The sequence below is a fragment of the Triticum aestivum genome, chromosome 4B (assembly GCF_018294505.1).
Source record: "Triticum aestivum cultivar Chinese Spring chromosome 4B, IWGSC CS RefSeq v2.1, whole genome shotgun sequence".
Classification (NCBI taxonomy): Eukaryota; Viridiplantae; Streptophyta; class Magnoliopsida; order Poales; family Poaceae; genus Triticum; species Triticum aestivum.
In genome coordinates this window covers 457,193,127-457,265,215 of record NC_057804.1, presented here as the reverse complement: position 1 = coordinate 457,265,215, position 72,089 = coordinate 457,193,127, and the positions used below count along the sequence as shown (strand labels likewise).

General features: G+C 46.1%; 1 long non-coding RNA gene across 5 annotated transcripts; it reads right to left on the bottom strand.

Moving 5' to 3' along the window:
* Positions 1–54,443: 54,443 nt before the first annotated feature.
* Positions 54,444–58,776, bottom strand: LOC123092696 (uncharacterized). Of its 5 annotated transcripts, none has more exons than XR_006444810.1 (4): positions 58,188–58,776; positions 58,015–58,116; positions 55,033–57,938; positions 54,444–54,915 (listed from the first exon to the last, which is right to left on the bottom strand). It is a non-coding gene; the product is annotated as an uncharacterized lncRNA (long non-coding RNA). The 5 variants fall into 5 exon arrangements; XR_006444809.1 differs by having other exon boundaries at positions 58,223–58,776; XR_006444807.1 differs by having other exon boundaries at positions 55,033–58,116.
* Positions 58,777–72,089: the final 13,313 nt, after the last annotated feature.

The following is a 72,089-nucleotide window of genomic DNA, read 5'->3' as shown; positions in this document are numbered from 1 at the left end:
GAAGGAGTGGGACGTCAGAAGTCCGGCCATGACTGGTTACTGCAATGCAGTGAGAAAGCTAGAGAAGAAATTCGAGGGGTTAGAGCTTCATCATATACCCCGACTGAAAAATCAAGCGGCTGATGATTTGGCAAAAATAGGTTCTAAGGGAGAAGCCATTCCCAGTAATGTGTTTTTGGAACACATCCACACACCATCAGTTCAAGAGGATCCTTTCACCGAAGAAGCCCCGCAGCCAAAAAGTGCCACGGATCCGACTGAAGTTGAGGTCCCAGCTGTGGTCGACCTGATCATGGAAGTTTTGGTCATCACTCCCGACTGGACAGTGTCGTACATCGCGTATATCCTAAGGAAAGAGCTCCCAGAGAATGAAGAAGAGGCTTGACAGATCGTCCGTTGATCCAAGGCCTTTACTGTGATAAAGGGACAGTTGTACAGGGAAAGCGCGACTGGAGCCAGTCAGAAATGTATAACACCAGAAGAAGGTCAGATAATTCTTGACGATATCCACTCGGGGACCTATGGCCATCATGCATCCTCTCGAACCATTGTGGCTAAAGCATACCAAGCGGGTTTTTGCTGGCCAAGAGCAAATGAAATAGCGAAGGAGATAGTCGACAAGTGTGAAGGATGTCAGTTCTATTCCAATATGTCACACAAACCCACCTCATCCTTGAAGACCATTCCACTCGTCTGGCCCTTCGCTGTTTGGGGATTAGATATGGTTGGACCACTGAGAACTGGCAGGAGCGGCTTCACCCATGTACTGGTGGCAGTCGACAAGTTCACTAAGTGGATTGAAGCCAAGCCTATCAAGAATCTTGATGCCGGCACTGCTATCAGCTTCATCAAAGAGTTGATATTCAGATATGGAGTTCCGCATAGCATCATCACTAATAATGGGTCAAACTTCGATTTTGACCAATTCAGAGCCTTTTGTGCTTCTCAAGGCACGCGAGTCGACTACGCTTCCGTCGCTCATCCCTAGTCGAATGGACAAGCAGAAATAGCAAATGGCCTAATTCTCAAAGGACTGAAACCCCGGTTGATGCGTGATCTCAAACACGCAGTAGGCGCGTGGGTCGACGAACTTCCATTTGTTCTTTGGGGATTGAGGACTACTCCTAATCGGTCGACCGGGCGAACTCCATTCTTTCTGGTCTATGGAGCTGAAGCAGTTCTGCCGAGTGACCTGCTTCACAATGCACCCCGAGCCGAGCTCTACTCTGAAGATTGAGCAGAACAAGCCCGACAGGACACAGTCGACCTTCTAGAAGAATAAAGAGAGATGGCCATGATCCGATCGACTATCTATCAGTAGGACTTGCATCGATTCCATGCTAGAAACGTGAAGAATTGAGCCTTCCAAGAAGGAGACTTGGTCCTCCGAGTGGATCAACAGAAGCCACACAAACTCGCCCCTACTTGGGAAGGCCCCTCCATCGTCACCAAAGTTCTCCACAACGGAGCGAACCATCTTTAGAATGTCGATCGCCAGATTGATGAGCCACGAGCATGGAATGCGGAGCTGCTCCGCCCCTTTTATACTTAAGTACTCACTCGGATGAGATGTAATAAAAAGTACCTTTGTAGTTTGTTTATTAAAGACAAGAGTGTTATAATTTTCCCATTGATTGTTGTTGCTTTTGTTTACGTGAGAAATCCCCCAGTGGGTGGCTTAGCTGCGAATCCGTTTCGCCTAAGTTTGTAAAAAAAATCCTACCGAGTGACGAGCAAGCCTCTCACTCGGGGGCTTAGCTGTGAATCCGTTTCGCCTAAGTATTTGGAAACCCTACCGAGTGGAGAGCAACCCTTCCACTCGGGGGCTTAGCTGCAGTCCAGTACTCGCCTAAGTATTTGAAAATCCTACCGAGTGGAGAGCAACCCTCCCACTCGGGGGCTTAGCTGTTGTCCAGTACTCGCCTAAATATTTGAAAATCCTACCGAGTGGAGAGCAACCCTCCCACTCGGGGGCTTAGCTCCAGTCCAGTACTCGCCTAAGTATTTGAAAATCCTACCGAGTGGAGAGCAACCCTCCCACTCAGGGGCTTAGCTGCAGTCTAGTACTCGCCTAAGTATTTAAAAATCCTACCAAGTGGAGAGCAACCCTCTCACTCGGGGGCTTAGCTGCAGTCCAGTACTCGCCTAAGTATTTGAAAATCTTACCGAGTGGAGAGCAAACCTCCCACTCGGAGGCTAGCTGCAGTCCAGTACTCGCCTATGTATTTGAAAATCCTACCGAGTGGAGAGCAAACCTCACACTCGGAGGCTTAGCTGCAGTCCAAGTGCTCGCCTAAGTATGAAATCCATTCCGATCCGCAAGGATGACGAGGTGCGGGTCGACTGCTACCTTCTCCTTCGGAGCTACGCCAGAAATACAACATATGCTCTACAAGGACGACGAGGTGCAGGTCGACTGCTACCTTCTCCTTCGGAGCTGTGCCACAAATACAACGTGCGCTCCATCCCGATCCGCAAGGATACAGGTCGACTGCAATCTGTGCTCCATCCCTACCTGCAAGAGCAATGAAGTGCAAGTCGACTGGATTCTCCACCTCAGGGCTGCGTCCCAAGCACTAGAGTGAAGAACAAAGTTCGCTCGAAGGAAAATGCAAGCATATTCAACGATAAGCCAAGTTCGGATAACATCCTACGGATTCAGAAGTGCTCAGGCGTCAAGCCTGTAAAAGTTTATCGGTTACAAAACCACTCGGCATTCTGAGGCAAATTTAAAGCGAAGCATAGTAGTTTTTCTTACTCCTCGGGTGGAGGACCGGAGGGCGCGACAAACTGGTCCAAGTCAATTCCGTCAGCAATCCGAGTGGCAGCAGCAATGAAGGTCTCCATGAAAGATTGGAAGTCGTGCTTCTTGGTATTGGCAACTTTGATGGACGGCAGCTTCTCTTCTCGCGCATCCTTGCAGTGAACGCGGACCAGGGACAAGGCAACGTCAACGCCGCATCTGGCAGAAGACTTCTTCCATTCTTGCACTCGACCTAGAACTTCATTCAGTCAAGTCATTAGAGACTCGAGTTCATTTTGAAGTGTCACTCCTGGCCAGAGTGTCGTGTCGATTCGCGACGCCGCAACCTTCAGTCGAGCAAGGTAGTCAACCACACCAGCATAATGAGACTCCAATCGGAGCACGTTCATAGCAGTTTCATCCTTCACAGGAGAGTTAATGGGATCCAAGCCTGTCTCCACTCGACTGGTCTCCTCCTCGAAGTTTTGGCAGAATTCTGTAAACACAATTCAAAGATAAACCAGCAGTTCTACGATGAGTCGATGATAACAAGTCAGTCGGGTAGGAGAGATTACCCTCAAGCATGATGAACAACTTGTTGGTGAGCCCCCCCCCCAGATAGGCCTCCAGATCGTTCCTCTTCCCCACCAGTTCACTAGCCTTGTCACTCAGAGCTATCTTATCATTCTTCAGACGATTGACCTCCTTGTTGGCTGTATCGAGAGCAGCTTTCAGATTGGCGTTCTCCTCCTCAAGTTTACCGACTGAAGCCAGTTTTTCTTCCACAAGCTTCATTTTGTCCAAAGCCGCCTTCTGCGCCTCGGCAATGTCATGGTCCTTCTTCTTCAGAGCCTCCTTCATTTTATCTGCAAAATGACAATGAGATCAGAATCAGGAATGGGCCGAAAGATAAAGACAGTCGTCAAATTCTCACCAGTCGTACCTTTTGCTTCATCTTTCACCTTTTGAAAGTTCTCCTGAACAAGCTTCAAGTCAAGGTCGAGCTGGATCTGTTTGTTTTCCAATTCAGTATAGCGAGTCACAAGCTCGCAAGATTTCTGCAAAGGGTCAGTCGACAGACATCAAAGATAGATTGCTTCCGAGTGACTAAGAGAAAAATCGTAACATTTCTAAGACTACAGCCGAATCAAAATGTTCGACAGTAGTCTCGAGGACTACACCCAGTGGGTGCACTCAGCGTGCCCCCACTGGTTCTACCGACTTGATCCGATCAATCGATCGAAAGAGACAAAGAGGTTATGATCCTAAAACCATAGCTAACTGCCAGTAGTCAGCCACGGTCTCATCATGATCGTCCAAACAAAACACAGGTTCTTAAGACCTTAGTCGACTGCCAGCAGTCGACCATGGTCTCGGGGACCACACCCAGTGGGTGCACTCAGCGTGCCCCCACTGGTTCCAAGATTCCATTCGACATGGTCCGACCAGACCGAGTGAAGATGTTAGAGTGAAGAAATTCAAAATACAAAGACTACAGTCGACTGCCAGCAGTCCACCATAGTCTCGGGGACTACATCCAGTGGGTGCACTCAGCGTGCCCCCACCAATCTAAAAATTCAATCGACACACCCAGTGGGTGTACAGATACAAAGATCTTCGGAAAAAAGTCTTCAGATAGCATATCCTAACAGAACAAGCGGTGACCAACTAACCTGGACGTTGCTCTGAAGGGCTGAGCTAGCATCATAGGCCGCTTGGCTGGCTTCCCGGATCGCCTTCACGTGCTCCATCATGATCCCCGCCTGGCGTATAGCCTCCTTAGCAGCACCCACTTGGTCCTCTGGGACATGGTGTGTGGCAAAAAGGGAGGGCGGGTCAGCAGTCGACGACGAAGGCCGGACACTCGTTAGCGGCACAGCGAAGGACACGGAATGCCGAGTGACATCGCCACCCTCTTGAACCGATGTCTCAGGCACTGATGCAATCTGAGTAGTCTTGCCAGCCGGCGCCTTTTTATTCCTCCTCACCCTCAGTGGCACCTCGTCGTCATCATCAGGGAGTTCAATGACATGAGGAGGAGCTACAGGAAAAATCCAAAGTTAAAAACGAAAATCCAATCGACCAAAAGTGAAACTACAGAAATCGTACCAAGGTTGGAAGTGACAGCGTCTTCCATTTCCTGGTCTTCGTTCCTGGCGGAGGTCTTGGAGGTAGCAGCACTGCAGATTTCAGAAACCAGTCGGTTATTCAATGAGTCGACCAAGAGTCTGTCCATGCTAAACGAGAAAACACAAGTTCTGCTATTACCCGGAAATGGTAGGAATGGTCATTCTCATCTTGGGCAAGGCCTTCGACGGCTTTGATGACGCCGCCCGCGGATGCTTCGGCGCTTTTTCAGTTGGCGCCGGAGAAGCCGTCCGAGGGTGTTTTGACGACTGCCCAACAGGCGCGGCCGCTTTCCCATGCTCGCTCGCGGGGTCGTGGATAAGCTTGGATCGCCTTTCTGTGCGAGGAGGATCGACTTCCTCCTCTTCCTCTTCACTGGAGCCGTCGTCATCCTCTTCCCCCTCACCATCAGATTGCCACTCCTCCCACTTTCGCCTCTGCTCGCCTCCTCCTCCTCGGTCTGTTCTTGCACCCCGTTGGGCATCGAGTACATGTCAGTAATGGTCTAGAAGACAACAAACAAGACAAAAGTCAGTCGATTGATTTTAAGCAAACAGAATGAAGAAAGCAAGACCACAGTCAGAGATGCAGAATTAGACCTGATCTACTTCATACGATTGGTCGAGTGGAGGAATCCTCCTGGATCCTCGGGGGTTATCTTTGTTCCCTGTGATGCTTGACAACCACCCCTCCAACGTAGCCTCGTCGACCTCCTCCGGGTGAATCCGAGTGGTGTCTTCGAGACCCGAATACATCCACATCGGATGGTCATGAGCTTGGAGCGGTTGGATACGTCTCCGGAGGAAGACCTCTAGCAAATCCATACCAGTCACCCCGTCGTGGACAAGCTGAACCACTCGACCAACCAACACTTTGACTTGTGCCGTCTCTTCCGGTGTCATTTCAGAGAAGAAGGTTTTTCTGCTCGGTTCAGGGAGAAAGGGGGAAGACCCGTCGCCTGACCTAGGGTCGGCTGGTCTTTGCAGTAGAACCAGGTCGACTGCCACCCGCGGACTGAGTCAGGAAGAATCATAGTTTGAAAAGAACTGTTGCTTCTCATCTGGATCCCAAGACCCCCGCACATCTGAATCACTTGCGTCTTATCGTCACTCGACTTGGCTTTCTTAATCGACTGAGAATGACAAGTTAAAATGTGCTTGAAGAGGCCCCAATGAGGATGGCAAACCAAGAAATTCTCGCACAAAGACACGAAGGCAGCAAGATACATGATGAAATTTGGAGTAAAGTGATGAAGTTGCGCTCCGAAAAAGTTCAAGAAACTCCAGAAAAAAGGATGAGGGGGCAGGGAGAATCTGCGGTCGACGTGAGTGGCGATAAGGACACACTCACCCTCGAGAGGTTGCGGCTCAATCTCGTTCCCCGGGCGGCGCGCAGGTTTGTGGAGAATGAGTCCCCCCTTGACCAGGTCGTCAATGTCTTCCTGACGAATCGCCGAGGGCATCCAATCGCCCTGGATCCAGCCCCGCGACAAGGCAGACCTCGAGGAAGATCCGCCCCGGCCGGACTTCTTCGCCTTTGCCTGCGCCGTCACCTTCTTCGCGCACTCCAGGGCCGCCGTCTTCTCCTTCACCATTGCCGCAGACGAAGCTCGAACGGACAGACGGCACCAGGACGAGAGCAGAGGTGGCGGAGGAATTCGAGAAGAAAGAGCAAAAATGAAGGCGCACTATTCAAAAGCCCTGGGCCAGCGGCTTATATGGAGTTGCTTCCGAGTGACTGACCTGTAGGCCCAGACGATTCTGTCAAATCCTGCAACAGTCGCGCATGCGATACGTGGCAAAAAAGGTGGCGCAGAGATCGAGGCGTCTTTGTCCTATCCCGTCCAATTACTGCGGCCTCCTCCGCCCCGCGCGCTTCCCAAAATTTGAATCCCACAAAATCCGCGATCAGCGGAACAACTTGTCAGATGGAGGATCTCATCCACACCGTCACTCGGAGCTTTTCAAGTAAAGAAATTCACTCGTCTGAAACTAAGAACGGATCAAGGCGACCGAAAAAGAAGTTGGTGTCGTTACTTAAGTTCATGGATCCCGAACAAGATACACCCATAGCACGAAAAATGGGTCGGAAGAGTTCTCAACTCCTTCCCCACTCAAACCTCGATCCATTCGGGGGCTAATGATGAAGCTATGTACCTAGGGTAGGGTCATGAACCTGTCCAAACTACCCTCTCCAAGGAGATCTCTAGAAGGAACCACCTTTCAATCGACACGGAAGTGTTCCACTCGACGGACTCGAAGACTCTCGACCATGAAGCAAACCACTCGATAGCCAGGAGATCTAAAGTCACTCTGCACACGATCGGCCGGTTATTAAGTAGCCTTTATAGCCATCATAGCACTTTATTTGTGGCGCTACCAGTAATGCGTGATCTTAATGTACCTTAAACCCTACATAACTGAGGGCCGGAGGGGTCTGGCGAACTCTATATAAGCCACCCCCCTCCTCAGTGTAAAGGGTCCGCACCCCTGTAACTCATACACACATAATCCAGTCGACCGCCTCCGGGCTCCGAGACGTAGGCCTGTTACTTCCTCCGAGAAGGGCCTGAACTCGTAAATCCCTTGCGTATGCAACTACTCCATATCTAGGATCTTGCATGTCCATTCCTACCCCCCTACACTACTGTCAGACTTAGAACCACGACACACACCTTTTGGGAGAAGCCTATTTGATTAGAATTTATTAGAATTTGCTATGTGCTTCACTTATACCTTTTGAGCTTGATAGTTTTTGCTCTAGTGCTTCACTTATATCTTTTAGAGCATGGTGGTGGCTTGATTTTATAGAAATTGCTAGTCTCTCATGCTTCACTTATATTATTTTGAGAGTCTTTTAGAACAGCATGGTATTTGCTATGGTTATAAATTGGTCCTGGAATGGTAGGCATCCAAGTTAGGTATAATAAAAACAATCATAGAAAGTGAATTGGATGCTATGATCAATTTGATACTTGATAATTGTTTTGAGATATGGAGGTAGTGATATTAAAGTCATGCTAGTTGGGTGATTATGAATTTAAAGAATGCGTGTGTTGAAGTTAGCAAGTCCCGTAGCATGCACGTATGTGTAAAGTTGTGTAACAAATTTGAAACATGAAGTGTACCTGGCTTGTGCATCCTTATGAGTGGCGGTCGGGGACGAGCGATGGTCTTTTCCTACCAATCTATCCCCCTAGGAGCATGCGCGTAGTGCTTGATTTTTGATCAATTCTAAATTTTTGAAATAAGTATATGAGTTCTTTTGACTAATGTTGAGTCCATGGATTATACGCACTTTTACCTTTCCACCATTGCTAGCCTCTTCGGTACCTTGCATTGCCCTTTCTCACCTTGAGGGTTGGTGCAAACTTCGCCGGTGCATCCAAACCCCGTGATACGATACGCTCTATCACACATAAACCTCCTTATATCTTCCTCAAAACAGCTACCATACCTACCTATTATGGCATTTCCATAGCCATTCCGAGATATATTGCCTTGCAACTTTCCACCGTTCCGTTCATCATGACATACTTTACTTTTGTCATATTGCCATTGCATGATCATGTAGTTGACATCGTATTTGTGGCAAAGCCACCATGCATTATTTTTCATACATGTCACTCTTAATTCATTGCACCATCCCGGTACACCGCCGGAGGCATTCATATAGAGTCATATCTTGTTCTAGTTTCGAGTTGTAATTCATATGTTGTAATCAATGAAAGTGTGATGATCATCATTATTAGAGCATTGCCCAAAAAGAAAAAAAAAGAAAGGCCAAAAGAAAAGAAAGGCCAAAGAAAAAGAAAAAAGAAAATAAATAAAAAGGGCAATGTTACTATATCTTTTTCCACACTTGTGCTTCAAAGTAGCACCTTGTTCTTCATGTAGTGAGTCTCATATATTGTGCTTCAAAGTAACACCATGTTTTTCATATAGTGAGTCTCATAGGTTGTCTTTTTCATACTAGTGGGAATTTTTCATTATAGAACTTGGCTTGTATATTCCTACGATGGGCTTCCTCAAATGCCCTAGGTCTTCGTGAGCAAGCAAGTTGGATGCACACCCACTAGTTTCCTTTTGTTGAGCATTCACTCATAGCTCTAGTGCATCCGTTGCATGGCAATCCCTACTCCTCATGTTGACATCAATTGATGGGCATCTCCATAGCCCGTTGATTATCCTCGTCAATGTGAGACTTTCTCCTTTTTCTTCTTCTCCACACAATCCCCATCATCATATTCTATTCCACCCATAGTGCTATATCCATGGCTCACGCTCATATATTGCGTGAAGGATGAAAAAGTTTGAGATTATTTAAGTATGAAACAATTGCTTGGCTTGTCATCGGGGGTGTAGAAGTTGGGAACATCTTTGTGTGACAAAAATGAAGCATAACCTAACTATATGATTTTGTAGGGATGAACTTTCTTTTGCCATGTTTTTTTGAGAAGACATGATTGCTTTGATTAGTATGCTTGAAGTATTACTATTTCTTTTATAAATATGAACTTTCATTTTGAATCATTTGGGTCTGAACATTCATGCCAAAATAAAGAAAATTACATTGAGAATTATGCTAGGTAGCATTCCAGATCAAAAATTCTGTTTTTATCATTTACCTACTCGAGGACGAGCAGGAATTAAGCTTGGGGATGCTTGATACATCTCTAACGTATCTATAATTTTTGATTGTTCCATGATATTATATTACCCTTTTGGATGTTTATGGGCTTTATTTTACACATTTATATCTTTTTTGGGACTAACCTACTAACCGGAGGCCCAGCCCGTATTGCTGTTTTTTGCATATTTTAGTATTTCGAAGAAAAGGAATATCAAACGGAGTTCAAACGGAATGAAACCTTCGGGAGCGTGATTTTTGGAACGAACGTGATACAGAGGACTTGGAGTGCAAGCCAAGAAGCAGCCGAGGCGGCCACGAGAGGGTACGGCGCGCCCACCCCTATAGGGCGCGCCCCCCTGTCTCATGGGCCCCTCGGGCGGCCACCGACGTACTTCATCCTCATATATAAGCATACGTACCCCGAAAACATCCACGGAGCACCCGAAACACAATTTCCATCGCCGTAACCTTCTGTATCCACGATATCCCATCTTGGAGCCTTCGCCGGTGCTCCGCCAGAGGGGGAATGGACCACGCAGGGCTTCTACATCAACACCATAGCCCTTCCGATGAGTTGTGAGTAGTTTACCACAGACCTTTGGGTCCATAGTTATTAGCTAGATGGCTTCTTCTCTCTTTTTGGATCTGAATACAATGTTCTCCTCCTCTCTTGTGGAGATCTATTCGATGTAAACTCTTTTTGTAGTGTGTTTGTCGAGATTCGATGAATTGTGGATTTATGATCAAGTTTATCTATGAGAAATATTTGAATCTCCTATGAATTCTTTTATGTATGATTGAGTTATCTTTGCAAGTTTCTTTGAATTATCAGTTTGGTTTGGCCTACTAGATTGATCTTTCTTGCCATGGGAGAAGTTCTTAGCTTTGGGTTCAATCTTGCGGTGTACTTACCCAGTGATCGAAAGGGTTGCAAGGCACGTATTGTATTGTTGTCATCGAGGATAAAAAGATGGGGTTTATATCATATTGCATGAGTTTATCCCTCTACATCATGTCATCTTGCTTAATGCGTTACTCTGTTCTTTATGAACTTAATACTCTAGATGCAGGCAGGAGTTGGTCGATGTGTGGAGTAATAGTAGTAGATGCAGGCAAGAGTCGGTCTACTTGTTGCGGACGTGATGCCTATATACATGATCATGCCTAGATAATCTCATAACTATTCGCTTTTCTATCAATTGCTTGACAGTAATTTGTTCACCCACCGTAATACTTATGCTATCTTGAGAGAAGCCTCTAGTGAAACCTATGGCCCCCGGGTCTATCTTTTATCTTATTTGCTTTCAATCTACTTTTATTTGCATCTTTACTTTTTGCATCTATATTATAAAATACCAAAAATATATTTATCTTATCATACTATCTTTATCAGATCTCACTTTTGCAAGTGGCCGTGAAGGGATTGACAACCCCTTTATTGGTGTTGGTTGCGAGTTCTTTGTTTGTTTGTGTAGGTGCGTGGGACTTTTGAGGAGCCTCCTACTGGATTGATAACTTGGTTCTCAAAAACTGAGGGAAATACTTACGCTACTATTGTTGCATCACCCTTTCCTCTTCAAGGAAAACCAACGCAAGCTCAAGACGTAGCAGCGGCGTGTCTCTCTCCTCCTGCTCAGGTGGCAGGGAGTTCCCCTCTGACAAGGGAGTGTGCGGAATCTCGCGGGGAGGGCTAAAAGGCAAATAACAATATAACTTACATAATAGAGGTAGGTAAGCTGAAGTAAAACAGTAAGATTATGAATACTTACGATTCGGCCAGGGGCTTCACCCTGGAAGGTCTTTTGGGGATGTGTTCGGACTCTAAGTCCGAACTGTCTGAGAGGGTTATCTTTCCTCTCTTCTGCGCCATCCCCTCCGGGTCTTCGGAGGTTGTCCTCTTCTTCCTCCTCCCTTTTTAGGGAGAGTCGCTTTCCACTTCCTCCTCCTCCTCTTATTCCTCATCTCCCTCGTGGGAGGAAAGGATTTCGATCTCTCCGGACATAGTGTCCGAAGGACCTCTGTGGCGGCGGCCGCCCTTGGATTCCTTGACGTTCTTCTTGCCCTTGTTTTTCGGCGCCTGATAGGGCATCGGAACCAGCATCCCTGTCAGCTGGGGAGTGACTGGGTCCTTTGGCACCAGAGCCGGACAGTCAATCTGCTCCGCCTTTGATGTCCAGCCCTGTGCGAAAAACATGTAATAAGATTTCTATTGATTAAAACATCAACCGAATAAGACTTCAGAAAAACTAATGATTACCTCTAAGGCCAGATTCTCGATTTCGAGTCCGATGTCCTCGGTATTCATGGCGAGCTCCTTTGGGCCTTGAAGAGCAGCTTCCATATTTCTTTGTGCGTAGTGCCAAAGAAGCACTTCAGGATCTGCGGCCGCTCCAGATTTAACTCCCACATGGGGGAGGCCCGGCGTTGGTAGGGAAGGACACGACGGAAGAGCATTATCTGCACCACGTTGGTGAGGCCAATGTTCGTGCCCAACACATTGGTGATGCGCTTCTGCAGCATCTTCACCTTTGTTTGGGGCCCCTAATCAAGGACCTTGGCGGTCCATGAGATAAGTCTCGTAGGGGTCTGGATCTGAACTCAGGAATGGCCACCTAGTTGGCACGGTGGGGTTCGGTGATGTAGAACCACTCCTGCTATCACACTTTGATAGTCTCGATGAATGCCCCTTTGGGCCATGTGGCGTTGGGAAACTTGCTTACCATGACCCCTCCACGGTCTGCTTGTTGTCCGTCACCTTCGGCTTCAGATTGAAGACCTTAAGCCACAAGCCAAATTGTGGTGGGATGTGGAGCAGAGCCTCACACACGACGATAAACGCCGATATGTGGAGGAAGGAATTCGGGGCTAGATCATGGAAATCTAGCCTGTAATAGAACATAAGGCCGTGGACGAAGGGGTGGAGGGGAAACCCTAGCACCTTAAGGAAATGGGGAAGGAACACAACCCTCTCGCCGGTGCCCGGAGTGGGGATGACTTGGTCCTTGTCAGGGAGCCTGTGCGCGATGTCCATAGACAAATATCCCGCGCTCCAGAGATCCTTCACATCTTTCTCAGTGATGGAGGAGGCCGCCCACTTGCCTTTGGAGCCGGACCCGGCCATGGCTGGGGAAGATTAGAGCTTTTTTGGGTGCCGGAGCTTGGAAGATTGGAAGACAGAGGATAGAGGAAGGCGTGGGGAAGAAAGGAGGAATCTTTACCCTCTTATAGACGGTGAAAATGCCAACCGTCCCCCTCTTAAGCCTTAAACCTCGCCTATGCCCAATGAGATCGTGCGCAAGGAACGGTTGGGTTACCCAAATCCAATATTAGAATCCCGTAATAAGTGGGCACGATCTATGTTTTGACAAGATGTGTCAGTGAAGGCTCGACCTCGAAACACGAAATGGGAGGTGTGGAAACGATTCAAAATACTGAAGAGTCAAGTGTGACCCTTTGCCAAAAAAACTTGTCAGTAAAAGACATTATTCTTGTTTTAATATCTTGCCTTCGTGGCTAAGGGTTGAATTGATTATGCAGAGCCGGATACAGTTCTTTTATAAGGGAAGCTGACATAGAATATTCAAGTTAAAGAACCCTCCTCGTAATGTCGAAGACAATCCGCATGCCGAACACATTGTCATTGAAGACTGGTTCAGGGGATACTGAGGGAGTCCTGGACTAAGGGGTTTTCGGGTGTCCGGTCTATTCGATATGGGCCGGACTGATGGGCCGTGAAGACAAAGGCAGAAGACCATCCACCGTGTCCAGGTAGGACTCGTATATGCGTGAACGGCAAGACTAGTGTCCGAATATGTTATTTTCTTTCCCTGTGAACCGACTCTGTACAACCCTAGGCCCCTCCGGTGTCTATATAAACCAGAGGGTTTAGTCCGTAGAGGCCGTCGTAATATTCATAGGCTAGACAAGCTTGGGTTTAGCCATTATGATCTCAGGGTAGATCAACTCTTGTAACCCCTATACTCATCGAATACAATCAAGCAGGACGTAGCGTTTTACCTCCTTTAAGAGGGCCCATACCTGGGTAAATATTGTGTCCCATTGTCCATTGTTACCATTGATCCTTAGATGCACACCTTGCCCCTTCCCCTACTTGAGATCTACCAGTTTTGACACCGACAACCGGAGCATGTGCATGTAGTTTAATTTTGAATTGTGCACCTGAAAAGGCTAGAAAACCAAGTTAATATATAAAATGTCCAAATGAACCCTGAATAATTCCATTTTTTATGACACACCTATAGTTGCATTTTCACTGCATATAAAAGTTCTAGCAATTCAAACACCCTCCTTGGCCACTGTGATCCAGTTATGTAATTCAAATCAAGACGAAAAATCAAGTAGATCACACATAGTTTATTATCACCAACCGTGTGAGATGCAGTTCAAAATATCTTGGAGCACCGTTGGAGTATAGTATGCATATGGCTTACGCGAGAAGGTGCGTCGGCTACAGTCCACAACCGGCATGTCGTGGGCGGCCCCAAATATAATTTCACTATTCAATCGTCGCCGGTGAAAGATGGGGATGTAGACCCGCGTCATGAGGGAAAATTTAGCGGCCCACTCCGGCGACAGCGGCCACGGCCGCCACGCGCGTGCTAACAAGCTGCATGAGTGCGGCCACAATCTGCGACCAGGTGGCCAAGGCAGCCCAAACGGCCGTTGTTGTTTCTCAGGTGGCGGAAGCAACATCTGCCTCGGGGATAGCAACTGGCGAGAGTGGCACAACAGTTGTCCGTTCCGCAGCGGCGGCCTTAGCCTTGATGGAGGCCGCACACGACCATGTGAAAGTGCAACTATCCCTAGGTGGTTTTGGTAATTCATAACAACATATAGCTCATTGAGCTAATACTATTCCAAGACAAATATTTCAGGAAATCTCAATGAATGGCATGGCATGGATGATGAAAGTGGATCCCTCAAAATATTAAGGAGAAAAAGATTGGCTCAAGCTCAAAAGCTCAAGACTCTACATTTTATATTTTAGTGATCCAAGATCACATTGATTCTATAGGAAAAGCCAATACTATCAAGGAGGGATGAGGTGTTGCTTAATGAGATTCTTGCTTCAAGTGCTTAGTGATATGCTCCAAAAACCCTCAACTACTTTCTCATATCCACATATGACCTAAACCCAAAGTCAAACTCGGCCCCACCAATTCTTTCTATCCGGCGCCACCGAGTTCAGATGTCATAGCCACTGCCACAAACCCTAGGTAAATTGGTCTCACTGATAGGGATCTCGGTCTCACCAAGATGGGATTGTAATCTCTCTGTGTCCCTTCGTAACGTTTTGGTCTAACCGAAGTGAGCGATCGGTCCCATCGAGATTGCAATGTAAACTCTCTGTTTCCTTTTTGTAACATTTCGGTCTCACCGAAATGAGCGAATCGGTCCCACCGAGTTTACCTGACCAACTCTCTGGTTAGCTAATTACGAAAATCGGTCTCACCAAGATTACGTTATGCCCTAACCCTAACCATATCGGTCCTACTGATTTGCATATCGGTCCCACCGAAATCACTAACGGTCACTAGGTTCACTAAATCGGTCCGACCGAGTTTGTTGATTCGGTCCCACCGAGATTGGTAAATTGTGTGTAAGGGTTAGATTTTGTGTGGAGGCTATATATACCCCTCCACCTCCTCTTCATTCGTCGAGACAACCATCAGAACAAACCTACACTTCCAACTTACCATTTCTGAGAGAGAACCACCTACTCATGTGTTGAGGCCAAGATATTCCATTCCTACCATATGAATCTTGATCTCTAGCCTTCCCCAAGTTGCTTTCCACTCAAATCTTCTTTCCACCAGATCCAAATCCTATGAGAGAGAGTTGAGTGTTGGGGAGACTATCATTTGAAGCACAAGAGCAAGGAGTTCATCATCAACGCACCATTTGTTACTTCTTGGAGAGTGGTGTCTCCTAGATTGGCTAGGTGTCACTTGGGACCCTCCGACAAGATTGTGGAGTTGAACCAAGGAGTTTGTAAGGGCAAGGATATCGCCTACTTCGTGAAGATCTACCGCTAGTGAGGCAAGTCCTTCGTGGGCGACGGCCATGGTGGGATAGACAAGGTTGCTTCTTCGTGGACCCTTCTTGGGCGGAGCCCTCCGTGGACTCGCGCAACTGTTACCCTTCATGGGTTGAAGTCTCCATCAACGTGGATGTACGATAGCACCACCTATCGAAACCACGACAAAAACATCCGTGTCTCCAATTGCGTTTGAATTCTCCAAACCCTTCCCTTTACTTTCTTGAGTTGCATGCTTTAAATTCTGCTGCTCATATACTCTTTGCATGCTTGCTTGAATTGTGTGAAGATTGCTTGACTTGTGCTAAGATAGCTAAAATCTGCCAAAGACTAAAATTGGGAAAAGGTTAAGTTTTTAATTGGTCAAGTAATCTAATCACCCCCCCTCTAGACAGACTTCAAGGTCCTACAAGTGGTATCAGAGCCTTGGTCTCCATTTGCTTTGATTTCCATAGCTTTTGGTGGTCATAGCCTTGGTTTCACAACGTAGGAGAGTATGGCATCTAGCGAGGGAAATTATCACCGTAGAGGTCCTTCCTTTGATGGCACTAATTTTTCTAGTTGGAAGCATAAGATGAAAATGCATATTCTCGGACATAACCCCGCCATTTGGGCTATTGTGTGTATTGGATTGCAAGGTGAATTCTTTGATGGGAGGGAATCAAACCATGAAGCTAGTGCGTATGAATTGAAGATGCTGCAGTACAACGCTCAAGCTTGTGATATCCTCTTCAACGGATTGTGCCCCGAAGAATTCAACAAAATCAGCCATCTTGAGAATGCAAAGGAAATTTGGGATACTTTGATTGATATGCGTGAAGGTACCGACTCCGTCAAGAAATCCAAATTGGATGTGCTCCAAAGTCAGCTTGACAAGTTCAAAATGAAGGATGGAGAAGGTGTCGCTGAAATGTACTCTAGGCTTGCTCTTATCACAAATGATATTGCAGGCTTAGGAACTGAAGAGATGACCGACAGATTCATATTCAAGAAAATCCTAAGAGCATTGGATGGAAAATATGATACTGTGTGCACATTGATCCAGATGATGCCCAACTACAAGAATCTCAAGCCAACGGAGGTCATTGGAAGAATTGTTGCTCATGAGATGTCGCTCAAGGATAAAGATGAACTTCACAACAAGTCTAGTGGTGCTTACAAAGCCTCATGTGAAGCCCCTACATCATCAAGTGAGAAACAAACCTTCAATGAAGAATTGAGCTTAATGGTGAAGAACTTCAACAAATTCTACAAGAGTAGAAGAAAAGAAAGAAGCTCCAAGTCAAGGTCTTACAATGATAAAAGATCTTCCAGTCGAGAGCGCAATTGCTACAATTGTGGGAGACCCGGACACTATTCCAATGAGTGTACGGCACCCTACAAAAGAAGAGAAGATTCTCCCAAGAGAAGAAGTAGAAGAGAAGAATCATCGCCAAGAGAGAGGAGTAGAGATGATCGTTATGAACGAAGAACATCCCGGAGAAGCAAGGATTCAGAAAGGAAGGACAAGTCATTAAAGAGCTACACAAAACGAAGACATCAAGCTCATGTTGGTGAATGGGTATCCGGTTCCAACTCTGAACATCACTCCGACTCCGAACATACTCAAGATGAAGGTGTTGCCGGTCTAGCACTTGTGTCGACCAACTCCTACGACATATTTGATTCATCAAATGAAGGAATTGGAAGATGCTTCATGGCTAAAGGCCCTAAGGTAACTCACCCCTAGTATGTTGATTTCAATAGTGATGAAGACGACTTGTTAGGTGATGATGATTTACTTGTTGACAACTCTCGTGATGAATACTATGATGAAACATCAATTAATCATGCTAAACAAGATAAAACGAATGATAATGATAAGGAGAAGATTGAGCTTCTAACTAAAGAACTAAACACTCTTAAGTTAGCTCATGAAACTATCTTAGGGAATCATCGAGAGCTTTTGAGGACTCATGAGAAGTTACGCTTTGAAAAGCTCAATCTTGAGCAAGAGCATGAGTTCTTAAAAGCAATCAATGATGATCTTCGCAAGAAAAGTTCTTCTTACATTGCCAAGCATTTACTCTTATCTACTTACATGCCTCAAGTCAAGTCTAGTAACAAGAACAAGAAGAATTCTTCCTCTAGTAGTAACAATAATCATGCTAAATCCAATAGTGTTGCTTCTAGTAGTTCTCTTGATTCCACTAATGATTCTCTTAGCCAAGTTACACTTGAGCAAGAAAATAGCTTATTGAAGGGAATCATAGAGAAAGGTGTATACAAGAGCCTTGCCGGGAGTAAGCAATTCGAGGAAATTGTACGCAAGCAAGGAAGGCACCGGAAGAATCAAGGTGTTGGTTTTGAACGAAAGTTCAATGCCAATGGAGTTGAGTGGGAAGAAGATCAATACCCCAAGACGAAGTTTGTTCCTCAACAAGAGAAGTATGATCCCACTTCCTTCAAGGGAACACAAGCTCAAGATGATCTTCCACCACAAGACCAGAAGAACAAAGGCAAGGACAAGCTTCAAGAGGAGATAGATGCATTTGAAGAAGCTCCTAAGGCCTTGGTCAAGTGGGTTCCCAAGACTATGTCAAGTTCTACTTCAACAAGCACAACTAAAACTCCAAGGATTCCCATCAAGATGATGTGGATCCCGAAGAAGAAGAACTAGAGAGTTCTTGAGGGTGACTCCGCCAACATTCTTCACTCATATCATTATGGCAAGGACAAGTGCAATCAACTTCCACATCTTGCACTAGTTCAAGGAGTCACAAACCCTCATGTTGGTAAGGCAAGGGACAAGGTAATCTAATGCTTTCATGGACATCATAATGTGTGTGCATCACTCTATGTTTATGGATATACTTGTTTGTTCCTTGTGGGACTAACCCGTGTAGGTATTGAAAGTGCAACTCACTCCAAAGGATTGCTCCAAATGATCTACATCAACATTGAGCACCCACATCTTCAACACCTACATGAAGTCATCATCGACAAAACCCAAGGTTAGCTCATCGCTCTAAGGGGGATCTCACATCTAGGGGGAGCTTAACTCTAAGAATTGAGTCAAAGCAACTCTAATGATGTGAACAGATCAATGCATTATGTAAAAGTGGTAACCCCACTTGAGCTTAAACGATGAGTATGACCTATGATCAAATGTTCTCATTTGACTCCTAAGTCAATATACTCATATATAGATGACCTAGTCATTGCCAATTGTTTGATAGATGCTAGAATTGGATGTGCATGTTTTGCCACATATTTCATTTGCCATTTTGTTGTGTGAGCATGTTGGTTGCATATTTAACTCATTCGAGGACATCCACTTGTTGCTTTGATTGATTGGTTTCTTTTTCTTTTGCCAAGTGGATGAACAAGAATGCCTAAGAACCTTCTCTAGCTATCTATGCTTTTCTTGTCTCAAACTCTATTCATGCTACATCACAAAATTTGATCAAGTCAGATTCGAACCACTCTATGTGAGGAGCACTCGGAGTCCCCAATTCGTCATGGACTTAAACTTCCGAAAATTCTTTGTGTGTTTCGGTCTGACCGAGTCTTCCATTTCGGTCATACCGAGATCACTAAGTCGATCTAGGTTTTCAATCTTGGTGCAACCGATTTGAACTATTCGGTCTCACCGAGTTGCTGTAACTGTCAACAGTTATGCATCTCGGTGCCACCAAGTTGTTCCACTCGGTCACACCGACAGGTTCGGGCTATATATACAAGTGGGCAAAATTTGGAAAACTTTCTCCGAACCACTTCACCCGCGCATAGCTCGCTCTGCCTCCTAGGTCTCCAGATCGTCGCTTTGTCGCCAGCCGCCTCCAGTCACTGGTCTCCGCCGCTGTCAACGGAATTCATCCCCGCAGTTGACGACATAGCGAGTTCATCACCAAACTAGGGTATGTACTCGATCACAGTGCTATCCCCGTCCAATTCCTAGCACATTGTGTTCATTAAGATTCTTGCCATGATTGAAGCACCTCTATCTAGTCAAAACAATCTCTAGAATAGATGCGATGAAAATTTAGGGTTAGGTTTCCGCCGAAACCATCTCGGACCGACCGAGTTGAAAAACTCGGTCCCACCGATTCAGCTAACGCCATTGCACAAGTGACTCTCGGTCTGACCGAGAATTGCTAATCGGTGTGACCGATTTTAGAACTCAGTGAAATCCTAGCAGTCTCGGTGCCACCGAACTGTGACTCGGCCTGACCGAGATCACTAGTTTAGGTTCCAAAAGCTGCTTCGGTATCACCGAGTTTGAAAATCGGTTGATCTGAAATGCTTTCTGTGGAAAACTAAAACTAAGTTATTGAATCATTCTTTTGCAAAAATCTCTGCATTTTGTGATGCTCATCCATTCTATCTCATCTATAACTATTCACAGGGTCAGCAGTCAGTGTATTCAACATGTCAGACCAAAGTGACAGCCAGAACAGGGAAGAAGAGCAGATTCACATGAGTGAGGGCACTAGTCCCTCAAGTTCCTCAGATGATGGCAGCTGGAGCACTCCTAGCAATTTGCCCAAAGCAGCCACAAGAGCCAGAAGGAAGAGAACCTCAGACTCAGAGGATGAGGACTATGTGGCAGCTGAAGATGAGGCTACTTCCAAGAAAGTGGTGCTCAAGAAGGAGTATGGCTCAGCAAAGACCACAAAGCCTGGACTTAATAGGAAGGTCCCTGCCAAGAGGACACCTATGCTGAAGGTCGGAGGATCAACACAAGAACCAGAGAAACCTGATCCCAAAGAGCCAGCTGCAGAAGGAAAGAAGAGAAAGGAAAGGGTCAAAAAGACCATGGCCAGAGTTGTTGGACAACCTTCCATGATGGAAGAGGAGGAGGAAGAAGAGGTTGCTGCACCAGCAGCCAAGGCACAAAAGCTAATGGGTGATGTTATAAGGTCAGGGGCTGCATCATCAAAGCCTAAAGAAGCACCCAAAGCTGCCTCCAAGGTCAAGTCTGCACCTAAGAGGAATACCAGGAGCATACCAGCTGTTGAGAAGAACAAGGCCCCAGTGCCTGAAGTTGCTGCTGAGGAAGATGATGAAGGACAAGTCCTGAGGAAGATCAAACCCAAGATTACAGACCACAACGATGCTCATCCAGTGGCTGAGAATATGAAGCTGAGGAAAGATGCAGGGGTCAGGCAATGGAGATTGTATGATCCATATGCAATCAGGAGAAGAAGTGTTGTTGATTACAGGTTCCACACTAAGGAACAGTAGGACTTCTATGAGACTGTGTTGTTGGATAAGAAGCCCATGGTTTGTGACATGAGGTGGGTAGACTGGAAATTCATGAAGGAAAATGAGGATCACTACCCAGGAGTATATGACAGCTTTAAGGCATGTGGATTTGATGAGTTTGTTGGATAGAAGTTCACAAACTGGAATGATGAGCTAGTTATGCAATTCTACTCCACAGCTCATTTTTATCCTGATGGCAGAATTGTCTGGATGTCTGAAGGAATGAGATACCAATCAACTATTGAGGAATGGGCCAATCTGATAAATGCCCCATAGGAGAAAGAAGATGACTTGGATGTCTACTCCAAGAAGAAGAAGGATCATAATTCCATGTCCCATATGTACAAGGAGATCCCAGACAAGGCACTTGAGACTTTTAAGTTTGGGTCTGTCCATTTTCTTCTATCAGGGCTGCCTACGATCAACTGGATCCTTAGGCACACTCTTTTGCCCAAGTCAGGTGACCACAACATGATCAGAGGGCATGCAATTAATTTGCTACACATATTTGATGTGCCACAGAAATTCAAGGTCATGAGCCTCATGGTTGAGACTATCAAGAGGACAGCAACAGACCAAAAGAGAAGTTGTGGGTATGCCCCACAAATCCAGGAGTTGATCAACTCAAAGATGGGCACAGGCAAATATCTATTGGATAAGTAACACTTTGTTCTCTATCCAGACTTTGAGGACAATCAAGTTGTGATGAATGAGAATGAACCATCCTCAGTGCAAGCTCAAGAGAAGAAGGAGAAATCAAAGAAGGAGAAGGCTGCCAAGATGCCAACCCTAGAGGAGGCATCTGAGTACTTTTTGAAGAGCAAGCAGGACCAGCTTGGTTACTTGATAGCATCAACTCTGAGGATTGAGAAGGGGTTGGCCACCCTAACTCAAAACCAGGAGAGCCTGGAAAGAATCATGGAACAAAAATTCTATGATTTAGATGTCAAAGTAACTGAGATTCAGTCAGTTGTGGAGCAGCTACAGGATGACATGCAGGAGAGGAAGGGCAGGACAACTACTGATGCATTTGCCAGAGTGCCTCGAGCTCAGAGATCAGCTGCAGAGCCAGTGATAGACACAAGAGCCACTTCATCTGCACCAGCTACAGCTCCAGTGCAACCAGCTCCAGCACCAACTTCTTCAGCTCCATCCACATCAACTGAAGTCTTCGTCCAAGGAACCATCTCTACACCACCAACTGAAGACCAAGCCTGAGAGACGAAATAGTACTATGCATTTTCTAGGAACTTTTTGGTAACTTGTTGCCAAAGGGGGAGAAAATGTATAGATCATAGGCTTCGAGAGAGAGAGTTTGCTTTTATTCTCTCTTGTCTTCGTGGTTGAACTTTGTTTGCTTTTGCTTGCTTGAGATACTATGCTATTGTCTGTGAGACATTGATGATCATGCGTTTGATCATAAGCTACACTTATGCTTGTTAGATGATATTATCTTATTTATCTTCATATGATCATTCACTTTGCTTGGTGATGAGTGCATGTATTCAATCTTTATTATTTTGAGCACTCCAGCAAGATGTATGTGACATGGAAGAGTAACACTTGAGCCTAATTCCTTGTGCATTTGCAGTCCAAAGCAAATCTTAAACTATGCACAAATTTAGGGGGAGCTCTTGCTTATCACATACTTCTCAAAGCGATGATGTTTTTTCAATCTTATTATCATTTGTCGAAGCTTTGATCTATATGTTGTCATCAATTACCAAAAAGGGGGATATTGAAAGTGCAACTATCCCTAGGTGGTTTTGGTAATTCATAACAACATATAGCTCATTGAGCTAATACTATTCCAAGACAAATATTTCAGGAAAGCTCAATGAATGGCATGGCATGGATGATGAAAGTGGATCCCTCAAAATATTAAGGAGTGTCACTTGGGAGCCTCCGACAAGATTGTGGAGTTGAACCAAGGAGTTTGTAAGGGCAAGGAGATCGCCTACTTCGTGAAGATCTACCGCTGGTGAGGCAAGTCCTTCGTGGGCGACGGCCATGGTGGGATAGACAAGGTTGCTTCTTCGTGGACCCTTCTTGGGTGGAGCCCTCCGTGGACTCGCGCAACCGTTACCCTTCATGGGTTGAAGTCTCCATCAACGTGGATGTACGATAGCACCACCTATCGGAACCACGACAAAAACATCCGTGTCTCCAATTGCGTTTGAATTCTCCAAACCCTTCCCTTTACTTTCTTGCAAGTTGCATGCTTTAAATTCCACTGCTCATATACTCTTTGCATGCTTGCTTGAATTGTGTGAAGATTGCTTGACTTGTGCTAAGATAGCTAAAATCTGCCAAAGACTAAAATTGGGGAAAGGTTAAGCTTTTAATTTGTCAAGTAGTCTAATCACCCTCCCTCTAGACATACTTCAAGGTCCTACACCATGTCGAGGAAGCCCACACCCAGCTCCTGGCGGTCACCGCACAAATCAAATGAAGCTTCTCCAACAATAGTCGGCAAACCACGGCCGAAGAGCTAGCAGTCACCGAGAGCATTTGAGCAGATCCTCTGCGGCATACCTTGCCACGATGGAGCCCGTACAAGCCCAGATCGCGGCCGCTGTCGGTGTCAAACTGGCGGATCTCGGGTAGGGGGTCCGAACTGTGCGTCTAAGTCTAATGGTAACAGGAGGCGAGGGACACGATGTTTACCCAGGTTCAGGCCCTCTCTATGGAGGTAATACCCTACTTCCTGCTTGATTGATCTTGATGATATGAGTATTACAAGAGTTGATCTACCACGAGATCGTAGAGGCTAGACCCTAGAATCTAGCCTATGATTATGATTGTTCTTGTCCTATGGACTAAACCCTCCGGTTTATATAGACACGGAGGGGGCTAGGGTTACACAGATTCAGTTACAGAGAAGGGAATCTACATATCCGAATTGCCAAGCTTGCCTTCCACGCCAAGGAGAGTCCCACCCAGACACGGGACGGAATCTTCTATCTTGTATCTTCATAGTCCAATAGTCCGGCATACACATATAGTCCGGCTGCCCGAGGACCCCTTAATCCAGGACTCCCTCAGTAGCCCCTGAACCAGGCTTCAATGACCATGGGTCCAGCGCGCAGATTGTCTTCGGCATTGCAAGGAGGGTTCCTTCTTGGAATACTCCAAAGTAGATCTTGAACACAAGAATAGTGTCCGGCTCTGCAAAACAAATTCCAGATACCACCGTAGAGAGTATTAATATTCCACGAGTCTAAACTGCTGACAACTTCTTCATAGCATGACATCACGCCGTGGCCCGATTATTATTCAAACCATTTTTCTAACCTACCACTACACGTTTCACGAGGCAGTTTCATTGGCACGTCTTGTCGAAGCAGAGATCGTGTCCCCTTATTACGGGATTCTCATCAATACGAGCGTGGGTAACCCAACCACTCCATTAGTATTATTCCTTGGATTAGGCAAGTTCCAAACGGCTACGCGGAGGACGCTTGACATTCATCCCCTTTATAAATAGGTCAAGACATGTCCTTTTCTTTCCACACTTGATCCTTCCCTTCTCCCACCTCGAGTCCCAATACCCAAGGCTCAGTCCAAGCGCTTTGGACCTCCAACCATGTCCGGACCCAGCCTTCAAGGCCAGTGGATGGCCTCTTCTGTTATAGAGGAGGACATCAAAAAGCTTAGGGAGGCTAGGTACTTGACCGCCGAAATCCTTCACAGGCTTCCTTCTCAAGGGCAGGTTATCCCTACTCCCAAACCCAATGAGAGTGTCATATTCATCTCTCACTTCCTCCGAGGGCTAGGCTTCGGTCTTCATCCCTTTGTTAGAGGGCTCATGTTCTATTACGGGCTAGATTTCCATGATCTAGCTCCAGATTCCTTCCTTAACATCTCGACGTTCATCATCGTGTGCGAGGCCTTCCTCTGCATTACCCCACACTTCGGCTTATGGCTCAAGACCTTCAATGTGTAGCCGAAGATAATCGACGGCCGGCACATGGAGTGCGAAGGTGCCATAATAAGCAAAGGTGTCAATGTTTTATGGCTAAAGGGTTCCTTCCCGGAAGTTTCTGACCTATGGCAACGGGAGTGGTTTTACATCACAACACCCCGAGGTAGAAAGTGGGCGGCTGCCCCTGCCTTCTGCTCCGGTCCTCCGCCACAGCTTGCATCATGGGTCAACAAGGGGCTGGACTGGGGATCGGTCGATGATGTGCGGACATTGCAAAGCCGCATTCAGGATCTCATCAAGAAGGACATCGGTCTTGTCAAAGTAATCCAAGTAATGCTAGTTCATCGGGTCCTGCCATGCCAGCGATGACCTCTCCGTATGTGGGAGTTCAACCTGGAAGGACCGCAAACTGTTTAGCACTTCTTCGGCATGACGCTCGAAGGGATGTATCAATTATTCTTTGGATCATGAATAAAGTGTCCGGACAAACAGAGGATGCAGGCCTCGATTGCAACCATACAGATACCCCGGTAAGTAATTCCACAACCAAACATGTTGTCGTTATACTCGTCACAACATTATTCTAAAAAACCATCCTCGGCCAGGGCTGGATAAAAAAGGCGGAGAGGATCAGGTGTTCGGCCCCTCTTCCCGAAGATTCGGTGGATCTTGTGTTAACCAGGATGCTGGCTTGTGCACCTTATCAAGTGCCATCGGGGAAGGACAAGGAGTGGAGTGGGGAGGCCAAAAGCGGACTTCACACTGGAGGTACGTTACACACTGTATCTGGGAAATTTGGAACTCCAGTGTTGGAGGATGAACGGGGAGGAGAATCTAGTATCCCCCCCCCCCCTCACGGGAAGAATAGGGCCGCCCCCGAAGACTTGAAAGCAGAGGTCTCCAAACGAGGGAAGAAACCCTTATCAGGGGGTGCTGTCCCAGAGGGAAACATTGCTGCACAGCACCCACAAGGGGGACGGCCGTTAAACGAGCCGTAAGTGAACAAAGGTGCTTTGTAAGCATACCCCGTTCTTTTCCTCAAAATGACAACTGAGACACATGTTTTGCAGTTCGGCCTATAACCTCCCTCAACAATCTTCGTCCTCGGGGGATCTTCTTCCGGAGATGATGGAGAGCGATACGCCTCCTCCTACTTCCCCGCCTCATAAGGCGGACCACCCTGGGGTGTCGTCCCGAAGGATCTCTCCCAATCCGCAAAGGCCAGAAGGTGACTCTTCGGCTGCCCGAGGTCCGGGTGTCCGGCTCCTAGAGAGACCAACAGAAATAGCGTCGGACTGTCCGATATACAGCCGGACACATTGACGGGTCTTCTGCGGAAAGTGCCTGTCTCAGAGGCACATCGTACCTTAATGGGTATGGTGGTTGAGAGAATTTCATCCGCAAAAAGCGGGTTGAATGAAGCTTTTACGAGCCTGCTAAGAGGCTTTGAGGTACGCAATGTGATATTTTTTGATTGTACCGTAAGCGCAAGGTGCACTGTGTATAGATAGTAGCCCCTGAGACTCTGGTTGCCATCCGAACGGTACAATCAGAGGATCACAAATAAAAATAATTTTAGGTAATGATTTTGCCAATTTTGTACACACGCGGTTGCAGCCCCGGCTGCTGCCCGGGCTGCCGAATTTGCCAAACTGAAGCGGCAACTTGATTTGGCGGATGATGACATCACGCTCGTGAATAAACGGCTTGAGGAGGCACAAGGTATTATATTTCGGCGGTCAGTGAGTATAAATAAGAGCATGATGCTGGGATTTATAGTATGTACTAACTGCAGATGGTGTTGCCGCCGTCGAGACTCTTTGGGCTGAGCTTGCCCGGGCCAAGGAGCAAGCCAGGATAAGCAACGCGGCTGCCAAAAAGGCGGCTGGTGAATTGAAAGCCGAACAGGCTGCTCATCGCCAAAGTGAGGATAAAATAGCCAACATGGCTCTTGAGCTAAAGGATGCCGCTGGCCGATATGAGCTTCTCAAAAGGGAAAACCAAGCGAGAATGACTGACCTAGAGAAGGCCTTACAAACGGCAAAAAAAACTCGACCTGAGATCAGAGCGGCTCGTGAGGAGCTCCGGCAAGCCGGCAAGATCGCGGCTGGGAAGCCCTTTTTATTGTGAACTAAATTCGGCGATCCGAAGTATGCCCCTCTTGATCAAATGTGGAGTTCTCCAGACGCGTACTTGGGCTTGTCAAAGAGTTATGCCGATGCGACGCAGTTTTTCTAAGACCAAGAAGATCATGAAGCGCAAAAACTGTTCTGGTCGCCGTTCAGCATGCCAAGGCGTTCGCTGCTGTTGAACGAGCAGATGGCCGAACGGGCCGAACTCCATAGGTTATCAGGACTTTCCATGAAGGCTGTCATGGACCACCTGTGGCCGGAGGAACCAAGTCCAGATAGTTATTTTGGTTTCGTGCAACGATTTATTCGTGTTGTGCCGCATATCGACGCTGTCAAGCGGTCGGCGTGCATAGAAGGTGCGCGGATGGCCCTTGCCCGTGTTAAGACATACTCGGCGAGAATGGAGGCCACCGATATTGCAACAAGGGGTCCACTCGGGGGCCAGGACCTGCCAGAGCACTATTTCGGAGAAGTCTTAGAGGGGGCCCGCTTAATAGAGGCGCAGTGCTCAAATAATGTCATGTTCGAATGATATGTATTCGAGTTGAAGAAACAACACTTTTGATAATAAAGGATATATTTATACTTTTGCCCGTAAAGTATTTTAGTGCCTCCTGTGCGGCCGTTTGTGTATATATGTATACTAGTTGACCCGTTGCGCCAAATGGTGCAGAGACCTGCTGAAGACATGTTGTCGATGAAAATAATTTCGCGCTGCAAGAACCTTCAACTAAATCATGCTATTTTTTAAACATGTTTATTACATTGTTAAATAATAGTCTGGGAAAAGGGAAACTTTGCATAATATGAATATGTTCAGTTTGAAAATATGGCCACTATGATGAGAAAGTAAAGTTGGCATGGGAAAAAGATAAGAAACCTAAGAAAGCAAACATGTCTTTGTTGTGCATATAGAGTGATATAGGGATCAGGAGGTATTAGAATATCCCATATGTTATTTAGCCCGCCCACACAGGTATTAGAATACATATCGACAGCCCACATGTTAAGGACATATTCGATATTGATAGTAGAATAATCATATTTGTATAACATGTATAGACCGGTTAAGGAAGCATTTTTTTAGTTGAAAATATGGTTATCACACTGAGAAATCTGAGTTTGAAAAAAATCATATTTGTATAAGATGTATAGACCATACAACTCGAGAGTAGAATTTGGAAATGTTAATCTTCTGAAGTCCTGCATAGTGCCTTAGAATAATGGGTATAGTACAGTAGAAAGAAATGGTACTCCCTCCGATCTAAAATAAGTGTCCTGGTTGTAGTTCAAACCATTACACTTATTTTGGATCGCAGGGAGTAGATAACAATAATTAGGTAACTCCAATAACAGGAAGCACAGGGGGCATGATCTCCACCGGTTGAGAAATAACCAATGCAATTGCACACGGATCAAACCATCATTTCTTCCAACATAAGAAACAACAATATCAGGTTCCTGTCCCACAACAGGGCCTGTCTACCAAGCCACACTGAAGCATAAACGTTCTTTTCTTCAACGGTGCAAAAAGTTTGTACTCTCATAGAGCTACACCTACAGTAGAAACGTAAATCAGGCTAAAACAGAAGCATACACCATTTGGGAATTCTCAGATGCCTAGATAAGAGTCGCATGTAAGTATCTTGACTGCAATTTAACCAAAACAAAAAATCTTCTGTGTCTGTATGTTTGCCTGTAGTCGATATGCCTGCAATCGCTCGAGCTGAGAAGATCATATGCTTGCAATCATTTGAGCCATCAATTAGCCAAAATTCTTGACACAACATCAAAATACCTCTATAAAAAGGAAGAAACATGAAAAAATGTTATGAACAGAATGAGAAAGATACAAAATAAATGTAAACCAGTGACAAAAAATGAAGAGCTATAACAAAATGGAGAAATCAAAATTTCTAAACAGCATTAGATACTGACAGAAGAATTTGCAAAACTTAGAAGACAACTCTTGCAGTCTACATTACCTATTGCAATTAAAATATAAGATTTCTCAACTGGATAATCAGGATTGCGCTAATGTTTACTAATCCTAGAGATCATCAATTCAAGTCCTCTGTTTCAGCGAGAACATCAAAATCCCCTTTGATAAGGAACTGCTTGATAAGGGTCGGGACAAATGATGGCTTATATTTTAAAAATGGTGCTGAAGCCACATTGCATGGTAAAGAGCAACAACAAAATGCTAAATTTTTGGTCAAGGTAAGGAAGCCTTGTCGGATTTCGGGTTCCGGCAGACCCAGAAGGTTCAAACTCTGGGGTGCGCGTGGAGATCTCACCTCCTACCTACTCACGTCTCATCGCCTTGCAAGGATCTAAACTACACAAAGAACAACACAAGGGACATGAGGTTTATACTAGTTCGGGCCACCATTGTGGTGTAATACCCTACTCTAGTTTGTGGTGTGGTGGATTGCCTCAGGGGCTGATGAACAATACAAAGAAAGAACTGCCTCGCGAGGGGAGGGGTTCTTGTGTTGGTGGTTCTGGCTAAGGTTCGATTGGTCGACCCCCTGCCTTGAGAGTGGCTAGTCCTATTTATAGAGCAAGGCCTTGGTCCTCTTCCCAAATATTGAGCGGGAAGGGCGCCAACAATTGGCCATTTTGAAGGGAAACATCTAGTACACTTATCCTGGCTAAAGTCGGTCCTCGCCTGCCAAAGACTCTGACGGTGACGTTGGCTTGGGCTCCACGATGACCTCTATCCTGCCGTTCTGCTGGTATTGGTCTTGTTGCACCGAAATGGTTGCCTTTGCTTGATACTCTCGCCTGCGCTTGCCCCCTTTGCACCAAAGAGGAAACAAGGGCTCTGCGCAGGCCGGCGCCCGCCTGGCGCCCGCCTGGCTTCAGTCGTCATGGCTTGCGTCACGGGCACCTCGTGAGGTACCCTGCCTTGATCTCTCCGCCTCCTCGCGAGCCAGCCTGACGAGGTTGTGTCTGAGGAAGCTTCATGTTGTCCGCCCCGCGAGGCTTGGCCCCTCGCGAGGGTCTTGAGCATATGTCGATGAAGATGGGCCGTACTGGGCCACTCCTTGAGCCATGCCGCAAGCCGCAGGCAGGCAAGTCTGGGTACCCCCGTTCCCAGAATGCCGACAGTAGCTCCCGGGCCCAAGGCGCGCCCGGACTTGGCTTAGCAGAGAAGCGAAGGGGCAAGTGCAAAGCGCCGCGGGCCCCAACAGCCTGCGGCCTTGGGCGCCGCGTGACGATTGATTGGACGTGGGCGTCCTCGCTTCCCCACGACGCCTCGGCAACTTCACGAATTGACAAGTCACTGCATGGAAAAGGGGTCATGATTATCTGTGATCGTGGAGGCCGGCGGTTGGCCTCCCCCGGCTATATGTATGAAATGGCGCAAGCCCTTCCAGTCCATCCCTTCCTACTACTCCCCTTCTTCTTCCTGGCCGCTCGTCATCCCCATGGCCCCGCCGAAGAGGTTCTCGGCCGCGGAGAAAGGAAAGGCTCGCCGGGAAGGGCCTGGCTCTCCCCCGGCCAAGCGTGGTCGGGGCCGCCCTCGCAAGCACCCTACGGCCCCTGCTGCGGCTTCCCGTGGCCGTGGAAGCAGTCCTCTGCGCGGCGGAGGGTGCTCGGCTGTCGACGAGAGGTATGCTAGGGTTGCGTTACCCCCTAGGCCGCGCTCCCGCTCGGCGGAGGTGCTGCCGGAGTTCGTCGTGTGGTCGGCGGACCCGACCGGCACCTGGCTCCAGCTCCCCCGCTTCTTCGTAGGTGAACTTCCGGCTGGTGCCCCGGGCGGACTTTGGCTTCAGGCAGATGGTTGCTGCAGCAGGGCTTCCTGGGCCACTCTGGAGGTCTCCACCGCTGGGGAGGCGGCCTTGACCCGCGGCTGGCAAATGTTTGCCCGCGCGCGTGGCCTGGGCCGACGGTGCACTCTACACTTTCAGTTTGACGGCGATGCCACCCTCTACATGAGGGTGTTCGAGGAAGACGGCCGACGCGCCGAATGCTGTCTCGAAGACGATGACCGCGGCCGTGCGCCCAGCCCTGGCGTTGGCCAGGATGAAGGTGGTGGGAGGCGCGCGGGCAGCGGCGCCCGAGGCTCGCCAAGCTTTGGTGACTCCCCATCGGATGGCAACTCCTCCAGTGGTGGTCGCAACCTCCCCCCTCGCCGTCGCGCTCGCCTGGGAGAGGGCAGCGGGCCGGCCGGTCATCGTGCTTCGGTGAAGCAGGAGACTGAATCTAGGTGAGCTCCGGAGGTAGTACGAGCCCTTACCGAGAGTTGATGCCGGGCAAGTCATGCCTGTTTTGCTTTTCTTTCTTTCCTGTGCAAAAAGAAGGTAATGTGGTGCCCCACGGGGGCGTGTTGAACTGTTGTTGTTTAATTGGCGCACTATTTCTACTGTTTCTGCACTATGTTTTCATTCCGCGTGTTTATGCGCGGAAATTACTTAGCTTAAGGGGGCAAGCTCGTTACGGTCCTCGCCTCCAGATGCTTGGGCCTCGTCGTGCGCCTTGTGTCCTACAGGGGTTAGTTAGTAGGGATAGTCTCCAGCCTTGGTAGCGGGGACGACCAACCCAAGTCCCGTGGTCATGTCGCGATGCCCGTGGGGCACAGACCGGGAGGGGTGCTCCCGCAGCGGACTCGGATAGGGAAGTTCCAAACCACTGGGGCAGAAAACACTCGCGAGGGTGCCCATGTTCCTCCCTCGTGAGACTTTGCGCGAGAGAAAACGAAGCAAACTAGTGAAATGGACAAAGGGTCACGAGCTCAAAACGGTAATAGCTTCAGTAAAACTTCAAATATAAACAGACAAGCCAACTGCGGAAAGCAAATGAAAGAAGCTGCGTCCAGCACCTAATCAAGTTTTCGACCTCTTCTCATCAGCACGGAGCTAAGTGCTGCCACTGGGCGTGTGCGGGAGCTCCTGAGGCCCGAGGGCTGCACTCCGGAGACTCCGGGACGTGTACAGCCCCACTCATTATTACGTGAGAGTGTCACGGGCGGCGAGCTTCACATGCATTTGCCTTCTTCACAGGTACCGGGCCTTTTTCCAAACGCAACAACTTCACAGGCATTAGCCTTCTTCACAGGCACCGGGCCTTTTTCAAAATGCGGCAACTTCACAGGCATTCGTCTTCTTCACAGGCATCGGGCCTTTTTCAAAACGCGGCAACTTCACAGGCATTCGCCTTCTTCACAGGCACCGGGCCTTTTCCAAAATGCGGCAACTTCACAGGCATTCGCCTTCTTCATAGGCACCGGGCCTTTTTTAGGTGTAAAATATTCGGAGTTGTTGAATGTTCCACGCGTTCAAGACAGGCACCCCCTCCTGGGTCTCCAAGCGCGCGGAGCCGGGCCTGGAAACATGAACAACCTTGAACGGGCCCTCCCACATGGGAGAGAGCTTATGCAGCCCCTCCCTGAAGAGAACCCGTCTGAGCACGAGATCCCCTACCTCAAGAGTCCTGGGACGAATGTTGCGGCAGTGGTATCGCCGCAGTGCTTGTTGGTACCTTGCTACTCGTAGCGCGGCTTCTCGGCAATGCTCCTCCCCCAACATGAGATCCGTCCGCCGCATGGCATCCTGCTGCGCCTCGTCGAACGCCAGGACCCATGCGGAACGATGCCTGACCTCGTGAGCGAGAACGGCTTCAGCTCCATAAACCAGAAAGAACAGGGTCTCGCCAGTCGGCTTGGTTGCAGTCGTGCGGATGAACCACAGCACGGATTGGAGCTCGTCGTACCAGCCCCTGCCGCAGGCTTCTAGCTTCTTCTTGAAGGTTCTGGTTTTGAGGCCCCTCAGGACCTCCGCGTTGGCTCTTCAGTCCATTTGAAAGGGCCTTTCCTCTTCATCACCTTCAAAAACGGCAGCGCCCGCTCTCCCAGCTTGGAGATGAAACGCCCTAATGCGGTTACGTGCCCGGTGAGCTTTTGCATTTCCCTGAGGGTCTTTGGCGGACTCATGTCCTCGACCGCCTTGACCTTCTCTGGGTTAGCTTCAATGCCTTTGTGCGACACAAGGAAGCCTAGGAGCTTGCCCGAGGGGACTCCAAATACACACTTCTCTGGGTTGAGCCGCAGGTCCACTTCGCTGAGGCTCGCGAAGGTTTCCTCCAGGTCCTGTATCAGGGTCTTCGCCTCCCAAGACTTCACCACAATGTCATCTACGTAAGCTTCAACGTTCATCCCCAGTTGTCGCCCCAGAGTGATGTGCATCAACCGCTGGAAGGTTGCGCCTGCATTGTGCAACCCGAACGGCATGCAGGTGTAGCAGTATACTCCGCATGGGGTTAGGAAGGCCGTTCTCTCCACGTCCTCCACAGCCATTTTGATCTGATGATAGCCCGAGAAGGCATCCAAGAAGCACAGTAGGTCACACTCGGCGGTGGAGTCAATGATCTGGTCGATGCGAGGAAGTGGGAATGGATCCTGTGGGCAGGCTTTGTTGAGGTTGGTGAAGTCGACACACATGCGTTCCTTTCCCCCCTTCTTTGGCACGACGACCGGGTTGGCCAGCTAATCTGGGTAGCGAACCTCGCGGATGACCCCTGCTGCTTCTAACTTGCGGGTTTCTTGGATGATGAAGGCCTGCTTCTCCGTGGACTGCCGCCGTGCCTTCTGCTTCACAGGGCGCACGTTGGGACACACGTTGAGATGGTGCTGGATTACATCCCTCAGGACTCCCGCTAGCTGATTAGGTTCCCACACAAACACCTTCATGTTCGCGCGCAGGAAACTGACCAGGGCCTTCTCCTGCTCAGGCTCGAGGTTGGTGCCAATCATGAAGGTAGCCCCGATGGGCTCACACTCGTCGACGGGTACCTGCTTGGTCTCCACCTTGTCTTGGCTGAACAACTGCTTCTTCTTGGCCGGCGCAGCCCTTTTAGGCTCAGGGACGGTTCAGCCGGCGGGCTGCGCCACCGCCGTAGCCTTGAAGGCAAGCCTGAGCGCTTGCAACACATCCCCGGTGTCTCCGTACACGGTGAGGACGCCGCTATTCCCGGGCATCTTCATGAGGTTGTATGCTGGGTGAGTTGCGGCCATGAATCGGGCTAGCGATGGATAGCTAAGGATGGCGTTGTATGGGAGGCCGATGGGGGCGATGTCGAAGTCGATTAGCTCCGTGCGGAAGTTGTCATAGGTGCCGAAGGTCACCGGGAGGCGGATCTGTCCCAGGGAGCCGGTGGAACCGCCTCCGACGCCCAAGAAGGGCCTGCTAGGCTGAAGCCGGTCTGGCGGTACGTGGAGGAGGCTGAATGCTTCCACCGAGAGCACGCTGAGGCCAGCACCGCCGTCAATGAGGGTCCTGGTGACGGCCACCTGGCAGATGGTGGGGGTGCACAGCATTGGGAGCGCGCCCGAGCAGGCTGAGTTGGAGGGGTGATCTTCCGAATTGAAGGCCAGATCGGCCCTAGGCGCCGCCCAACCCGGAGGAGCCCCATGCTGCGCGGAAGCGGCGCCTATCTGGCGGACGAATGGCTTGATGTGGCGGCCCGAAGGCGGCGCCTGCGAGCCACCTAGGAGAGCTGCGATGACCGGGGGCGCCGATGCAGCATACTGGGCGAGGAAGAGGCCGCGCAACTCCCCCCAAGAGGCCACGGAAGCCATTGGTAGGTGGAGCAGCCACATGCGCGGGACGCCGGTGAGGGCCATGGGAAACCAGTTAGCCATGACCCTGTTGTCGCCCCCGGCCTTGTGGACGGCCTCCTCGTATGCCAGCAGGAAAGCCAGCGGATAGGTCGTGTCGTTGTAGCGCGGTGGCATCTCCGGCTTGAACTTGTTTGGCCACTGCACCTGCCGCAGGGCGGGGGCCAAGGCTCGAAGCCCCCTGGCCCCCGTGCTGGCGCTGGCAACCGGAGCGGGCGGCGCGTTGCTCATCATGAGGGCGAAGCGCGGTGTTGGCGAAGAGCGGGTTGGTGGAGGGGAAAGCTCTGGCGCACCCCTACCTGGCGCGCCAAATGTCGGATTTCGGGTTCCGGCAGACACAAAAGGTTCGAACTCTGGGGTACGCGTGAAGATCTCACCTCCTACCTACTCATGTCTCGTCGCCTCGCAAGGATCTAAACTACATGAAGAACAACACAAGGGACACGAGGTTTATACTAGTTCGGGCCACCATTGTGGTGTAATACCCTTCTCTAGTTTGTGGTGTGGTGGATTGCCTCAGGGGCTGATGAACAATACAAAGAAAGAACTGCCTCGCGAGGGGAGGGGTTCTTGTGTTGGTGGTTCTGGCTAAGGTTCGATTGGTCGACCCCCTGCCTTGAGAGTGGCTAGTCCTATTTATAGAGCGAGGCCTTGGTCCTCTTCCCAAATATTGAGCGGGAAGGGCGCCAACAATTGGCCATTTTGAAGGGGAACATCTAGTACACTTATCCTGGCTAAAGTCGGTCCTCGCCTGCCAAAGACTTTGACGGTGACGCCGGCTTGGGCTCCACGATGACCTCTACCCTGCCGTTCTGCTGGTCTTGGTCTTGTTGCAACGAAATGGTTGCCTTTGCTTGATACTCTCGCCTGTACTTGCCCCCTTTGCACCAAAGAGGAAACAAGGACTCTGCGCAGGCCGGCACCCATGGATTTCGAGTCGCTCGACTAGTCGCAAAAATATGGTCGACTCAGCTTAGTGTCGACTCGCGAATCAGAGTCGCGACTAGTCACAACACAGGCTCGACTTCTTCCGAGTCGCTGCTCCAGAGCGACTCGCATGAGTCGCGACTCGAAAACCATGCCGGCACCCGCCTGGCGCCCTCCTAGTTTCGGTCGTCATGGCTTGCGTCACGGGCACCTCGTGAGGTACCCTGCCTTTATCTCTCCGCCTCCTCGCGAGCCAGCCTGACGAGGCTGTGCCTGAGGAAGCTTCCTGTTGTCTGCCCCGCGAGGCTTGACCCCTCGCGAGGGTCTTGAGCATATGTCGATGAAGATGGGCCGTACTGGGCCACTCCTTGAGCCACGCCGCAGGCCGCAGGCAGGCAAGTCTGGGTACCCCCGTTCCCAGAACGCCGACAAGCCTGCATTATCATATTAAGATAGAAAACCCTTCTAAATTCACTATAAAATAAGGATCAGATTCCTTGACATCTTGAGGCTCTATACCTCCACCCACTGTGCCCATGGAAAAAATAAAGGAGGGCTCTACTATTCAAAGCTTTCTCACTGGAACAAATTTTACTGTCGCAGCAAGGATGCCATGCCAAAGGCGACATCCTTGTAAACGCCATATATGGGCCGCCAACAGGAGGCGTAGAGGCCAGGATCAAAGAGAAGAACAACGGGAGAGATCACCTGGGCATAGGCCACGGTCGACGTCGCTTACGTCGCTCTCCAGTCGTGCCATGGGTTGGACGTAGAAGTAGAATATGTGAATCATAGCTAGAAATCAACTACAAACTGGCAAAAGAAGTGGAATATTTAGCAAAAAGCAATGCTAATTAGTTATTTCAGATGTGCGATTGTTGCTGAACATTAAGACAAAAGAAGTAGAATAACTAACCAATCATTAAAGTTAAAGTGGAATATTTAGCAAAGTAGTGAACCCGTTGCGCCCAATGACGCATAGACCCGCTAAATCCAAGTCCGAACTAAAAAGAAAACCCATGATTTAGTTAGTTTAATTATGGGCAAGCACATATAGTAACAAACTGAACACTCTTTATAATAATAATAATAAAGAACGCTTGCTTGTTCTGTACAATACGATGTACACACACATTTAAATTTGGTAACACAAAGTTCCAATGAAAACCATGTTATGCTTTGATGATAAAATTAGGTTTTAGCAATAACATAAGATAAAACATGCACAGTGGTGTCTTCACAATAAATCAATAATCAAATGTGTGTACTGTATTCTTGTGTATAGCCAAAAGCAAAGTATACAGAATTTGAAGTTTCAGCGGTACTTTAGCAGAAATCAACAAATTAATACTTATATGCACTAGCTTAATGATGAGACACAATAAGGATGCAACAATCCAAGAGGGGAGGAAAGATATGAACCTTATAGATGAGAACTAAAAAGTAGCAACCTTGCGAATGATAGACCCTCAAGAACAAAGAAACATGTTAAACAACAACCATGGCGGCGAATAAAGCCACAAGGAGTAACACCGATCAAAACATACTTGAACCAAGGAGTAGCAATAGGTATGTTTGAGTTCATGACCAGCAAGAGTTCTGCTAAGGTTTGTAGCTTGGCAAATAATTTCACCTGTGTCTAGGGGAACATAGACATGTTCTAGGGGAAGTAACAATACGGGTATACGAAATGCCGAAATGAAGCAACTCAATTAGGTATGACTATGGACAAAGCAAGCTTTGATAAAAATTTAACCTAACATCTTAATACTTAACTTCAGAATCAAGCCCAAGCTCACAAGCAAGAAATACCCTCACTGGTAATACCCTCACATGATGCAGACATTATGTTTTTGGTCATTTATATATTCTATAAGATGTGAACGACCGACACCACACTGCGAGGCCTTCACAGCAGCGATGAGTAACATCCTTGGGCTGGCACCTGGTGGAGTTGAAACAACATCTTTCTATGCCTTCCAAATTTTAGTCTTGGGCCGGCAGCCCTCCTAGTGGCATCATCTGACAAATAGACGAGAGATCACCAGGAATCAAAACACCAAGGATGGACCAAATCACAGCAGCATAGCCATGTGTTTCTGCAAGTCTATAACATAGAAATATAGAGGATAGGGGGTGCCAATGGGATATTATGGGTATCTATCTTTCATATAATGGACGGAAAATAGCCAAATCAATATGTCGAAGAGTTTACAAGTAAGAAAAATGGCATTAATTGTAGTAGATCCAAGAAAGGCAAATAGTAAAAGTTTGTTTACTTTGCAGGTGAGGTTGCCATTACTTGGTGGCATTACTGGCCCATTAAGCATTATATTTCTCCATTGAAAAGCTTCATAAATCACAGTAAATATTGTAGAGAAAGCAACTATACATCTCACCAGAAAGTAGAAACATCAGATTATAATGTTCCACTAAAGCAAACATGGGAATAGTCAATTTGTTAGGTATCACACGTATACAGTGTCAATCAGCATTGGACAACCTTATAATCAGAGAACAAGGCTTGTCTCCATATTTAACAGGAATATTGTGTGTTCATTTTACATCACAACAATATGGGGTGCCCGAAATATCACAACAAACAAAAATCAAACAGATAAGCGGCAGTGCCATCTACTCATACCTGATGTTCTTTAGCAATACTATCATAATGCACATCTATCTAGTTCTGAAATCTCTGTAGGCACTTTTCCTACAATGGAAAATGCCGCAAAAACTTAGCTGTATAACAACGAACAACTTTTATATATAACAAATTAGTTGTATACCAACAAACAAGAGAGGAAGTGGAAGCAAACCTGAACCATCTCGAGCTCCTTGCTCCTACCGCTGCTGCTCCGTCGACCACATCCGCCGCTCCGCCGACCCCTACTGCTTCTGGCCTCTCCATATATGCTCTGAAAACAGTTCATCTCAAACTCTGAAGGTAACACTACAACTTTGTAAACGGTTCATCTCAATAATCAAGTAGGACTCAACTAAGTACATAATTTAAGTCAATACAACATATTAAAGCATCAAAGCATAAGTAAGAAATAAAAGGAGGGAGAAGGGAGAGAAGATACCACCACAGGAACCAAATCTAAGCACCATACTACAAAGAACTGCCTGGTTGCAGCAAGCCCATATTGTCATGGCGCAGATCAGATATTCTTGGTCATGGCAAACAATACCACCTGCACTACCAGATCAATCTTGAGTCCGAAACACCCTCTAAAAAACTGGAAGGAAAAAAATCACAGGTTACCATGGAAGTTGAGGAAAAGATGAAGAAAAATAGGAAGATGCTCACCTGTGCCAGCACTCCTCCACAAACTTTTAGCTTTCATGGGGTTCTCCTCTGCAGGTGGAGAGGATAGGGTGGGGGCTCGACCAGGAGGGGTTCCTCTGCTTCCGCTGTTGTCTACAAACGAAAGCAAAACTAAACATCTAAATCAATACCATCAGCAAATCAAAGAATCAAAGAATACAAAGGCCTCAGTGACACTTTAGATCAAATTAAGGAGGCAGCAAACCAATCTAACAATGAGAGAATTTCTGCATAAGGCAGACCCAGAAATTAAGGAGGCAGCAAATGGCCTTAGATGTACACTAGAACCATTTGAAGAAATCATGGAACAGACACAACATGCGTACTATAGACCCAAAGTGGTCGGACCCTTCCCTGGACCCTGCGCAAGCGGGAGCTACATGCATCAGGTTGCCCTTTTATGGAACAGACACAACATGATAACTACCACTATCGAGCCCTCCAAACTCAACATATCGGATGGGACTGCATATTCTCTTTTTACGGAATCAGGACTATATACTCAACACATCTAACTATTGTGTAGCGAAGGAAGTAAATTTGTGGCACACAAGTCGAACCTTGTCCCACCTAGACGAGTTAATTGCACAGAAGTACCACAATTCGGGCATCACATGCAGATTGGTACCACGATTGCTAATTTTTGCGTGTCAGTACCAACATTGCTTAAGATTTTTGCAAATAGGTCTAAACTGCGTATAAACACGTATTGACGGTGTAACTGACCAGCGGGCCCGCCCGTCAGGTGCCAACGTGGCATGTTTTTTTGCAGAAAACCCCCTTACATTGTATGTAATCACAAAAATACCCAAATTTTTTGCGGGAAAAAGGCTCCATAAGAGAGGCTTTCTTTTTTTTCGTAATTTCCATCAACGAATCTGGATTGGTTTGAAATTTTCCGTCACTTGAAGAAATAAAGAAACGAAAAGAAAAATCTGGCGACGGCGGGAATCGATCCTGCGACCTGCGGCCCTCAGGCGCCACGTGCTAACCACAACGCCACAGCGGTGCTCGCGTTCGATACAAGGCGTCCGCCTTTTATACTATTACCGAAGCGCTGGGCCGGCCCACCGAGGCCTGCATTTTTTTTCCGTTTCGCACTTAACTGTCGTGCATTTCTTATTCTTTAGTTCTTCATGGATACGCAACACATATCCTCCCGGTGAGCCTGTATCCACCAGTTTTTGGTAGATTCTACAACCTTTCCTGAACCAGTTTTCTTCTCTTCTTTATTTTCTCTTTTGGTTTCTCTTTATTTTAACTTTTTCCCTTTTCATTTCTATTTTCTATTTTTATTTTTATATTCTTTTTAATTTTTTACCTTTTCATCTTAGTTTTTTCTTCTCTTATTTTACATTTGTGTTTGTTTCAATTTTTTCCTTTCATTATTTATTTTTCTTTATCTTCTTTCTTTTCCATTTATGGAAACATCTTTCAAATTCATGCACATTTTCTGAATAATGAAAAAAATCAAAATAATAAACATTATTTGAAATCATGGTCCTTTTTAAAAATTAGTGAACATTTTCTGAAACCATGAACATTTTTGGAATTAAAATATCATCATTTGAGATTTGGTGACAATTTTCGGAATTCATGAACATGTTTTTATTTTTGGTGAACATTTCTTGAACGCGTGAACATTTTTTGAATCGATGAACTTTTTTTGAAACTAGCAACGTGGCCCGCTCGATGCGCGGGCTGGTACTTTAGAATGTTTAATACAGAAAACATCTTATTTAATTTGTGTAAACAAAAATTGGAACCAAATCTGATGATGTTTATAAATATAAGTATTTTTGTAAATATAGTTTTCTCTTAGGTATGTTTGTTTTTCTCATTGAATATATTTCTATTATGATGAGTCACATTCAATCTAAATCTTGTATAAATTTTTTTATAGTTTTATCATGTTTCTATTTCAATTTATTCTTGAAATACAAATTTAGTGGTTCTTATTGTTTATTATTATGTGTAGGCGCATATGTATATTTTCTAACATCATGTAAGAATGACATGTTCACCCGCAAAAAAGAAAAATGTAAGAATGACATGTTAATTTTGTAGTTGGAGTGATGAATGTACCTGTAATATTTTTCACTTCGGTGGGCATTACCTCGAACACGCGCGCCAGTTAAGTGCGAAAAAAAAATGCAGGCCTCGGTGGGCCGGCCCAGCGCTTCGGTAATAGTATAAAAAAGCGGACGCCTTGTATCGAACGCGAGCACCGCTGTGGCGTGGTGGTTAGCACGTGGCGCCTGAGGGCCGCAGGTCGCAGGATCGATTCCCGCCGTCGCCAGCTTTTTCTTTTCGTTTCTTTATTTCTTCAAGTGACGGAAAATTTCAAACCAGTCCAGATTCGTTGATGGAAATTACACAACCTAGTCCAGGGAGAAAATTTGCACAACCTAGTCACACACTCTTGCTCGATGGCCTAATCTCTGATGCGGTTACACACTCCCTCTTTGCTAAACCATTTGTATCCAATCTGCAAATCAAAGAATAAAAATGCCTCAGTGACCACTTTAGATCAAATTGCATTGCTAGAGGCTATACAAGTGATGGGACAAAGTGGCACCCCTGCAACCGACGCCCTCATCGATGAGACAAGTGGGGGCGAGAGAGAGGATTTAGAGGCAAACCTGAACCTTCTCAAGCTCTTGCTCCTGCTGCTCTGGTCGGCAACCCTCCCTCAACCTCCGACCCCATCCGCATCAGCCGCTCCACCCACCCCTGCCGACTCGCCAAGGCCTTCTTCCTTTCCCTGACCTAGGAGATTCGTGCGGCAGCAGCGGCCACGGACGAGGGAGGGAGGGGACTGGTGGAAGTAGTGACGAGGGAGGGAGGAGGGAGGAGAAGAAGGTGCACACGCGACAACTCTGCGAGGAGGAGGAGCCGCCGTCAGGTTGGGAAGCCCTCCTGACCACCCCAACTTGAAGACCCGCACTCTCGCGTTCGCCAACAGCGGTGACCTGCGCGCGAGCGATGGAAAGGCGAGGAGGAGAAAGAGCGAGGTGGTGGAGGAGCAGCAGTAGGCGGCGGGGCTCCTAGGGAGAAGGCCACGGCGACGAGGGAGGAGAGCAAGAGAGCGAGGCGGCGGACGAGGGAAGGAGGAGGAGGGACCAGTGAGGGGCGCAGGGGATGTGGATTAGGGCTAGGGTTGGCGAGCCGAATGGGCTCTGCGGGCAGGAGGGAGGAATCGCAGGCGGCGGCAAGGCTCCGTAGCGGAGGCCGTGGCGAGGCGAGGAGGAGGGATGGAGGAGGCGGGCGAGGCTGTGGGGGTCGAGGGGAAACGGGGCTAGGGTTTGGGTGGTGGCTGGTGTGGGAGTGGGACGAGGTGAGGATGGATTGGCTGCGCGGGATGCGGGGCGTGGATTGGGCAAAACCTCATGCACGCAGCCACCGCCAACCCAGCCAACAAGCGCGCGAGACGTGCCCACTCGTCATTGGCCAGTCAAAAAAACTGCGAGGTGAAAATCGGGTTTGACCGTGAGGTGAAGATCTAACGGCCCAGACACACCAGAAAGCCAGATCCGACGGCTGTCGAAGGCCAAATCGAGGGAGCCTTCTCCATGCGAGTTGGCTAGCCTTTGTATTGTTTTAAATAACCTGAAAGTTTGCAGTCGTCGGCTTCAGCCCCCTCGCGTGTAACGCGGGGGTGTTCGGCAAAGCACGTCATCACATTTGACCCAATGTCTTGGTCCATTAAGGAGGTGGTAGTGTGCCGAACGAGGCAATCAGACTATAGAGCTTTAACACTTTCACTTAGCCATAGGAGTTTGACGGTGGGGCTATGATATAGCACCTGGTATGGCTGAGCTTATCCGAATATGGTGCGTTTACATACGTGACCGGAAAACCGGTCCTTCGCTAATGCGGAGGAATCGCAAAGATTCCAATGAGTCATCGAGTGGTTGACCAGTCTCCCGCTTTATCATGACAGTCGGTTTTCGGCTTTCTCTACTGAGGTGCTCATCTAGATGAAGCAGTGCACAATTGCAGTAGTTCTCCATGTGCCACCTTAGCCGATAGAGCGGAACGTAAGGTAGAAAAACACGAGAACCGGGCAAACCCAACTCTTGACCAAAGACATGATTCAGAGCTGATGCATATAAGGCCAAACTCGCGACGCTGACACTCCCGAAGGTATTCGGACTATACAACATATACTAGGCTGAATACAACCCTTGATAATGAGCCCTGGATTTCAAGGTACGTGCGTCAATCCGGCGTGACGAAAGAGCGCCTGTGGTGAGAGCATAGATCTCAAAAACACACTGGTTGCTGCTTCTGTAACGTCTATTTTAGTACGGCGAATAATAAGCTCGCCAATAACACCGATATCCCTCTTGGTCATTTTAAGTGCCAGGAGGGTATGAGACAACAGGAGATAATAAAAAGGTTTACACAAGGTCTTAATCTAAAAAGAAACCTTTGGACGGGGCCCTGCTGCACGTTTGTGCCTTTGTCTCCGTTGTGCCATATCCTTGAAGGGTATAGCATGGTGGTCACCTGTAAAAAAAGGAATAAACCATGTAAAAGAATCTAGTGTGACCGTGAGTAAAGTTGGTTTGTTTTAATGAACCGTGAAAATGCAATTTCTTGAGTCCGGATAGGGTCAAGCCGAACTATGGACTTTTTACATGCGGGCAGCCCCCCGCGCTACACAGGGAGTTTTGAGTGTATATTTATATATACAGGGAGACATGTACAGTCTTCTTATGGGCTGTTCTTATGCGGCATAGCCGCTAATCAAGCTTAGGTTTATCTGAGAGACTACACCTAGGTGTGAGCCGAACACGTCTAGTTGTGTCCGCGGTCTTGAAGACTAATGAGTTGCTCGGGTTGGAAAGGCCACTCTGTGATTCGGCTGCTAGAGCCGCCACGTATTCTTCCGTATGAAGAGAACGCTCCGTGTTTCCGCTAATTGTGATAATGCCACGTGGACCGGGCATCTTGAGTTTTAGATAAGTGTAATGTGGGACTGCATTGAAGCGGGCGAAGGTCGTTCTTCCGAGTAGTGCATGATAGCCGCTTCGGAATGGAGCAATGTCGAAGATTAGTTCTTCGCTTCAAAAGTTATCGGGAGAACCGAATACAACCTCCAACGTTAAAGATCCCGTGCACCGGGCCTCTACGCCTGGTATTACTCCTTTAAAGGTAGTACTGCTTTGGTTGATTCTTGACGAGTCTATCCCCATCTTGTGGACAGTGTCCTGATATATCAGATTGACACTACTGCCACCATCCATGAGGACTCGGGTGAGGTGGTATCCGTCGATTATTGGGTCGAGCACCAAGGCAGCTGAACCCCCGTGACGGATACTAGTCGTATGATCCCTGCGATCGAAAGTGATCGGGCAGGCCGACCATGGGTTGATTTGGGGGCAACGGGCTCTACAACATATATGTCTCGGAGTGCGCATTTGCGCTCCCTCTTTGGATGTGGGTGACATAAATCATGTTCACTGTTTTGACCTGGGGTGAAATTTTTTCTGTCCCCCAGTGTTTGGCTGGCGAGATTTGTCCTCATCTTCACTTAGCGTCTCCTTCCCTTTGTGTTCGGCGTTGAGCTTGCCGGCCTGCTTGAAGACCCAACATTCTCTATTGGTGTGATTCGCAGGCTTGTCGGGGGTGCCATGAATCTGACAGGGCTTGTCTAGAATCTTATTTAGGCTGGACGGACCATCTCTGCTGCCTTTAAATGGCTTTTTCCGTTGACCGGGTCTAGAGCCCCTGAATCCGGTGTTTACCACTGTATTGTCTGGGCTATCTTCATTATTTCGATGTTTGTTTTTATTGCGTCATGGTTTTCCATTGCCATCCCTGATTTCAGATGTGCCTGGATCGCTGGTGCTGCTACGGGCCAACCAACTATCCTCACCCGCGCAAAAGCGGGTCATAAGAGTTGTTAGGGCTGCCATTGTCCTTGGCTTTTCCTGGCCGAGGTGTCTGGCAAGCCATTCGTCCCGGACACTGTGTTTGAAAGCTGCTAGGGCTTCGGCATCCGGACAGTCGACGATTTGGTTCTTCTTGGTGAGAAATTTGTTCCAAAGCTTACAGGCTGACTCTCCGGGTTGTTGGGTTATGTGACTTAAATCGTCTGCATCTGGAGGTCATACATAGGTTGTAACGCCCCGGATTCGATCGCTAGGTGTCTTCCAGTTATTCGCCGTCGTTGCCATGTCATTTGCTTGCGTGTTGCATCTTGCCATGTCATCATTTGCATTTCATCCGCATGTTTTTCAAAACTTGCATCCGTTCGGGTTCTCCCGGTTCTCTCCGTTGTCCGTTCGAAGGCCAGACCTCTCGCGCGTGCCCCGTTGCCCCTCTTAGACCTTGTTTCGTGTGCGGGTGTTAAACTTTCTCGAATGGCCCGAGGTTTGCCAAGCGGCCTTGGTATAGCACCGCTAGACCGCCTGTCAAGTTTCGTGCCATTTGGAGTCTGTTTGATACTCCAACGGTTAACCAAGGGACCGAAAAGGTCTCGTGTGTGTTGCAGCCCAACACCCCTCCAAAGTGCCCCAAAACCCATCCAAACCCCCTCCATGCTCTCCGCCTTTCGATCACGATCGCGTGGCCGAAACCGTGCCTCATTTGGACTCTCCTCGCTCCCTCTACCTATAAAAACGTCTACCCCTTCCCATTTCCGGATAAATTTCCCCCCGAAACCCTAGCTTTTCCCTCTCCGCCGCCGGACGCGTCCGCCTCCGGCCGGACAAAGTCCGCCGCCGCCTCCCTTAGCCACTCTCAGCTTGCCATGTGGCACCTGCGCCCTCCCCGCCGCCGCGGCCCGCGGAGCCCATCCGGGGCCTGAGCGGGCCCGCTCCATGCCCGCCGCCGCCCGTCTGCGCCGCCGCCCAGCCCGGCCGCCGCCGCCGCGCGCCCGCTGACCTTCTGCCACCGCCGGCCCGCGCCTGCCCCGCTGCCCGCGCCTCTGGTGCCGACCACCGCCTCCTCCGGCGCCGACTGCCGCCTCCCGTCGCGCGGCGCCTCCCTCTGCCAGCCGCGCCCCGCCCCGTCGCCGGTTGCCCCAGCCGTGGCCGGCCGGAGCCGCCGTGGTCTGCGCCAGTGCGCCCCGCGCCTGCCTCCGCCTCGCCGGCCCCGTGCTCCGGCGAGCTCGCCCCCGCCTCCACCGCGCCGCCCCTGCCAGGATCCGGCCCGATCCGGCCGAGGAAGCCCCGGATTCATCTTCCCCGCGCTCCGGGCGCCGTCTCCTCCAACTTCGGTGGGATTCCGGCGAGATCCACCGCCCGTTGACTCCCCCCCCCCCCGAGGTTGTTTATCTGATAAGTCCCCGTAATTTTTGACATTATCATGCCATGTTCATCGCACTATATCTCTGCATCCGTAGCTCCATTTTGGGCGTGTAATATGTCAAATTGTTCGCCTCAACGAGTACTTCATTTCATTCCATTGCACCATGTTCATTTGAGTTCATCTTGATGCCTGGATCATCGTTGCAAGAGTGCTTCATAATGTTAGTTCCTGTTTCTTAACAGAACATGCTCATTTGTCATTTTTGCCATGATTGATGTGTGCATCCTATGAGGTTGATGTCTACATGTGTTTTGAACTATGCCATGCCATCTCTACAGGGGTATATGCCATCTACTTTTGTGATCTCTGTGGTGACTAGCACAAGCATGCAAACTAGGCTTCGTGATGTTGCTGATTTTAGTCCATGTTCTGCTGTTATTGTGATGCCATGTAAACATGTTGCTACAGAGAGATCCATGCTTATTTTGAGATACTTCAGTAAGGGTGTTTTGAACATATGGTTATGCTCTATCCATTCATGCCCATGTTTGCAATTATGGAGTAGCCTAGCATGTCATTTTCGTGCTTTACTTTTGCTACAAAATGTTTCCTGGCAGATTGTTTACATATTCAATTTTGCCAAGGTTGTTGTAGTTGATCCTTGCATGCTATGAACTTGTTCTTGCCTTGGTTTGTTTCATAAACATGTCTTCTTGCTGATGCTATGCTTACCTTGTCATGCAATGACTTGTGGTGAGTGAATCAAGCTTGTTAAGTAGGGCACTTACTGTTGCTATTTTGCTAGGCTGAATCTGTTATTTCGTGATGCTATGTAAGCCTGCTACTACTAGTCATTCTATGCATAATCTGGAGATGTTCACTAAGAGTGTTTTGTTCTACATGTCATGATCTATCCATCCATGCCCCTGGTTGGAATTATAGCCTGTTGTAGCATGTTGTAATCTTGCTCCAAAGTTGCTAAATAATGTTGCTGTCAGCCTGTTAACATTAAGTTCAGTTCTTGACATGATTGATGCTACTGTTCCATGCACCCTATGAACTTGATCTTGCCATGCTTAGCTTCATAAATATGTCTTCTTACTGTTGGTTGCCCTGCCATGCCATGTATTGCTCTGTGGTGAGTGGTACAAGCTCACCAACATGCCTTCTTATCGTTGTTCCTGCCATGTATGAATCTGTATTATAACTTGCTATGTTTACATGGGTGCCATCATATTTTCTGTTCCTTTTTGGCTCATGGTCAGTAAAGGACTTTTGATCTATGCAATTAGTAGATTCATGGCATGCCTTTGTTTGCCATATTAAGTTCCTGTAACATGTTGTGTGATAGCTCTAAACATTGCAACCTGATGTTATTTTCTGCAAAGTCTGAATTGTTATTACTTGCAATCTTGCCATGTGTGTTTAAGCATGTTCTAGTGATTTCTGGAGATAGCTCAGTGTTCATGTTTTGTAATGCTTTACCTGTAAATCATGCCCATGCCTTTTGTTATCCTGTTGAGATGTTGTAGCATGTTAATTTGGTGCTTGCAATATGCCTAGTTGCTGTTTTGGACAGATTGTTGCTATGACTTGTATAGAGTGTATGTGTTGCACCGTTGCTCCGTTTTGAGTGTGCTCTATATGAAACTTGCTTAGAATTGCATGTAGTTTCATATTATCATGTTGCATCCATGTTTTGAGGTGTTTTCTTGATGTTTGGGTGCATTTTGCATCAATGCCATGTTTAACTTGTTTTGCTCATATCTTCTAGGCTGTAGCCCCGAACTAAGTGAACTTTATATGTAACTTGACTAGAATCTCGTGTAGATCATCTTGGTGCATCTTAACTTGTTGTTCAACAACTTGAACATAAGGTTTATTCAGATCTGGACCAATTTCGAAATAGGCATATGAGGACTTACCGGAATTGTTATATGTTGTTCCCGACCTCATTTAAACTTGCTTTGACGTGTTGCTCTTGTTTGCATCATCTCTTGCCATGAGTAGCCTCATCTAGATTTGTATTGCATCATGCTTGTTGGGCATCATGTCATGTTCTTGTGTGGTGTGTTTACCTTGTTGTGTGCTTCTTTTCGATAGTTCATGTTTCGTTGCGATCGTGAGGATTCGTTCATCTATGCTTGGTTCGGCTTCATCCGTCCGTCTTCTTCATGGACTCGTTCTTCTTCCTTGCGGGATTTCAGGCAAGATGACCGCTACCCTGGATCTCACTACTATCATTGCTATGCTAGTTGCTTCGTTCTATCGCTATACTGCGTTACCTATCTTTTGCTCATCAAGCCTCCCAAATTGCCATGAACCTCTAACCTTTGACACCTTTCCCAGCAAACCGTTGCTTGGCTATGTTACCGCTTTGCTCAGCCCCTCTTATAGCGTTGCTAGTTGCAGGTGAAGTTGAAGATTGCTCCATGGTGGACAGGATTATTGTTGGGATATCACAATATCTCTTATTTAATTAATGCATCTATATACTTGGTAAAGGGTGGAAGACTCGGCCTTTTGCCTGGTGTTTTGTTCCACTCTTGCCGCCCTAGTTTCCATCATACCGGTGTTATGTTCCCAGATTTTGCGTTCCTTACGCGGTTGGGTGATTTATGGGACCCCCTTGACAGTTCACTTTGAATAAAACTCCTCCAGCAAGGCCCAACCTTGGTTTTACCATTTGCCTCACCACCACCTATACCCTTCCCTTGGGTCGGCCAACCCGAGGGTTATCTTTATTTTAGCCCCCCCGGGCCAGTGCTTATCTAAGTGTTGGTCCGAACTGAGCTGCCTGCGGGGCCACCTCGGGGCAACTTGAGGGTTGGTTTTACTCATAGCTAGTCTCATCCGGTGTTGCCCTAAGAACGAGATATGTGCAGCTCCTATCGGGATTTGTCGGCGCATCGGGCGGCTGTGCTGGTCTTGTTTTACCATTGTCGAAATGTCTTGTAAACCAGGATTCCGAGTCTGATCGGGTCTTCCTGGGAGAAGGTATATCCTTCGTTGATCGCGAGAGCTTATCATGGGCTAAGTTGGACACCCCTGCAGGGTATAATCTTTCGAAAGCCGTGCGTGCGGTTATAGGCAGATGGGAATTTGTTAATGTTCGGTTGTAGATAACTTGGCACCATATCCAAATTAAAACGCATCAACCGTGTGTGTACCCGTGATGGTCTCTTTTCGGCGGAGTCCGGGAAGTGAACACGGTTTCTGTGTTATGCTTGACGTAAGTAGGAGTTCAGGATCACTTCTTGATCATTGCTAGTTTCACGACCGTTCCTTTTGCTCTCTTCTCGCTCTTATTTGCGTATGTTTAGCCACCATATCATGCTTAGTCGCTGCTGCAACCTCACCACTTTACCCCTTCCTTTCCCATTAAGCTTTGCTAGTCTTGATACTCATGGTAATGGGATTGCTGAGTCCTCGTGGCTCACAGATTACTACAACAACAGTTGCAGGTACAGGTTATGCGATGATCATGACGCGAGAGCGATGCTTGCTTGTGTTGAGTTCTTCTTCTGCTTCTTCGATCAGGGGATAGGTTCCAGGTCGGCAGCCTGGGCTAGCAGGGTGGATGTCGTTTGAGTTTCTGTTTGTGTTTCATCCGTAGTCGGATGTTGCTCTTATGTATTGTGATGTTGTATTCGTGTGGCATTGTATGCCTTGTGTATGTATCCCCATCTATTATGTAATGTTGATGTAATGATATCCACCTTGCAAAAGCGTTTCAATATGCGGGTCTATCCTTGGTGGGACCTTCGAGTTCCTTTTGGATAGGGTCGCATATTAGGCGTGATATAGGTCCCTTGAAAATTAGCCCTGAAAGTATCCTCGAGTTCCTCCGAGCTTCCAATGGAATTCTCGGGGAGGCTTTTCAACCAGTGTCGAGCTGGTCCTTTTAACTTGAGGGGCAGGTATTTGATGGCATAGAGATCGTCTCCGCGAGCCATATGGATGTGAAGAATGAAGTCATCTATCCAGACTGCGGGGTCCGTTGTTCCGTCGTATGCCTCGATGTTTATGGGTTTAAACCCCTCTGGAAATTCATGATCCAGCACCTCATCGGTGAAGCACAGGGGGTGTGCGGCCCCCCTATACTTGGCCGTGTCATGGCATGGGTCCGACGGTTGTAGTGTTCGGTGCTGATTCCGAACTGGTAGTCGACCATTATAGTCGGTTTTGTGGCCATGATCCTGTATAGGAACACGTTCCCTAGTTCCGTAGATGGACCTGGTTATGCCAGCTCTTTTGTCCAAGTGCTCACGTAGATCATGTTTCTGGTATTTGGCTGCGACCTCCCTTCCTTTATAGGGAGGGGTTGCTGATTTGTGTCCGGCGTTATTAGCCGCTCTATCTCGACCACGAGGTGGTCGGTCTGCCAGATCGGCCGTATTGTTTTTCGGCGGAATGGGCATGATAGCCTCATCGTCGAATTCGGGCAGCAGCTTACGTTTTGGATACCTCATTGTTTGGCGATTACCGCTGTATCTTTCCTAAGTGTCGAGCACTTTGTTCCATTTGTCGTTGAGCATATCCTGTGCGGCTTTAAGTCGTTGCTTCTCTTTCTTCAAGCTCCTCGTGGTGGCAGTAAGTCTCTTTTGGAGGTTCTCTTGTTCCAAGTATTTTTCGAGGATGATGCATGCATCGTCCTCCAGACAGGTTGATAAGTGGTGTCTTCGGCATCGCTATGGTCAGACAGCAGCCCCGGACTGTGTTCGCCATCTCTTTGCTCGTCCTGCTCCATTGTTGGGCTGCAGGGTCTTCATTGTCATCGGCACCGTCCGGGGTGTTATTCTTTCTTGTGCCGGTATCGCTGTTTTTGCTATGACGAGGTTTAGAGAGGCGCCGCTAACTGCGGCGCTTCGGCTGCTTCTCAGGAGGATTATCCTCCCCTGCCTCCTTTTGGTCATCACCATTGTTCTCTTTAGGTGTGCCCACCATATATATGTGATATGATGAGGTGGCCGTCCAGCGCCCTATGGGTGGTGGTTCCTGTTTTTCTCTGGCATCATCGTCCATACCATTTATGTTTTCGAAGTCGAAATCAAGCATGTCGGTTAGGCCATCGACAGTGGCTATTAAGTGGGTGGTGGGTGGGTAAAGAATTTCCTCGTCGTCTGCTTCCCACTCGAGCCGGACATAGTTCGGCCACAAATCTCCTAACAAGGAGAGAGATTTAAATCAGTTTACCACGTCACCCAAGGGCGAGTGTTGAAAGATGTCCACGGAGCTGAACTCCAAGATCGGCGCCCAGTCAGATTCGATGGGCGCGGATACACGCGGTCCTGAACCTATAGCCGGAGACGAGTCCGATGACACAGACCTCCTTGGAGGCTGAATCTGTGTTCGGCTCTAGCGCCGTTGACCGTGCGCCTTCCATGGCGGGGTCCATCCTCCCGTCCTCGGATGGCACGATTTGCACTGGATCTAAGGCCAAGGCAGCTACAGGTGCTGTCTCCTGAACACAGTCCGATGGCAGATCTAGGTCATGCTCATCATGGCTGTAGGTTGCATCTGTCATGGGTTCGAATCCGTCGAAGGTCAAGTCTCCGCAGATGTCAGTGGTGTAGTTCAGGCTTCCAAACCTGACCTGATGGCCAGGGGCGTAGCTATCGATCTACTCCAAATGGCCAAGCGAGTTGGTCTACAGTGCGAAGCCACCGAATACGAAGATCTGTCCGGGGGGGAATCTCACCCTGGACCGCGTCGTTGTAGGTGATTGAAGGAGCCATCAAGCCCTATGGTGACGACACAGTGGAACTCTCAATGAAAGCACCAATGTCGGTGTCAAAACTGGCGGATCTTGGGTAGGGGGTCCCGAACTGTGCGTCTAAGGCTAATGGTAACAGGAGGCAAGGGACACGATGTTTACCCAGGTTCGGGCCCTCTCTATGGAGGTAATATCCTACTTCCTGCTTGATTGATCTTGATGATATGAGTATTACAAGAGTTGATCTACCATGAGATCCTAGAGGCTAAACCCTAGAAGCTAGCCTATGATTATGATTATTCTTGTCCTACAGACTAAACCCTCCAGTTTATATAGACACCGGAGGGGGCTAGGGTTACACAGAGTCGGTTACAGAGAAGGGAATCTACATATCTGAATTGCCAAGCTTGCCTTCCACACCAAGGAGAGTCCCACCAGGACACGGGACGAAGTCTTCTATCTTTTATCTTCATAGTCCAATAGTCCGGCATACACATATAGTCCAGCTGCCCGAGGACCCCTTAATCCAAGACTCCCTCAGCCGCCCATGTGCAACTCATGGCGGCCTTTCCAAAGAGATGGCAGACACGAATGGAAAGATGCTTGCCGACTATGGTGCGATGGATGCCATGGAGCCCCTTCCCCAGGAGATCGTCGGGCGCGAGCAGGACATGGAGGAGGCGGCAGAGATCGACGAGTACCAGCCGGAGTAGTACTCTTTCTTTTGTTTAATTAAGAGCGTTGGTCTTTAATTTGTGTTAGAGTATTTTTTAGGTCAGCTAGCTCTGTTTAATTGCTGAACTTGCCCGATTAAGAAGTGTGGGTGTGCTATAGTCTCCTTTCTGTACCCAAATTATGCAATGACGTGGATGGCCACTGTAACGAGGGTAATTCAGACCAAAATTTGCACGTTCAAACTCATCACACATGGGGTAAGCTATATGAATCGTTTGTGATGTTCACATATCGTACACGGTGCTGAATAAGGGACTGTGCCTGATGACACTTTGCACACCAGTTTTTTGGCTGCACCGATCCAAAATTTTGGCTTCTGCGGAAATATCTACCTCCCCGCCCCCTCCCCCTTACCAAAAGCCGCATTTCCCCTGTTTCTGCCTTCCTTTCCAAGTTGAAACCTTCACTCCTTGCTTGCAGCACCGCCTCCTCGCTGGCGACCCTCCTTCATGCTACTCGGCCTCGTCGATCCAGGCAAGTAATCCACACCCGACCCCCATCCTCCTCCTCCTTCCGCATCCCACATGCCCCGACCGCTGGCGCGACACCTTCCACCAAAATCACCAACCCCTCCCCCAAATAAGCACCGCCCTAAGTCATGGCACATGCAATATAGCCAGGAGCTCAAGGAGCATTTGGCAGCGGAGAAGCAAGTCGCGGCCTCACGTGCAGATGAGGTCGCGATGGCTGCCATTCATGCCGACCCCCAGATCTTGGAGGAGCACCTCTCCATGAGGCCACCGTCGACACCTCACGCGCCGACACTGCGACATGGTTGGCTCCTTTAAACGACAGTTTGTGGCATTTTCTCGAGGCCACCGTTGGTGCCTTCGATGAAGACTACGAGGTGTTTTCTCAGCGTGCCTGTGCTACCTCAACTCGAGAGCCAACAGGTTGGGGTCCGGAGCGGCTCAAGAAACTCACCACTACGATGAGGGCACCCACGATGTGGAGGCCTCGCCCTCTTCCATGTCCAACGAGCCAATCATCATCAATATCTCTGACAATGAGGAGTAGCTTGTGTCATTAGCTCACTATAAGGATCTATGTTCAGTTAGCTAGCTACGCCGGTTACACATGCTCGGCTTATCCGTTGCATGTGCTGCTCCTGCCTTTCCTTAATAAATTCTAGTGAATTGTCCTATCTACTTTTACCATGCAATATGTTGCTCTAGTGTATATGTTCTATATGTCCTGCAATGTGGTTCTAACTTATTAACTATTTGGCTAATTAGTTGTCGTGTTCAGTTAACCGTTTGGTTCAATTCTACAAATGTGATGTTCAATTCTTCAGGGTGCAATTTTGTGTTGTCTTCCATGTGAGAAATAAATCGGATTTATCTTTATGAAATACATGACAAACAAATACAATTGCTTTATTTCCAAGTTGTCAAGCATGCTTGGTTTGATTAACTATCTGATCTTCTAGTATGTTATATATTGTGCAATGTGGTGCTCAATTAATGTTTGGTTCATTTGTTGTTGTGTTTAGTTAACTATTTGGTTCAATTCCGCAATGTGATGCTCAATTGTTGTGGGTGCGTTTTGTTATTGTATACCATATGAGAAATAAATCGAATTTGGATGTACTAAATACATGAGAAACAAATACAATTGCTATATTTCCAAGTTGTTAAGCATGCTTGGTTTGGTTAACTATCTGATCTTCTATTAGGAGTACTAGTTGACCAGTTGTGCGAAATGGCGCAGAGACCCACTAAAGCCATGTTGTCGATGAAAATAGATTCATTTTGCAAGGACCAACGCCTAATGGCACATTGACCCATTGAATACATGTTCACATTGAGAGAAAATTCATATTTTAGTTGATTTAGTTGTGGGCAAACACATATGATAACAAGTTTAACCCCTTTAATAAAATAAAATGAAAATGAAAAAAATGTAGGCTTGTTGTCTACAATGAGATATACCACATTTTAATTTGGCAGTATAAAATTGCACTGAAGACCATGTCGCATTAAAAATGTGTATTTTCAAGTAATCTCTTGTACTTCCGTTACTTTGAAAATGACGTGAGTCTCAACTCACACATCATTAGTTAAGCTAATCGAGACTGAATTCCCTGACTGACCTTTAATACATCAACTCCGCTTCTACTTCTGTTCTTTCAACATGGACTCTTTACATTTTGTACACACTGTTGGCGCTTTTCAAAGAAGCTAGCATGTGAAAAGTAGCAGCACCAGTACAGTTGAAAAGGCCATCTAATTACTGAATTGGCTATGCATGTACACAATACAGAAACACTGAATGTTCAATGCCATAGACGCCCCAAATGTTTCCTCTTCTTCTGCTTCTAATGTGCCCTCATCGATCAAGATAGATATTGCACCCGAGAACAACTGCCACAACCTCATCCATCCATGAGATCTATCGAGCATTTTCTCCAATGAATTAAGCAAAGTTTACCCAGAATCAACCCGTATGTCTCTCCCCTCTCCTGCAACTCGCACACCAATAAGTATAACAATCAGTATATATGGACACAGCTGCATGAGGGCACATCAAGGAACAACAGTGAAACACATCAATCAGGATGCTTGTTCAGTATACACACCTTCGCAAACATTATCTTCTCCTTTTCATATTTGATTTCTAGCACATAATAAGCACCATCATCCATATTTCAAAGTTGTGGTTGTTAATTTTGCATCATGTGTGGTAATTTGGATTAAGAAAAAGCTCTGAATCCTTTCTTGATAATCTTAGTGTTATCATGGTCTTCCCTGCCAAAGAATAATTGTTGAAAACAAGAAACATAAGACATTTTATATGCTAATGATAATATGTTGCAGAAACACAAAAACCGAAAAAATAACCAGAGATGAGATGAACCAAAAAATCAAGCTTATAGTACAAATACCAACTACAAACGCCTTATCCCAGCTTATAAGGAAATTATTTCATCAACATATAGTACATAAGGCAAATACTCTGTAGAAGCATATAGATAGAAATGCTTAATGGCAATGGGCATATCTGCAGGCTGCAGCGGAGCCACAACCTGGAACATAGATGGGGACAATCTTTAAGGTAAAGAAAATATTTGACTAATCAACACAGAAACTCTACACATTCCACTTTTCTGGAGTAAACATGGTGATGGCACACGGCCGTAAGGCAACATATTGAAAATTTAACATCTCTATGTGATTTGAGACGGTTCAAACAGAACCTACAGATGTTATAAATAGGTAGTCATATGAAGCTGTAAACCAAGACAGAGGCCACCCTAGGCAGAACTTCAAATAGTGACAAAGGAACATCTCGTAATCAGGAGCATTCTATGACTATTCAAAAACAGAAGGCACCTCAGGAAGCATGTAGTCAAATTATTCTAGCTTGAAAACTAAATAGTAAATAAGGTACTATTTGTTTTTCAATGAAAAATAGGCATTGTCATATTAGATTTTTGAAACTCTTCACTTAAAAACGCCATAGTCAACTGCCCATATTATTGATGTATATATGCAGTCAGTCAAGTGTTTTTAAGAGAATAGGCAAACAACAAGAAACCAAAGCAGACCACCGCTTCTTAAAAAGAGCTCCAATTAACTTAAATTGCCATCCTATTAATTAGTCTATACATATGAGAAACTTATTCACGGGTTTATCCCCCCAGAAAATAGCTTTAACTCTCACAAAAAATATTTCGACCAGTTCTACAAAAAATACATTCATATGCATGGGTTTAACTCTCAAAAACAGCTTTAACTCTCATAAAACAGGTTTATCACAAAACTTATGCACGGGTTTGTCCTCAAGAAAATTTCCATTATCACCCATCCAACATGCTAGATTGCTTGCATTTCATATCGCTTCCATTGACCATCCACCCCGATCATGTCGAGAAGCTCAGTAACTTCCAGAGGTCGATCCTCGGGGTGTCTGCATCTAATGTAGATAGTAATAAGGATGATATCCTAAGCGAACGTTCTGTGGATGAAATTGATGAAGCAGCGAGCCCTAGTGTTCCAGTCAAGCAGCCAGTCCAAGATGAAAAGCCTGTCATAGTGAAAATGGATAATAAGGGCTCCCAACTAGGTCTAAAGCTTTGCTGATTTTTTTAAGTGGCTCATGTTCCTCCTATGAGTTTTCTACAGTCAACACTATCAACTTATGTTCTTGATAAGTAGGAATGGTCAATGGAACATACATAACTTTGCTGCAGTTTGAAGGAAAATGACTTATAAACGGCCTATGTATAATATGCAATTCTTTGAATCACTTCATGTTTGGGGTATGAAATTGTGAAACAAAGCAAATGAACAAACAAAGATAGATAGCCATGTTTTTTCCAAGCTATATGATGTACCAAGCAATTAATATATAGAGGGGAATTGGGTTTTTGAAAAAAAGCAAGATGTGAATATGTGATGTTATTTTAGCTTAATTTTGGTCTCAAGTATACTTTATGTCCAAAGTTGTTTTGTCTATATTGGTTGACATGCCATACTTTTTATCTTTATCCTGATAGCTCAGTAGCTCCAAAGTGTCATGCTAGAGAAGCTATATGCAAATTGAAAATAAAAGGAAGTCTAATAGAAATATAATGTATTTAAAGTTAAAAGATCGGGAATTCTGAAAAAAGTACAACTAGTAGAAATATCTAGAAATTGTGCTATTTTGTAGTCTGATTGTATGCTAGATTGCTAGTGCTATATCGGAGATGCTAGATATTATTAATATCATTCTGTGCATTTCGAAATTACAATGTTTTTGTTCCATTCACGCATTGAACTGCTCTTATTAATTTCCTACAGTGTTCGGCATTGACAAGTCAATATTCATAAAACCCAAAATGTTCCACCTAACAGTTCTTATGTTGAAGTTGTGGAATAAGGATCATATAGCCCAGGCTTCTGATATCCTCTAAAGGAAACTTAGCAAATAAACAGACTTGCCAAATATAATTTACGCACTGGCCCTATCCGTAGGAAAAATAAACAACATTTATCTAATTGGATCTTAAGTAAACATGGCTGCATATTTGTATATAATCTAATTGAATTTTAAGGAGGACGACAAATGCATGTGGGTGGCCACTACGCCCATGTTTCCATGGTGTTCAGTGCTACCAAGAAGAAAACTAACAAAACTGGAAAGTAGCCGAATCTGGGGCCGTGAGGGAGGTTGAGGATGAAATCTTCGCTGCACGCCAGAGAGCAGTGGGGGTAAGACAATGCTTATGTTTATAGAAAATGTGCACTTCTTTAAATGCATGTATAGCCCTTTGTACGGGAATAAAGGGTACTTTTCAAATTGCCACGGGAAAGCCGTAAAAAATGGAGCCAGCTCATAAGTACATTTATGGGCAGAAACATAGATGCATAGATGGAACACATAAGGAATGCATCTATCAAGTACATGGAAACCCAGATCACTGCCAAACATGAAGAAACATTAATAAACAGGTAGAGAAGTGATGTACAAAGCTTCAACTTTGCCCCATGGAGTATCCAGCTACACAGGAACGGTATTGGAATTTAGAAATTGTATAAGGTGTACCATAACACCAGTGAAATTCTAGGTCACTTACATTGCTTGGATTTGGATGTGCACAACATAACTCAACAGAGATTTTTCCGCAAAATATACTTATTAGCTAAGAATCCTGAAAATGGAGATCCAATCCCATAACCTAGCAAATCATCAAACAAAATCAGGAAGGAACATATTGGAGAAATCAAAGGATAAGTATATTGACCAAACCTAAGGAATTGTGTGACTAGCGAGGACGAAAATACCTACAGACATCACCAACGCCAACCCTGGCTACTGCAGTCGGCAGCGCAACATCTCTTGCCAACCAATCCAACATGTGAAACAAGAATGAAATTAGATGTAAGGGGGAGCTGAATTAGGCAGGAGGAACTCACGTGGGGAGGTGCATCCAGAAGGGATGAGGGTGAGATCCTGGTCCTTCTTCCATGCGTCTTAGCGGGGCGACAATGAGGGAGCCGTCCGGCACTCTCCTACCGGCATCCGTCGCCCCGCTACTTCTGCCCGCCTTCACCAGGCTCACCTCGAGCCGACTGCCACCATGGAGCCTAAGCAACGGGATGTGGTTCTGGGAGGAGGAGAAATGTGAAGAGGAGTTGGGCTTGATGATCGGAGGGATGCGCGCTGCGGCAGGGGTGTGGCAAGGAGGAAGGAGAGGTGCGGCGGCTCTGACGACGAGGAGGAAGGAGGGAGGAAGGAGAGGTGCGGCGGCTCTGGCGGCTGTTGTGGTGATAGGGGAAGGGTTTGCCAGCAGCACAGGGGCGACGCCTCGCAGGAGGGACCCAACGCACGACGCTCGCACGTTTCATTGTCAGCAGTGCATTGGCCACACAAACCCAACAACGATTAAACATACCGCAACTGACCATTGGCCCCGCCTCTCAACACGGGCCCAGCATTAGTGGCCTTGTAAAACTAAAGAAAGGCACTGGACGACCCGGAGAAACGACACATGAGTGGACGTGGCAGTGCGTGGAGGTCAGCCTCGGCACGACGCGCACAGGAACCCAACAACTCTCTCCAACCCCGGCATAATTGAAGCGACATGGATTGCAGGAAGCCCACAAACCGACATGTAGGACCATCAACAATATGGCCCACCCATCATTTTGTGGTAGGAAGACGCGGGTGTGCATGCGTCGGCTCACCCCCTTTCTTGCATGCATCACACCGCCCCACGCCTCTTTGCCCACACGCTCACAGGAGAAACAATTGCACAGACATAACACTGAGGAAAACAATAGAAAGTCGTTTACACGTTGGACCAACGGCCATCTTGGCCCACTTGTCATAGCATGGAAGGGTAGCGGTGGGTGTAGACATGTCATTCCAGCCGGCTGCCGAGCCAGAGGCGCGCGCTAGCCCGCGACGCCCAATGCGACACACGCACACGGCGCACAAGGAGAGGCTGCCCGTGACCCAAAAATAACTGACCTAGTCAATAGCGCAGGAGGCCGAAACCATAGGTCATCGCCCCAACGAACTCACCGCGCGGTCAAAATGGGACAGATGAATTTCCATCGAGCTTCCAACGGTCAGCAGCGAAAAAAGGCCCTCGTTGACCAGGATCGAACTGCCAAGAAGGATGCAAATCAGGGAAGCCTTCTCCATGTGAGTTGGCTAGCCTCATTATTGTTCTGAATGTTATATTATGCAATGTGATGCTCAGTTAATATTTGGTTCATTTGTTGTGGTGTTTAGTTAACTGCTTGGTTCAATTCTGCAACATGATGTCCAATTGTCGTGGGAAGAATTTTATATTGTTATGCATGTGAGGAATAAATCGAATTTGGTTGCACTTAATACATGACAAACATGTACAATTGCTATATTTCCTAGTTTTTAATCATGCTTGGTTTGGATAAATGAGTTTTTCATGTGGCTCGAATCAATCTGACGAATCCGTAATGTGCTTATTTTTTTCATCAACATATTTTAATGATAGCATGCGAACCCTCACTTAACCTGATGACTAATTACCTTATATTTGTTGCAGAGAAACGATGGGAAAAACTGAGGTTTACAATCAAGGTTTTCACATGCATGGTCCTTTGTCTAATATCACATTATTGTGCAATTGCATGAAACATTCTAATATTTATGTTTTTAATAATTTCATCTTGCACATGTAGGTCCTACTATCAGAGGTTTTGACCCACTGTTCGACCCTTTTTGCATATAGGAAAATGAGTTGTCCATAAATATCAGTCAAGTCAAGAAACTCAGAAAAGATTGTTAGGGTAAAGAAATTAGCAACAAAAAAACAACAAGATCTTTGTCTGCACAATGAACAAGACATCACTACAAGATCGTATTAATTGTTATACCTTGTCTTTTTAATTCCTTTGCGCCATTTCAAATCTAGAGAAGATATTTATGCATATCCTTGTTTTCAGGCCTTTTCAAAGTAGTTCACTAATGATTACCTCTCAAACCACCTGCATGGTCAGTAGGCGAGGAAGGTATTCGTACAACACACACGGTTCAATATTGAAATGTTCCTGAATAGGACAAAGGATGGACGGTCAATCATCCATGGGCATTGGCCTAAAGTTGCAAAGACCTTCAACATCAATGAAGGCTCAATATTCACCTTCCGCTTCAGCAATTTTCCAGATGAGATTCATCTTTCTATGTACTGTATATGATGCTAATTTCAAAAGGTTATAGATGTTGCATGTGAAACTTGGTGTTGATGCAGTTGTGTAATGGGGTAGTTGAGTGCTGAAGCTATATGATGTTGTACTATGATGTATTTCAATTATGAAATCCTGCTTCCTTAATACGAAAATGAAATATATTGTGTGCTTAATATGAAATGTCAATTAGAGTAATAAATGGATTATTAATAATAGGACAATTAGCCTGCTAATGGCCAATTAGCCTGCTAGTTGGGTTTTTCTATTGCAAATGGTTATTAAGAAAACACTGTGGGCGATGACCTCAGGCAACGCACACAATTTCTAGGAATAAACCGTGCTGGATCAATGAACAATCACACACGACTTCCTCTTGAAATTGTTTGCGTTAGGCCACCTTGCGCAAAGGTTTACCACACAAAAATTGTGTGTGATGGACAACCTATGCCACATAGTTTCTTCTATACACTGTGTGTGATGCATTCAATAACGCAAATGGTAAAATTGTTAATATCGTCTGCAATGACAACGCTATCTCAAACGATTTAATGGGGGAAATTGTGTGTGATGTACATGCAATGGAAACGTTTTCCTTGGAGTGACTGTGTGGGATGTATATACGAATGGAAACGTATTTCTTGGATTGACTGTGTGGGATGTACATACTAACGGAAACGTATTCGTTGAATTGACTGTGTGGAATGTACATACGAACGGCAACGTTTAGTTGGGACTGACTGTGTGGGATGTACTTATGACTGGAAACAATTTGGCATGTATAATTGTATTTTTTTAATACAACTATACGTATAATTGTATTTGATCGCTCGCCCGTTGCACACGACCTTATTTTGCCGAGAGTGTGTGGCCGGAGGGCCTATCCCTAACGGTTTCTGGGTCATGTGAGAAGGACCCCCCTATCGTCCACACTGATTGGCGACGGTTCCAAATGTCATCGCGGAAAGGGCTTAAAAACCGTTTGTATAGGACCTCGTTGTACCAGTGTAACACAATACTTATGTGTTTAGCTAGATCATTGAGCACGAATAATTTGTTTGACCAAAATGTTCCAATAATATGATTGGCTTACCGTTTCCTTCCCATATTTTTGTTCAGTAATTAAGAATAACATGAAGATATGTGAGCCAGTCTTCGGTGTAAACCTACATTCAACCTATCAGCAATAGTCCGTTCTCATGATAGGAAATTATCCACTACACAACCAAGATTATTAAGTGAAAATGAAAATTAATTTTATCTTCAGTTTCAGAATATAAACTAGATGTGTTTATGATATAACCCCCATGTAGTTTGTTTGAGCTACAGAAAGAATTGTATTTAATTAATTTGCATTTGCAAATGCGTTGGTTTTATTCTTGTATGGTTTATATTTCCCAATGCACTTCTCTACCATTGATATGAAATCATGTGTTATATTTTTGACCAATGCACTAAAGTACAAGTTGAACCAAGTGCATATATCCTTTTCTGTTACCCTTTGCCTAGTCCTTTGAAAGGATCCAGAAGAGGTGTCTAGAGGGGGGTGATTAGACCCTCAACAAATAAAAGTAGTTGTTTTAATTTTTTTCAAGTTGAGGTGGTAGATTAACACAATTTCAAGCATACCTAATACAATTCAAGCAAGCATGCAAAGAGTATATGAGCAGCGGAAAGTAAGGCATGCAATTTTCAAGAAACTAAAGGAAGGGATTGGAGTGTGCAAATGCAATTGGATACATGGAGATTTTTGGCGTGGTTCCGATAGGTGATGCTATCGTACATCCACGTTGGTGGAGACTTCAACCCACGAAGGGTAACGGTTGCGTGAGTCCACGGAGGGATCCACCCACGAAGGGTCTACAAAGAAGCAACCTTGTCTATCCCACCATGGCCATCGCCCATGAAGGACTTGCCTCACTAGGGTAGATCTTCACGAATTAGGCGATCTCCTTGCCTTTACAAACTCCTTGGTTCAACTCCACAATCTTGACGGAGGCTCCCAAGTGACACCTAACCAATCTAGGAGACACCACTCTCCAAAATGTAATAGATGGTGTGTTGATGATGAACTCCTTGCTCTTGTGCTTCAAATGATAGTCTCCCCAACACTCAACTCTCTCTCAAAGATTTGGCTATGGTGGAAATATGATTTGAGTGGAAAGCAACTTGGGGAAGGCTAGAGATCAAGATTCTTGTGGTTGGAAAGGAATATCTTGGTCTCAACACATGAGTAGGTGGTTCTTTCTCAGAAAATGAATGATGGAAGCGTAGGCATGTTCTGATGGATCTCATCATGAATGAAGAGTGGGTGGAGGGGTATATATAGCCTCCACACAAAATCTAGCTGTTACACATAGATTCCCAAACTCGGTGGGACCGAATGGTGAAACTCGGTTAGACCGATTCGGGTCAAAATATGAACATTAGACTTTTCGGTGGGACCAACAAGGTCAACTCGGTGGGACCGATGTGCAGTGGTTAGGGTAAAACCTCAACTCGATTTGACCGATTACTCAAACTCGGTGGGACCGATTATGGTAATAGGCAAACTAAGTATTGGTCAAGCAAACTCGGTGGGACTGACTGAACAAACTCGGCGAGACCGATATTGTTGCAATAGACCATAGAGAATTTGCAAGCCCATCTCGGTGAGACCGAGATCCCATCGGTGAGACCGAACTGGTTAGGGTTTTGGTAGTGGCTGAATCAGATGAACTCGGTGGCGCCGGATAGATCAAATCAGTGGGGCCGAGTTTTACATTTAGGTGTAGGACATATGTTGATGTGAGAAAGTGACTGATGGTTTTCGAGCATATCACTAAGTACTTTGAGCAATCAAGCCATTAAGAAACACCACATCCCCTTTTAATAGTATTGGCTTTCCTATGGACTCAATGTGATCTGGATCACTAAAATGAAAATGTAGAATCTTGAGATTTTGCCAATATTTGTCCTTAGCATCTTGAAGGGGTTCCACATCCTTTTGTCCATGTCAGTGCCACTCCAATGTTGAACTTATTTGAAATATACTAGGTAGAAGTATTAGTCCAATAAGAGATATGTTGTCATTAATTACCAAAATCACCCAGGGAGCACTTGTGCTTTCAATCTCCCCCTTTTTGGTAATTGATGACAACATACATCAAAGCTTTAGATAAAGATATAAGGAAATAGCAAGTAAAGCTTTGGCAAGACATGCAACATGCATTAACTCCCCCTACATGTATGCAATCATGTGATGATGGATCATAAGAGTATGAGAATGCATAAACATGTCAGAGCAGGCAATGAGTTACATGTGTCTTGGCTATATGCATCAGAGCAAATGATGTAGATGCTAGAAACATACCTTCATGTTCATGAGTCTCTCTTGCAAACAATATGTACACCAGCAAGAGGTCTTCATGCACATTAGTGTGATGCATATACTTACCTTGTGGTCTTGAGCTAGCTTTGAAGGAGATGTACCTGGGTAAACAAGGTTAGATAACACAAGAACATCTACTAGATAGAGCAAGAACCGGGGAACACAATAATACCAAGACTGGGATGACATGTAGAGAGTGAGTACTAGGTACTCTATTTGGTTAATTACATGTCCCCAAGAATAAAGGTATGCAATGAATTCCAAGACTTTCTTCCCCCGGGACTGAGCTCTCTCCCCCTGAATCTGACATAGGATAATGGGAGAAGATATGGAAAGAAAATGAGAGCAAACAAGAAAATCAAAGCAAGATAGTCATATATTATCATGTCTTTCCCCTCTTGAAGACATGAAACAACTTTCCTCTTAAGAATGGAAGCATCGGGAGAAGCTTTAGGAGTGCATCCTCTCTTATGTGATAAGCTTTGATGTGCTCTCTCTCCCCCTTTGACATCAATTTCCAAGAAGGGACTTCTGGAGCATAAGTCAAGTAGGTTTGGTCCTTGAGTCACATTACAAAACCACATGTAATATAGGATGCTGTTAGAGGACAAGTTTCATCAAGTGGAGCTTGAGCAAATGTGCAGGGTGCAAGTCACAAAGTATTTTTCTCAGCCTTGAAATCGGTAGCACCGAGTTGTTACGTTCAGTGGCACCGAGATGGTTCGGTTTGACCGAGGTAGACAGACGATAGAGGCCGAGTTCAATCCAGAGAAAATATTTGCCACCTTAACTCACTTAGCAAATAATATCTCACAAGGATATGCAAGGAATTAACTGAAGGATTTGCAATGAATTGGATGCAGGGAAATGCAGAAAATAACAGAGAAAAGAAAGAAATCTAGGTGAAGTTTTTTTGAAAGGGGAACTAGCATGCAAGAGGCAAATGCGAGAGCACAAAGAAGCAACAGAGAACTTCATCTAGAAACAGTCGTCGACAAAGTCACCTATGTTAGAGTATATTGACTTAGGAGTCAAGTGAGTATACTTGATCATAGGTCATACTCATCGTTTAAGCTCAAATGGGGTTGCCATTTTTTGTTTAAGCATTTTGATGTATTCACATCTTGTTGAGTTGCCTTGACCCATGTCTTGGGGTAAAGCTTCTCTAAGATGGAATGACATACCTTGGGTGGTGGTGTTGAACTTGGTCATGTAGTTGAACTTGTGTAGGATGCTCAAGTTGATGTAGATCATCAAGAGTTGGGAGCACCACTTGTAGTTGAAGTTCATCTTCCTACAAGGGTTAGTCTTGCAAGGAAGAGCACTTGGGTATCCAAAGTGAAAATCATGAAATTTGATACCAATTGAAATTGAATACCAATTGAAAGTTGATATAAAGAATTTGTCAAAGGATATATTGAAGTGATTCGTGCTTCCTTGTCTTCATCCACCAATTTATAGAGACTTGAAGATGTAGAGATTGCTTAGAATGTGATTGAGTTGCAATCTCCTAGAGTTGGGTTCATCCAAGTACCTACAAGGGTTAGATAGCATGCAAGAGTACAAGAATATCCAAGACATATGATCATCATCATAAGATAATTGTCAAGGATTAGTCAAAGTAAGGCTCATGCCTTGCATGCATCCACATGGAGTTTCTACTCCAAATTTGAAGCATCAATGTTGTTGAATTCACCTCTCAACCTGAAAAACACTTTCTCATCAAGTGGTTTGGTGAATATATCCACCAATTTCTTATCGGTACAAACATGCTTAAGTTTGACATCTCCCTTAGCAACATGATCTCGAATGAAATGATGATGAACTTCAATATGCTTAGTTAGAGAATTTTGCGCGGGATTATGAGCAATCTTAATGGCACTCTCATTGTCACAAAGCAATGGAACTTGTTTCACATATATCCCATAATCTTTAAGAGTTTGGGTCATCCAAAGTAATTGAGCACAACATGATCCAGTGGCAATGTATTCCGCTTCGGCAGTAGATAAGTATATCGAGTTTTGTTTCTTGGAGGACCAAGACACAAAAGATCTACCAAGAAATTGATAAGTACCCGAAGTGGACTTTCTATCAACCTTGTCACCGGCTTAGTCCGAGTCGGAGTAGCCAACCAGATTAAAAGAAGACCTCTTAGGATACCAAATGCCAAAATTTGGTGTATGTATCAAGTATCTCACTATCCTTTTCACAGCCTTAAGATGACACTCTTTGGGGGCCACTTGATATTGTGCACACATGCACACACTTAGCATGATATTGGGATGGGAGGCACATAGATATAACAATGAACCAATCATAGAGCGGTAAACCTTTTGGTCAACCGGTTCGCCATCCTTTGTCAAGTCAAGATGTCCACTAGTAGGCATGGGGGTATTCATACCTTTGCATTCTTGCATGTTGAACTTCTTGAATAAGTCCTTGGTATACTTGGTTTGAGAGATAAAGGTTCTCTCCTTAGTTTGCTTGATTTGCAAACCAAGAAATAACTTAAGTTCACTCATCATAGACATCTCAAACTTCTCCGACATAAGTTTTCCAAACTTTTCACTAAAATGAGGGTTAGTTGAACCAAATATGATATCATCAACATAGATTTTGCACACAAATAATTCTCCATTAACCCTTTTAGTAAAGAGTGTAGAATCAATTTTACCAATTTCAAACCCTTTTTCAAGAAGAAACTTAGTCAAGCACTTATACCAAGCTCTAGGAGGTTGCTTAAGTCCATAAAGAGCTTTGTGGAGTTTGTAAACATGGTCGGGTTTCTTAGGATTAACAAAGCTGGGAGGTTGTTTAACATAAACTTCCTCCTCAATTTCACCATTAAGAAAAGCACTTTTTATGTCCATTTGATATAAGGTAATGTCATGATGATTTGCATAGGCAAGTAAGATGTGAATGGACTCAAGTCTAGCAACGGGGGAATAAGTCTCACCATAGTCCATTCTTCAACTTGAGTGTAGCCTTGAGCAACGAGACGAGCCTTGTTGCGTACAACTTTTCCATCTTCATCTTGCTTGTTCCGAAACACGCATTTGGTTCCAATGACATTATGCTCCTCATCGGGCTTTTCAACCAACGTCCACACTTGGTTCCTCTCAAAGTTGTGTAGCTCTTCATGCATGGCATTTATCTAATCCGAATCTTCCAATGCTTCTTCAACCTTCATAAGTTCAATGCTAGAAACGAATGAGTAATATTCACAAAAGTTAGCTAAACGAGATTTAGATCGAGTAATTCTCCCGGTTTGAATGTCATCAAAGATTTTTTCAACGGGATGATCTCTTGAGACTCTTGCTCGAACTTGTGAGAGGTTTTGTTTGGGTCGGGGAGGAACATCATCTTCATTGTCTTGTTCTTCCTCTTGTCTCTCTTTGTTGTTGTTGGTGTTGTTGTTCTCCCATGGAGGTGGAGAAGGAGGTCGTCAAGGTTCATCTTGTTGTACATCCTCGTTTTCATCGTCTTGGTGTGTCCCACTTGTGGATGCCGCCAAGTCAACTTGTGGTTCACCTTGGCATGAAGTTGAGGCTTCCACTTGGACGGACGAGGTACTCTCCTTCACCTCCGTTGGCCGAATCTTGCCTATAGACAAGTCTTGGATTGCTTCCGAAGGATCTTTGTCACCTACCAATTGGCAATTGCTCTACTTGCGAGCCGTTAGAATCATAAAACTTCACATCTACCGTCTCTTTAACCTTTCGGGTGAAATTGTTGTAGACACGGTAAGTGTGAGAGTTTGAGCCATAACCGAGTAGGAAACCTTCATGAGATTTAGGAGCAAATTTAGAATGACGATGCTTATCAAGAATGTAACACTTTGAGCCGAATTCTCTAAAGTATCCAACTTGGGGTTTGTTACCGGTGAGAAAAGTTCGTATCCGTCTTGCCGGGTAGCTTGTGAAGATATAGATGATTCGTTGCATGAAAACCTATCTCAACCGCTTCTGCCCAAAAGTGTTTTGGCGTCTTGTACTCATCAAGCATCGTTCTCGCCATTTCTATGAGCATCTGATTCTTCCTCTCAACAACTCCATTTTGTTGAGGTGTGTACGTAGCCGATAACTCATGTGAAATCCCTTCTTTGTCAAGAAAGGTGTCTGCATTGGTGTTCTTGAACTTCGTTCCGTTGTTGTTGCGAACCTTCTTGATCTTCACTTCAAATTGATTTTGGGCCTTCCTAGCAAAGTTTTTGAAGATCTGTTGGACCTACGATTTATCATCAAGAAAGAACACCCACGTAAATCTTGAAAAATCATCAACAATGACTAGTCCAAACGAGTTACCACCGAGACTCTTGTAGGCGTTGGGACCGAAAAGATCCATGTGAAGTAGCTCGAGCGGTCTCCTCGTAGCCATGATGTTCTCCATGAGGTGGCTTCCTCCAACCTGTTTTCCTGCTTGGCAAGCACTGCAAAGTCTATCCTTATCAAATATGACATCTTTAACACCAAGGATATGATCACCTTTAATAAGCTTGTCAAGGTTTTGCATGCCCACATGACCTAACCGTCTATGCCACAACCAACCTTTGGAAGATTTAGCAATTAAGCAAGTTCTAGATTGAGCCTTTTTAATGAAATCAACAATTTATAGATCACCTCTACGTATGCCGGTAAAGACCATTTTTGATTATCTTTTCGGTACACTTGGCAATCTACTTCAGTAAATAGGACATTGAATCCAAAATCAACTAGTCTAGATACAGAAAGTAGATTATAGCCAAGAGATTCAACGAGCATAACATTTTGTATGGAGCTGTCATGTGAGATGGCCACCTTACCGAGGCCAACCACCTTACCCTTTGAGTTATCACCAAAAGTGACATACTTTTGAGGGTTGTCGTTTTTAGCAAGCTCGGGAAACATATCTTTGTCTCCGGTCATGTGATCGATACATCCACTATCAAGGACCCATTCCTTTCCTCCAGCCATGTAGTCATGAAGGTTAGCCATAAGACCAAAGTGTCTCATAGACTCTTCAAGATCAAAGTCATTATCATCATCCTCATCATAGTATCCATGTTCAACGTCATCTTGCAAATGATCATTTCCTAGAGAGAGTGTTTCATTAGATATATGATTTTGACAATGTTCATCTTTATGAATTCTAATAGCTTTGGAAATAATATTGCTAATGATTCCAACATCTCCTTTGGCACGCATAAGATTGGTAACCTCAAATAAAAAATCTCCAAACTTAGGATCATTGGGATTCATCTTATTCAAAGCAATAGACTTATGAAGAATCTCATCTAAGTTTTTCAAGGAATAGTCCAGAAATCGTTCCTCAAGAAATCTCCATATAGTATAAGCACAATCAAGAGTTGGCAAGTGACCAATCAAATTTCTAGGCAAGCCTCTAGTGATAAGATTGGTAGTTCTAAGATTGCGAATCATGTCAAGAGACTCATCAAGGGTAGGATGCAAAGGATCAACAAAGGGTTCACAAGGAGTAGTAATGTACTTGTTCAAGTGATATTCATGAAAAATTCCAAGCATCTCATTTTTCCACTCACTAAAGAACTCTCCATCAAGCATAGGCACTCTACGTCTAAGACTTCCCAACATAGACTCATCCATCTTCCTCCAATGGTGATTAAACCAAAGCAATGGAGAACAAAGCTCTGATACCAATTGACAGGATCGAGAAGAGGTGTCTCGAGGGGGGTGATTAGACCCTCAACAAATAAAAGTGGCAGATTTTAATTTATTCAAGTTGAGGTGGTAGATTAACACAATTACAAGCATACATAATACAATTCAAGCAAGCATGCAAAAAGTATATGAGCAGCGGAAAATAAAGCATGCAATTTGCAAGAAACTAAAGGGATGGGATTGGAATGTGCAAACGCAATTGGAGACACGTAGATTTTTGGCGTGGTTCCGATAAGTGGTGCTATCGTACATCCATGTTGGTGGATACTTCAACCTATGAAGGGTAATAGTTGCGCGAGTCCACGGAGGGCTCCACCCACGAAGGGTCCACAAATAAGCAACCTTGTCTATCCCACCATGGCCATCGCCCACGAAGGACTTGCCTCACTAGGGTAGATCTTCACGAAGTAGGCGATCTCCTTGCCCTTACAAACTCCTTGGTTCAACTCCACAATCTTGATGGAGGCTCCCAAGTGACACCTAACCAATCTAGGAGACACCAATCTCCAAAAGGTAATAGATGGTGCGTTGATGATGAACTCCTTGCTCTTGTGCTTAAAATGATAGTCTCCCCAACACTCAACTCTCTCTCAAAGATTTGTCTATGGTGGAAATATGATTTGAGTGTAAAGCAACTTGGGGAGGGCTAGAGATCAAGATTCTTGTGGTTGGAATGGAATATCTTGGTCTCAACACATGAGTAGGTGGTTCTTTCTCAGAAAATGAATGCTGGAAGTGTAGGAACATTCTGATGGCTCTCATCACGAATGAAGGGTGGGTGGAGGGGTATATATAGCCTCCACACAAAATCTAGCTGTTACACACAGATTCCCAAACTCGGTAGGACCGAATGGTGAAACTCGGTCAGACCGATTCCTCTCAAAATATGAACATTAGACTTTTCGGTGGGACCGACAAGGTCAACTCGGTGGGACCGATGTGCAGGGGTTAGGCCAAACCTCAACTCGGTTTGACCGATTACTCAAACTTGGTGGGACCGATTATGGTAATTGGCAAACTAAGTATTGGTCAAGCAAACTCGATGGGACCGACTGAACAAACTCGGTGAGACCAAAATTGTTGCAATAGATCACAAAGAATTTGCAAGCCCATCTCGGTGAGACCGAGATCCCATCGGTGAGACCGAACTGATTAGGGTTTTGGTAGTGGCTGAATCAGGTGAACTCGGTGGCACCGGATATATCAAATCGTTGGGGCCGAGTTTGACATTTAGGTTTAGGACATATGTGGATGTGAGAAAGTGATTGAGGGTTTTGGAGCATGTCACTAAGCACTTTGTGCAAGCAAGCCATTAAGAAACACCTCATCCCCTTTTAATAGTATTGACTTTCCTATGGACTCAATGTGATCTTGAATCACTAAAATGAAAATGTAGAGTCTTGAGCTTTTGCCAATATTTATCCGTAGCATCTTGAAGGGGTTCCGCATCCTTTTGTCCATGTCCATGCCACTCCAATGTTGAACTTATCTGAAATTTACTAGGTAGAAGTATTAGTCCAACAAGAGATATGTTGTCATTTATTACCAAAATCACCCAGGGAGCACTTGTGCTTTCATCCTTACTAACTCGTATAATTATTTAACTTGCAATACTAGCGCACTGATTTTGTAATCTGAATTTATTTGCCTTTAATGAACTTGGAATTCATGTATATTGTTCAGGTTGTCACTTCCACAGCTGTAAAGAAAGGAGGGCTTTATTCTCTTGATGTAGCCTCGGCTTACAAGTATAAGAATATTCTTGTTGATGTTAAAGTGGATACAGAATCAAATGTAAGTGATATTGAGTACTCAAATTTATGTTTCCCTCTTTGAAGCCTTCTTTGTATTGTAACACATTTATACTGTAGTAGGGTTCTGGCAGATCTCTACTACCTTGACTGTCTTGGATGTCCGGCCATCCACAAAGCTTGTGACGTCTGTCAGTTTTCCTAATTACAATGCTAGAAAGGTAATTTCATTTTGTGTCAGTTGCTGGTTTTTGGAGTGGAATAGTATATGAGTTGAGTTCTTTCTTAACAGGTGGAGGTGCAATACTTCCATGACCATGCAACTTTTGCTACCGCTATTGGCATGAAGCCCTCTCCTATGGTTGATTTTTCTATGGTAGTAGGCCCTAAAGGACTTGCCTTCAGGAGGGAACAGAACGGGAAGAAAGATGAACAAGAGTCCACTGAATTTAATTTAGGTGGAGGCAGTGTGGGTAGATTCCACAAAATGACAGGGGGCTTTGTGAAAATTGCAGGCGCTGACCGGTCCGAGCTCCAGGCTGCCACTTGTCATGCTGCGATAGGCTCTGGACTGAAACATCACATAGAGTGCAAGTAGAAGGAGGGATCAGTTCACTTTTGCAAGTTTTGGACCAAATCGTCACATTTCACGCAAGTTGTAGGATCTGGGGTGCTATTAC